At 34.2% G+C, this 72,089-nt stretch overlaps 1 protein-coding gene across 5 annotated transcripts; it reads left to right on the top strand.

Annotated features, from left to right (window-relative positions):
* The first annotated feature begins 11,637 nt into the window (after positions 1-11,637).
* On the top strand, positions 11,638-70,543 carry CGRRF1 (cell growth regulator with ring finger domain 1). 5 transcript variants are annotated; one of them, XR_004232064.1, is made up of 8 exons: positions 11,659-11,878; positions 43,509-43,592; positions 44,497-44,636; positions 59,957-60,134; positions 60,304-60,451; positions 67,250-67,357; positions 67,777-68,195; positions 68,881-70,543. XR_004232064.1 is itself a non-coding variant. In XM_012549124.3 (7 exons), the coding sequence occupies exons 1-7, from the start codon at positions 11,775-11,777 to the stop codon at positions 68,110-68,112; spliced, it is 1,098 nt and encodes a 365-aa protein (XP_012404578.1). In that variant the 5' UTR covers positions 11,659-11,774; the 3' UTR covers positions 68,113-70,543. The 5 variants fall into 5 exon arrangements, 4 of the variants coding, with proteins under 4 accessions (XP_012404584.1, XP_012404578.1, XP_003756435.1 ...); XM_012549124.3 differs by having other exon boundaries at positions 67,777-70,543; XM_012549130.2 differs by lacking the exon at positions 43,509-43,592 and having other exon boundaries at positions 11,638-11,732; positions 67,777-70,543.
* The last annotated feature ends 1,546 nt before the right edge of the window (positions 70,544-72,089 follow it).

Here is a 72,089-nt window from a genome sequence, read left to right as displayed (position 1 = left end):
GTTCTGCTAACTTTTTTTGCCTCTGTCCTATTAGAGATATTCATTGATCCTTTTTATTAATAAATTCATGCTTTGTTAATAAACTAATAGTGCTTAGAATTTTGTACCTCAAGCTATGTTTATTAATTTCTATTACTACACTCTCCTATAGGTTCTTCTCTTCCTGAGAAAGTATAAGAATCATTTTCCACTCTTTGTTAGCTTTCAGTTTGACTCGGGTACATCAGATAGTCCCCTCAGTCCACTTACTCTCCTGTCCTCTTTCATGCACCATCCAATTCTGTAATATAGTGCCACTTCGAACATCAATTCAAAATCACTACATAGTGCTGCAAGGTTTTGTTCAAAATACCCTAAGTCTGCCTCTTCACTGTTACTTCCATCTGAATTCCCTCTTCATGCCTGAATCCTTGTGTACATTTAGAAATGTTTTGAGAGAATTCTAAGAAGATGGAGGAGTAAATCAGAAATTCCAAGCTCTCCATATTTCCCCCACAAAAACAACAAAATTGTGCTTCAGGACAAAAGTAGAGCAATTAAAAACAAAGAATTGGGGCAAAACATTGGTTCTTCTGTGACAATAAAAGATCTGATGAAAGATACCAGGATGGAGGTTTGGGCCATATGAAATGTAAACACCTCCAAGCTAGCTCAATTGAAATAGCAAATGTTAAGGCTGAGCCTAGCTGAGTTGGGAGGTAACCTCCACCAAAGCCACAAGAATTTTCACCTCCCAGACTGTATGGGGAGTCTGGCATCTGAATCAAAAGACTGAACAAACATCTGATGATAAGGAATATTAGACACAGCTGTGCTGCTGAGATAGCCCTGGGTAAGAAGGAGCCTGCACAAACCCAGTGACTACAGAAACAGTGGGGCAGGGACCCTGGTGGCTGTGGGTGGAGTTGATAGTTTGGGAGTTCCTGATCAGAAGGGAGAACTGAAGGCCAGGTACACCATCTACCATACCTCAGTTAACAGAGGTAATTACACCAACAATATGCTATAAAAGGAGCAGACAAAGGAAAAAGAACCCAACCACAGAAAGTTACTATGTGAATAAGGAAGACTCTGGTTTATCTTTAGCAGTGAATACTGAAATTTAAAAGGCTCTCCTACCCCAAAGCATAACATCAAATGGTCACCTACCCAAAAAAAAATTCATAGAAAAACTTTAAAAATCAAATAAGAAAGATTGAGAAAGAACTAAGAAAACTAAGGAAAAAATAAGAACAATCCAAGAAAAAGAGAAAAACTGTGTAAAGAAAACCATCCAACTAGAAAAGGAAATGCAGAATCCTCGAGAAGAAAATTACTCCTTGAAAATTAAACTTGGGCAAGAGCCAAGCAAACTTATGAGACCAAGAAATAATAAAATAAAATATAAATAATGAAAAATAGAAGAAATGTGAGAAATCTCATAAGAAAAACATCAGATTTAGAGAATAAATAAAAAAAAAACCTAAGAAGAATTGGACTACCCAAAAGTTACATCCAAAAAAAAAAAAAAAATGAATCTTTGACATAAAAATAAAAGAATTAAAGAAAATTTTTCTGCAATGTTAAAAGTAGAAATATGTTGGAATCCTTACAAAGTGTTAACTCATTAGAGTTGATAGAGACAATAATTATCTAATTTAGCATGGTTCAGTATGATTGATCTGATCCTACGAGGAGATGTTATGGGCCAGAACTTGAAACAAGGTACTAAGTGGAATTGAGGAGACAATGTTTAAATTTAGTTTAGCATTGATTTAATCATACAACAAATAATGGTTTTCCAGTGATATAATGATTGGTGTGTACTCAGTGAACGGCATATAAGCAAGAAGCTCTCAGGGCCAAAGAGCACTTTGGGAGATACAGAAGCCCACAAGCGCAGTCTCGGAGGTGAAGTCAGATTCATTCCAGCTTCCACCTTTGTGCTGGCTGGAGGCTGAAGAAAGCAGAGGCAAAGGACAAACTGCAAGAGCTCTTGGAACCAAGCAGAGAGATAGGCCTCTAAGAAAGCTAACCGGCCCAAGGAAAGAGATAAGAAATAAACGTTTGGATTTTATCCGCTGGTTGTATTTGGAGTGATTATTACTCTGAACCAAAACTAAGGCTGTCTCCAGAAAACCTCCCCAAGAAATCTGCTCACAGAGAACCATCTTATATTTTACAAAAGAAGAAAAACATGACAGAAATAGAAAAAAATTTAATGATCACCATCTCAGATTCTATTAGAAAATTCAATAAGAGACATAAATCTTGAAACCTCAAGATCAAAGAGAAAATATTACAAATAACAAGGAAAAAAACAATTCAAATATTGCCATCACAATTAGAATCATACAAGACCTAGCAGTAGGTACAATAAAAGAACACAGATCTTGGAACACTATGTACTGAAGAGCAAAAGAAGTAGGATTGTGGCTGGAAATATCATACTCAGCAAAATTAAGCATAATCCTGATGGGGGGAAGAGAAGATATTCAATAAATTGTCATATTTTCAGGATTTTGTTGCCAAAAAGTCATGAAATAAATTTTTAAATTGACATGTAAAATCCAAGAAAAATATCATGCAACCATCAAGAATTATTTTAAGGAACTTAATAAGGACAAATCGTGCTTTATATGTGAAAATGTAAAGCGCATATATCTAAGATTGTCATTAATAAGTGGATTTTTGGCACAGTAAGAAAGTAAATGGAATTCAGTTTTATGATATAATAACAATCTATTGTTATTTATGGACAAAAAAAATCTATGGTGAAACTTTTTTATTTTTTTTTTATTATAGCTTTTTATTTACAAGATATGCATGGGTAATTTTTCAGCATTGACCCTTGCAAAACCTTCTGTTCCAACTTTTCCACTCCTTTCCCCCCACTTTCTCCCCTAGATGGCAGGTAGACCAATACATGTTAAATATGTTAAAGTATATGTTAAACACAATATATGTATACATATCCATACAGTTATTTTGCTGCCCCAGAAAAATCGGACTTTGAAATAACATAAAAATAACCTGAGAAAGAAAACAAAAATGCAAGTGGACAAAAACAGAAGGAGTGGAAATGCTATGTTGTGGTTCACACTCATTTCCTGTTGGAATCTTTACAAACTGTTAAGCCATTGGAGTTGATAGAGACAATAATTATCTAATTTGGCATGATTCAATATGATTGATTTGATCTTAGAAGGAGATATTTTGGGCCAGAACTTGAAACAAGGTACTAAGTACAACTGATAGAAACGATGCTTGTGTTCATACCTTTAGAGAGCTCATCAGTATCTAAGTACTCAATGGAGTTCACACATTTGGGAGATTTCAGGGCTTAGTATGGCTTAGTATAAGATATCCAAATTCACACCTCCCTTGAAGTTCTTAGGGCCAGAGAGCACTCTGGGAGATAACCCAGAATTCTTCTCTCTCCAGAAGGAGGAGTTAACCTTTGGGAGATCATATATATACAGGAAGCTCTTAGAGCTTGAGAGAGTTTTCTTGGGAACATTGACTGGGGTCAGAGAGGAGTACTCTGGGAGGAAGCCCACAAGCCCTATCTCCGAGGCAAGAGAGATTTCATTGCATCTTCTACCTTGGTGCTGGCTGGAGTCGGAAGGACAAAACAAAGGATTTGGAGACATTCGGAGGGAGCTCTTGGAACCAAGCAGAGAGATAGGCCTGAGCTAACCGAGCTATATTGAAGGACACAATAAAAGATCTGAACTTTTATCACCTGGCTATGTTTTGGAAAAAGAACACCACAATTTCCCATAGTTCTTTCACTGGGTATAGCTGCTTCTCTTCATTATTGAACAATTGGAACTGATTTGGTTCATCTCATTGTTGAAGAGAGCCACATCCATCAGAATTGATCATCATATTATTGTTGAAGTGTGTATAATGATCTCCTGGCTTTGCTCATTTCACTCAGCATCAGTTCATATAAGTCTCTCCAGGCCTTTCTGAAATCATCCTGCTGGTCATTTTTTACAGAACAGTAATATTCCATAACACTCATATACCACAACTTATTCAGCCATTCTCTAGTTGATGGGCATCCATTCAATTTCCAGTTTCTAGCCACTACAAAAAGGGCTGCCACAAACATTTTTGCACATACAGGTCCCTTTCCCTTCTTTAAGATCTCTTTGAGATATATGCCAGTAGTAACATTGCTGGATCAAAGGGTATGTATAGTTTGATAACTTTTTGAGCATAGATTACAAATTGCTCTTATGGCAAAGCTTAATGATCCAGGGCTAATAGTGCTACATTGATTAGTGATAAAGACATGATTCTGAATAGATGGACTGAACACTTCCATAGTGTTCTCAATAAACCATTATCAATCAAGGCTGAAATCAGTGATGATATATCTCAGGTTTAAGTCAATCCCTCTCTAGCCAAATTTCCAATTGAAGAATAGGTTTTGAATACCATTAGGCTCCTCTCCTGTGGCAAAGTATCTGACAGCTGAGATTTACAAGGCAGGGACTCCAATGTTCATACTAAAGCTGACGGAAATTTTCCAGGTTATATGGCAAAAGGAGGCTATCACCCAGGAGTTCAAGGATGTCTTCATTGTTCCTTTATAAAGGAAAAGGAAATAGGTTATCCTGTGACAGTAACAGAAGTGTCCTTCTCTTAGTCATTATAGGCAAGATTTTTGCCAGAGTCCTCCTTAATAGATTGATTCTACACATGGGAGATGATCATCACCCTGAAAGCTAATGTCACTTCAAAAGGGGCCAAGGAATGCTTGGTATATGGTTACTGACCTACAACTCCAGGAGAAATGCCAGAGGTATTTCTCCAGAGGTCTATACACAGAGTTCCTCAATCTGAGCAAAGTCTTTGATACTGTCAAATGAGAGGATTTGTGGAAAATCATGGCAAAATTTGGTTGCCCAGAGAAGTTCATCAGTATTTATATCACATTCATGACATTATACTTGCATGAGTTCTGGATATTAGATGATGGTCTAGCACTTTTCCAATCATCAATAAAATGAAATAAGATTGTGTGCTTTTTAACATGATCTTTTTAGCTATGTTGTCAGATGCCTTCAACAAAGATAAAAATGGCACCAAGCTCATCTACTGCACAGTTGATAAATTATTTAACTTGAAAAAGCTACAAACTAAGACTAGAATGAAGGAAGAACTGACAGCTATTTGCAGATGAATGTACATTTAATGCAGCCAAAAGGCTGAGAGGTAAAAAGTATGGATTGATTCACAGATACTTCTTCTAATTTTGGCCTAAAAATTAAAACCAAGAAAACAGAGGTTCTATATCAACCAGCACCACATCAAAAGGAGAAATTCTGAATGCTGTGGATAAATTCACTTGCCTTGGCAGTATATTTTCCAGGGATGTACACGTAGATGACAATATTAAATACATTCATTGCCAGAGCTAGTTCAGTGTTTGGAAGGCTTCAAATGAAAGCATGAAAAAGAAAGCCAAACTGAAGCCATCATGCTGACCTCATTGTTGTATGCCTGTGAAATCTGGATAATATATAATACCATGGCAGGAAACTGAATCACTTCCAATTGAATTATTTTAGGAAGATTCTGAAGATTACCTGGCAGGATAATGTATGGGACATTGAGATCCTTTCTTGAGCTGAACTGCCAAGTATTCAGACTCTAATGCAAAGGACATAACTTTGACAGGCTAGCCATGTTGTATGAATGCCAAAATACATTTGTCTCGAAGACTGTTTTATGAAGACCTCACACAAAGCAAGTGCTCCTACAGAGGTCAAAAGTAGTAATACAAGGATTTTCTAAGGTTCCTCTAAAGATTTTTGGTAGACATGGGAGACATTGGCAGTAGACTACCCAGAATGGTGTGCTTGAATCAAAAAAGGTGCTGTACTCTATGAACAAAGCAGAATTGCAGTAATTCAAAAGAAATGTGAGATGTGCAAATTTAGAGACATCCCCACTCCAGATATTCATATAGACTATTTGTCTATATTTATCTACCTATGATAGAGCCTTCAGAGCTTTATTGGTCTGATCAGCTGTAATTGGATACACTGTACATTGGCTCCAACTTAAGTGATGTCAATTTGGTCTTCTTCAATCATGAATGACAACAAACATATAACATTGCACAGATTGCAATCAAGCCTAAAATACATTCCCTCCTCATATTCTTCTTTTAGAATTCCCCAGCTTTCTTCAGAATTCAACTCAAGTTTTGGCCATCATAACATAATAATGATAACAAATTTTATAACATTGACTATGTGCCAAGCACTCTGCTAAGTGTTATTATAATATATTATGCAATTATCTCATTTAGTCCTTACAATAACCTTGGAGTATCTTTATTTTACAGATAAGCACACTGAAGCAAACAAGGTTAAGTCACACAGCTAGTAAGTATATGAGATAAGATTTTAATTTAGGTTTTCCTGACTCAAGGTCTACTGTTTTATCCACTGTACCACCTAGAAAGTCTATAGGTAATTATTTACTATCAATTAAATATTATATATTTAATTTTGCATACATGTTATTTCCCCCCAAAATAATAATAAGTCAACCTTTATACAGCGTTTCAAAATTTGCAAAGTGTTTCTCATTTTATCCTCACAAAAACTCTGGGAGGAAAGTTCTGTTCTTATCCCTTCTTTATAACTGAGAAAACTGAGACTTAAGAGGGGTTAAATGATTTGCCTAAAGTTATATAACTAACTAAGGTTATAGAAGTTTCAGAGGATGGATTTGGACTTGGAATCTTCTAAAACATGAACCTGTTCTCCATCCATTATATGACTTTAGAATGAATGTCCAAAAATAGATTGTAAGCACTTTCAAGGCAAATAATGTTTGTTTTTGTCTTTTTAATATTTTAATTTAATTTTATAATAAATATTAACTAATCAAATAAATAAATATTAATGACTTGAAATTATATTTTAATAATTATCTCCTGGTTGAGAAAAGATCCTCTACCAATTCAGATTAATACTTTACTTTCTCTACACCTTAAAATCTTAGAAATTTGTCTAGAACTCTGAGAGTTCTAAATGTGCCCATAGTCAGTATGGATTAATAGATAGGAGAGAATTGGAAAACTAAGCCTCTCAGGAAAAAGTCAGAAATCATTGTCATTCACTTCTCTCCTTTTCCATTTAAAGGTTATCTCTCATGTTCTTGAAGAAGGGAGATGCAGATATTGTTACAGAACCACTTGCCATAGTTCTTTTTATAACCCGAGACAACTACCACCTCTTCTTTTCTTTTCCTCATCCTCCTTCAAGAGTTCCTCAAAACTTCCTTTAAAGGTTAAAAAAAAAAATTATTCTCCTCTCTGAGGAAAATTATCATTCATTAGATTCTGTTCTTCCCATATGGGAAGAATTATAACTCCCAGAGTCTTTGTAATCAAGCAAATTATTAACTGACATTATTATATTCTTCCCTGGGGGATGTAATTTTGCATACCTTTGCAAAACAAGCTTCAACAAGCCTGATCTCTGTACTCATGTAAAATAATATCAAAATATGGGATAAAAGTTATTAATACCCTAGAAGGTCCCCTTAGAATATCCATGCATAGCAAAAACCAAAAACCATGCCAGAACACCCACTCCCCACTCACAACAGACATAGCACAATGCAAAGAAACACTTGACAGATTGCTTCAGTGACTACCAGTTTAAATTAACATGCATGTAATTATTTCTATGCTTACATGTATATTTCACATCAGAATATACATATACATAAAACAAAAGCAAATGAGCATAGAAATAATAATGGCAGAGCTCCTAACAAATATGATAAGTCCAATAGAAAACCAAGAAAGATGAACAAATAAATGGAGTTACAAACAACATGAAAATCTAACAAGTAAAGTCATACTTGAACAAACATAAATCTGTGCACATTTGAAAATGCATTCAAGATATATAGTGTATTATAAAGTTATTAATCTTGTCTGGCTAAATATGTAACCATTTCCTAGTATTATCTGGCATATTGTATGTTGTCTATTCACTGGGAGCTGATCTACCTGCTACTATACCTAATGCCAGATATATATGGACGGATCATAATCTTCATCTGAATTAGTCTTCTCTATCTAAATATAAGGGGGCCAGGCTAAGTAATAATGTGTTCTGAAGGAATTATCTGTCCCCAAGTTCTTATGGCTAAAGTATTAGGCAAAAAAGGTGTTGGCACTGGATTCAGCTGTCTCTCCTCATTTGGATTGAATGGGATACATTCGTTTGAAACATCTGTTTCTGATTCCTTGTCTGGATGGGCAATGACTTATCAGACAAATTCTTACTTAAGTTGGCTGTAGTGAATGTCTTCCAGCCTCGTCTTCCCAGTTTGTGATAAATGAATGTGATGAGTTACTGATCCATTGGTAAAATTGGTAAAATTTTACTGATTCATTGGTAAATTTTACTGATCCATTGGTAAAATTGGTAAAATTTTACTGATCCATTGGTAAAATTGGTAAAAAGTTTTTTGTGTGATCCCTCCACTAGTCTCAGGAGCTATTTTGTAAACAGGTAAGTTTACAAAACTGCTCTCTCAACAACTAATTAGGTATGAAAACATTCTATTCCATCATAGTAAATTTTTCTGGTTCTCTGAAAACACACAAAAAACTTAAATTTAAATTGTATATTAACATTTTCTCCTTCATTTTCTTACATCTAGAAAATCAATAAAACAATAAATTAAGTCCCTATTTGTAATGTTGCTGAATTCTGAAATATAAATGCTCACAATGGAAATTTAACAATTGACTCTTTTGCTCATTTGAACTGGCTCTTCTACTAATTTGTGTGTCCCATGAATGCTAAGATTTCTGAACAGGACATTGTCACCTTGTCAAAAACTTGACAGTGAACAGGATCATCATATTCCCCTTTATTTCCTTTAAAATTCTTTTTTTTTTTCTGACAATGTAGCAAGGTGTATTTTTTTTTTTTTTTTTTTTTTTTACTTTTCTCTCAATCTGAGACATGAGTAAAGTGAATATCTGTAGTCTCTCCCCAGAGACCTGGAAACAGGTCAAAAGTGGATGTGGCTTACACTCAAACAATAGGTATAGCATAATGCCATTAACATTATTCCTGATAGAACTGTACATATGTAAAGAAAAGCTATATGCTGGTTCCACTGAGATTTTTGTTCTGGTCTCAGCATCCCTAATTTATTTATGAGTTCAGGTAAAAGATTTCCTCCATTGTTTAATATCAAGCAGAACCAACATCTGAGTATTATACTTTTAAAGTAACTACCCTGGACGGAATGGATCCTTGCAGGAAGTCCCGCACTGAGAAATGCTTCTCTCAATACTTTCACAACTGTCAGGGTTCTATGGTTTCTTATTGGATATGTTTGAATATGCCTAGGAAAGCAGTATATCATAACCAATATATGACTTATGTTCTTATCTCCTTCTAGAAACAGGAAATCAATGCAAATAAGTTCCAAAAGTTTTCTAGTACTTATATATCATCCAAATAAGCATATGCATTGGTAGAACTGCAAACTGAACAAAAGTTTCACATCTCAGTGATATCCATCTTGGATCAGTAAAATAACTTTTCTTTCTAGTTCTAGAATCTTTTCTTGACTCATTATGTCCACAGAACTTTCATGAACATAGAGTTATATGCCTTGGCAAATACCAGCTACTTTCTGGTACCATTAGTAAGATTAATAACAGTCTGGCAAGTACTTTATTGCATAGCTCCAACTTCTGCCATTGTCTCAAAGATACAGTCCTGTTAGAAGACTAGAACTTGAATCATTAACAATACTATCTTCTTGGCTTGTATTATTTCCCACAGTTTTCTATTTCTTTTAGATGATCCACAGGCAACTAAGTCAATAAAAGTTGGTTCAATGAAATAAGATTCATATATGCCACTTGTATGTAGTCTGGATGTGGTGGGTTGATTCATGTACATATTTTATATTGCCCTCATCCAGTGGAAATACATTTGGCTTCCAAGTTCTTGATCTATCACCATCACTCAGAAACCTATCCTCTTTTGAGGTTCACTCATTCCATATATACCACTCTTAAAATTTTGGCAATTGTTTCCTAACATCCAGGAAACTCCCTCTCTTTTCTTGCAGTTTTTCCTCTCAACTCTTGTCCTTATTCTAGGAACTTTTAATATGCATACTGATACTCTCTCAAATACTCTAATTCCACAGTTCTTCAATTTATTTATTGTCTATAATGTACTCCTTCACCTCATCACAGCCCCACACAAAGACTATATTCTTGATCTTGCTGTCATCTACAAATGCAGTACTTCCATGTTCATCAACTCTGAAATTCTTTTGTTTAATCATGGTATCGTCATACTGTCCTTTCTCCTTGCAACTCCAAACTTTGTTCCTCATCCACACTATGCCCTCCAATTCCTGACTCCTCAGTTCTTTGCCAGATAACGCTTAGCTACACTATTTTCCCTTCCTCATTCTGAACCTTGGTGAACCAGTTCAACTCTACTTTCTTCTTTTAAGTCTCTTGTCCCATCATCCTATGATTAATCTTGCTTTGTCAACATGTCTTTAACTTATCCCAATTATTACAGCAGCTCTTCTAAATTTTTCCATTCCTCTTCAAAATTCCCATAGCTACTCTTTCCCTTACTCTCTTAGGTAAGAACCTTGCTTCCTATTTTACTGAAAAAAAATTACGACCATTTGCAAAACATCAACAAAACCTCCCTTATCCTCTCTTCCTCATTTCACATCACTCATATATCTTCTGCCACTATTTCCTCCTTCTCCCTTTATCCTCAACAGAACAAAACCCTCACTTAATCTCCTCAGCTTCTCTAAGGTTCTCATATCTATTTTCAATCTTCCCTTGTCTGCTGCCTTCTTTCATACTGCCCACAGTCATGCCCATTTCTCTCTACCTCCCCACAAATCTTCATTTGAGTCATCCCTCCCCACTAGTTTTCATCCCATATCTCCCCATTTTGTGGCTAAATTCCTTAAGAAGGTCACTTAAAATAATAGGTGCCACTATTTCCTTTCCTTTTTCTTTCTTTTTAACTCACTACATGCTAACTTCTAATCTCATCATTCAACAAAAGCTGCTCTCTCCAAAGTTATTAATGATCTCTTAATTGCCCAATCTAATTGGTGTTTTCTCAATTCTCATTCTTTTCGACTTTTCTGAAGTCTTCAATATTGTCCATTATCCTCTACTCTTTAGGGTTTGTTTGTTTGTTTTTGGTTTGCTTTTTTCTGGCAATATTCTCTCCTAACTCTAACTACTTTTAGTCTCCCTTGTATTTTCATCTAGGTTGCCCTCTAAGTAGCCCTCGTGGTTCTGTCTAGGATCCTCCATGATTTCAATGATTATTTCTGTGGGGGTGATTCTCAAATCTATTTACCAATCCCTAATCTATCTGCTAACTTCAAATCTCCCATTTGAAATTGATGTCGTCTAGACAATTTTTAACTCAACATATGTTAAACGGAATTCATGACGTTACCTCGAAGTCCCTCCCGTTCTGAACTTCCTTATTCCTACTATCCTACCACTCATCAGGGCAAAAGAGGCGGGACTCTCAGGCAATCAATGTTCTGATTGGTTCCAAGACTCAAGGCATTCAGATTCTGGGGTTTCACAGTAACCAACAATGCTGAGAGATCGCGAAGCCAAGAAGTTTGTCCATGCTGGCTTCCTATAGCCAAAAGAATTTCCGGGATACTTCATTCGGGTCAGTGCTGGACAGGGCTCGAATCCTGGCTGATTTTACTCGATGGCTGCTGTGTTTCTGGTGATGCTCTACGAGTACTCACCACTCTTTTACATCGCCGTGGTCTTCACCTGCTTTATTGTGACCACCGGCCTGGTGCTGGGATGGTAAGGGGCTTGGGATAAAGGGGGAGCCGGTTTCTAGGCCGAGCGCGGTGGGATGTCTATTCTACGGGAGGGAATGACAGCGGGAGGAGAAGAGGGACGCGGGCCCGAAATCCGTGGGGAGCCTATCCTGGCCTGCACCCGGCGCATAGGATCCCACATCCTTTCTCAGGAATGTTAAACAATGATTAGTATTTCTAAGTGCTTCATTCTTTAGGCTAAATAACATTTTAATTGTTGTCCTTTATTCATTTGGGAGGTCCTTTTTTTTTTTTTTTTTTTAACCTTTTTCAAATATCAGTGCGGTCTGGTTGGAGAGAGAATGCAGAATGTAAATGAAAATTAAAAGCCTTGAAAGTACAAAAGAGTTTGCTGTGAGTTTAGGGAAAGTCAGATCATGTGAAGAACATTTTTATGTTGAAACTGAGAGGACAACAGAGATATACCAATGGAACAAACGCCGACTGGCATTTCTTTAACAATGTGTTCTAACTAGTTACATAAAAAAATGATCCATGTTTGGATTCTACTTCTTGATGTACCATGTGAGGGAGTTGCAGTGACACTTAAGATGAAGTTGGAAAGGGTCACTGGACCTGATGACTAGGACAGAGAAAATCCAAGCTAGAAGGGATGAAATTTTAAAGGTATATATGAAAAAGATCAGAGATTATAAAGTAATAAAAGACATCAGACACTTGTTACTCATATGCCTACTTTTATAGTCTTTTTAAAATCTTTGGGAGTATTCTGCCCTTATGTTAAGGTATCCTTGATAATTAGAAGAAATGTCATCTTTCATGACTAACCCCATTCCTATAGATTCACAGTTAATCTGAAAGACATATGGAATATAAAATATCACTTTAACTTATTTATTGATGTTTAAAAAGAATTTGACTAAAATGCATGTAGTTGTGACTATAGACTGACAAAATCAGGAAACATTTATCCAAGAAATTTTCCACTGTGGAAAAAATATCCTGTTTAGAATGCAAACGAAAGAAAGATTCTTTATTGCTGATCTGATCTTCTAAATGATTTTAAAGATATAATTTCACACTCAAAAGAGAATTCAGATATAATGTAGTCTAGCCTATACCCCTAATGACTCCTAAGGTCCTTTCCAATTTTGAAATTTGGTGAATAGAATATCATATAATATCATTTATAGGTAATCATCTAATTATGTTACCAACAAAATGTCTGAATAGCTGAATAGGTCAAGGATGGGAGGATGGAAGAGGTTATTGCATTACTTCTCTTTGCCAACTCCAAAACAAAGGAATTATTTGACAAAAGTAGACAAATTACAGCTGATTTCATATGATGATCCCATCCCCTACCCCCAATTCTGAACAATATAAATTACTTATGAATTAACACTGGAAAACTTTAATACCTAAAGTTCTCATAGCACCATGACTCTACTCGCCATTGTGAGTACAAGTTTCTGACTCAGTCAGAGCATAGAATGCTTTGTAACTGTAATGATTCCTAACTAAATGCTTCTATTACCCTCCCACCACTATACAGAAAGCAGAAGACACTGATTTTGCCCACTCAAGTGAAAGAAAGGAGGAAGAGGAAGAAGGAATTAGTGGCCTAAAAATGTATTTCCTTGCTGGGACCTGGATTTAGAGATAGGGACCCCTAACCTGCTCATCCTACAACAAGTGATAACTGATAATTCTATCCAACTATAGGAAGGAGAGTATAAGAAGGAATTGGGCAAACTCAAAAACATGCTAGGTTTGCTACCCTAAGACCTACAGAAAAGAGATGAATAGCCCCCTGGGTTTAACAAATGGAACTAGAAACCACCAGGACTGATTGTGTTCCCTCCCTCATCCTCCAACCCATCATTTCTTTCTCTCTCTCGCTCTCCCTCTCTCTCTCTCCCCCCTACCTTATAAGCCAACTTCCCACTCACCTTAGGTCCTTTATCATTCTAGCACTAGAGCTGGAAGTTCCCAACCCTCTAATTTTACAGATAAGGAAACATTTGCTTAAGGTCACTCTAGTAGTTGTCAAAGGTAGAATTTTAAGTTAGGTCCTTTGACTCCATTGTATACCATGTTGCTGGAGAAGTGGGAAAAGGAAGAAAGCCAAAAAAATGAATGAAAGGGAAAACAAGGAAAAGACTAAAATGCCTTAAAAAGAAAAAGCCTCAATATAAAAGCTCAATGAACATGTAAATTAGCCAATAGAAAGGATTCTAAAAGGAGAAGAAAAAAATCAATAAAACTCAAAAATTTACACTTAAATATATAGAAAGAAAAAAGAAAAATTGTTTTTAAAAGAAAAAGAAAAATGAACTACTAATGCCTAATGAAAGAATCCTCTGGACTCTCCAGAAATAATGAGATAACAGAAAGAAATTCAAGAATGATTTCAAATAAAATTGCTTTTTTAAAAACAGCCAACCAAGTAATCATTTATCTTCCAGTTTAAGATCTTCACCATTCCTCACCTCTCTTGCCAGGAAACCCATTGTCCTCTATAACAGCTCCTTTTACTTTTAATTTTTTTCTCATTTTTAGGATGTTAATTTTTCTAATGAAATCTGGCTCTCTGCAACTTAATCCCTTTTCTTCCACCTTCTGCTCTCTGTATGCAAGCAAAAAAATCTGATCTTTTTTTCCTTGACATCCTTTTATATATTTGAATTTGATTCTCTTTGTTTTTCTAGGCTAAAATTCTTAGTTCCTTTGATCTTCATATATCATGGCCCCCAGAATTCTCATGTCCAGTCAATACTCCTTTGTATACTCAGTTTATTAATGTTCTTTATAAAGTGTGACACTTAGAACTGTACACATTATTCTGATTGTGATCTGACTTGAATAGAGTATTTCAGAGCTTTTACTGCCATCATTCTGGACAATGGAGTTCTTCTGATGTAACTTAATATCACATTATCTTTTTTGACTGCCATGTCACACATACTATTGACTCACCTTGAGTTCAGAAATGCTGGGTCTCTTCAGGGTGAATTGTCTAGTTACATATCACTGGTGCAGTTAAGTTTTTGAGTTGTTGACTTTTATCATGCTATGGAGATAACTGGACATATTGGATAGATTGTGGGATTAAAGTTAGAAAAACCTGATTCCAAATCTTACCTCTGAAACATAATAACTGTATGACCATGGTCAGATTCATTTAACTTCTCTAGGCCTCACTTTCCTCACCTGTAAAATAGTACTTAGGATTGTTTGGAGGATCAAATGAGGTCATATATTTAAAGTGCTTTACAAATAAAGGGCTATGTAAATGTCAATTATTATTGTTACCAGATTTAGCCCATCCTTTTGGCCTGCTGTGATCATTTTGCGTCCTGAGTTTGCTGTCTCACATATTGGCTATCCCTCTTAGTTTTCTGTCATCTGCAAGGTTGACAAGTATGCCATCTATCCCTTTATTGTATGTCAGGCCTGCTTGGCTCAGGCCAATGTGGTAGTTTGGGTTTGAAATTGGAATTAAATAAGATATATGTTCATTTAATAGTTAATAAAAGTAAACTCAATTTTACTTAGTGGTAGTGTGAAAAAGATGCCCACTAGGGATAAAGTCAATAGATAATTGGTTTTGTACAGATATATTGATAAGGTCAATAGATAATATCTTTGTACAGAAATGTATTTGGGCAAGTGTGGCGACTCATATGTTGAAGGATAGCTGTCAACTCTTAAGAGGCACTGATTTCTTGGGGGCTGACCTTTTAGGTAACTGGAAGCTATTAGAAAGCAAAGCACCTTTCAACAATACCACCTCTTGGTCCACCAGACCTGTTTTGGGAAGAGTTTTTTGGAACCATTGCTGGTGAAAGAAGATTTATATTCATAAGGTGAATACATGTGATCTGAGCTATTTCTGGAGGTTATATGAGACTCTCTAGGTGGGTAAAGATCTCAAGGCCTGGGGACAGAATTAAGAAACATCAGAGAGAATCAACTAAAATTCTGTGTAAGAAGAGTCCATCCTAGTTAGGTGAGTCTTCCTGAAGGCTGTATCTGAAAAATAGACCAGAGAGTCCTCCCTTGCCTAGAGTTGCTTTTATTTGATATGAACATGGCTTCTGGGAAGCAGTATATCCACTTCCAATTCTCAGAGGCATGAAAACAAAGATGTTATTTAGCAAGGACAGATTTGTCCCTTATCTGAGATCAGAAAGAGTACTAGTTTTCCAGTTGGGAATAGGTAAAGGAATATTTAAGAGAAGTGGGTACTCTGGCATAAAGAACCCCATTGGCAGAAGTATCTCATTCTTGGTATCATATTATCTCTGCCTAGCACAACAGGGCATGGGCACTCCCCAACTTCTGCCAATCTCCTAAGGACACCATCCTATTTCATTTTAAGAAAGAATGTAATATAACTCAAATACTGATATGCCCCACAGACATTGGAGAAAACATTGGCAGTATCCATGGATCTTGACTGGAAAAGAATTATCCATTCCAGTCTTTCCTAAATCCCAGACTGCTTGGCAAGACCTACAGCTACCACCCAATCACTAATATAGATGAAGATTTTATTTGACCTGTCCCCTCAAGGCTTTCTCATACACCAGTCATGCAACTTTAAGCTCTTCTGTCACATCCAACTTAATTAATTAACATCATGTCAACAACATAGTTATGAACACCCATGCTCTCCAAAAATGGAGTCTTTTTTTAGGGTCTCTGCTCACCAGAATATGGCATTATATAGGAAGGTTTTCAGGTCACCAAGGGAACAGTAGTGAAAATGACCTGTTCCCGACTAGTTAGAGGAAGAAAAACAAAGCCCTGATGAGATGAAAAACAAACCATTTACCTTTGGTTTGAGCTACCCAGTCTGTCACATTGACTAGGTCAAACACAGCTACTTTCATTTACCTCCCTGTAATCTATACTCTATTGTCATGTGCTACCTCCCTGCCTCAATGGGACATATATAGAATTAGTATAATGAAGTGCTTCAGCCTTAGTCTTTATTACCAATGAAGAAATATCTTTTTCACTCACACCTCTACTTAAAGATCTATTATTTGATATTAATTCCTAGAATAGCTAAGGGACTTCAGTTTGAGTCTAGTCACAGTAATTGTTCTAGAGCAGGGGTTCTCAAACTACGTGGGCAGATGTAGCAGCTGAGTAAGTTTATCCCCCTCACCCAGGGTTATGAAGTTTCTTTATTTAAAGGCCTACAAAACAAAGTTTTTGCTTTTTGTTTTTTGTTGTTTTTTTTTTTTTACCATAGTCTGGCCCTCCAATAGTCTGAGGGACAGTGAACTAGCTCCCTATTTAAAAAGTTTGAGGACCCCAAGGCCTGTACAAGTACAAATCCCAAGAGCTTATGATGCTTCTTTCTTTAGATGTGTTAGTGTTAGAGACAAAGGACCTTTGTGGGCTCCATTGTTGAATATCATTATTATAGTTTCACAGTATCACCATACTCTAGCTCTCAGTTGCTTTTTTAATCCTTTGTTTCATTTAGCAATCACAAAGAAAGCATTTCTTTTTCCACCTGCAGAATTCTATTTGCACCAGCAACTAGTTGTCCAAAGATCACTATGATTATTTGCTTAAATATCAATAGATAATTTGTCTGCTTCAATATAATGACCGAAAATAAGTGAGTTGTGCCTATTAGGCACAATTAGGGACTAATTACCCTAAGGGAATGGTTACCCCAGCAGAGTGATATAGATCCAATCCATCAAACTCATCTCTCAAAAATTTCACCCCTTTCCTTATAGATCCATAATGAAGAACAAGCTACATAAGGAATCTTTGTTAGTAATTATTCATCTTAATCACTTAAAAAAGAAGACTAGGTAGGCCTCATTCTGTACCTCCAAGTGATTTAACTGGCTTTACAAAAATGAGTCCTCTAAGGTCTCCCTAAGCCATGAAACTCTGGAGTGAAAAAGAATTCTACATTAACTATATTAGAGCAGGTTTTCATCAGTCATTGTTCCAGTGACTTATCAAATTGCTGTTTAAATTTTTCCTGCAATTTCCTCAGGTCCTTGGTGGTCAGAGTTCACCCATCTTCTAACTTCTCTGAAGGAATAACAATTGGCAATAAGTTATAGGATAGGCCAGAAACTTTCTTCACATTGATAACAGTTTCCAATTTTCATTCTAATTCCAACCTTTCATTCTATTGCCTCATATCTTTGTTTTCAACAGGATTTAACTCCTTCCAGCAAAACTTTGAGCAGCTAGATGGCAAAGTAGGTAGAGCACCAGGCCTGAAGTCAGGAAAATTCATCTTACTGAGTTGAAATATAGTTTTACATCCTGGTCAAATCATTTAATCCTATTTGCCTTATCTGTAAAAATGGGTTAAAGAAGGAAGTAGCAAACCATCTAGTATCTTTACCAAGAAAACCCCAAAATAGGATCATGAAGATTTGGACATATGAACAAACAAAGCAAGACCTTTGGTTCAGAGACTATTCTTTGCCCTCAGCCTATGGGTTCCTATCTGAAGTATGTAAATCTTGACCCACATCAGTGTCACTCCTTTTAAAATTTTGCTGTTACCAGTTCAACTGTTCTGTCATCATGGCATTCTTTTTTAAAAACAAGAACTTTGTTTGTAGTTGCTGAATATGCCAGGTTAGTTCACCTTCATTTCCCTTATGCTGAAAAACTTCTATAGAAATACTAATAATAAGGGAATTCTGGACCCAATGCTTTCTTTAGCATTTCTGTTAGCCTCCTTTATCATCCATCCACTGAGCTAATTGCTTTGCATCATTGGGAGGGCTGCCTTTCTCTAACATTGAGAAGATTCTATATGCTACTAAAAGAGTCCTTTCCACAGAGTGCCACACTGCTATCTGGCTAACTTCTTAGAATATCTTTTGTATTTGCATTGCCTTTCTCCCACTTAAACTAATGTGAGTCATGATACCATTTTGACCCAGTCCTGCTTTTAACTATGCTAAAGTATTGTAAGCTTTTATTCAGTTTGGTCTGGTACTTTAGATTCAAGATTGGAATGAAATGAGGTACTGGCAGCACATTTAATAGATAACAAAAGGATAGTTCTGAAATGAAGAGGATATTTAACAAAGATATAGCATTAATTTAGCTAAACTTGGCCCTCAACTCCATACAGACCAGTAAGGCAGGATATAGTGACCTTCCAGGAATATATAGAATGTTCATCAAGTCAAGCCTGAGGTGTGCTTAACTCTTTATGAGCTGCTTTCTTATGCTGTTAGGTTGCAGTCTTAGCCCCTAGACCAACCAAGATTCAAGGACAGTTTTCTTTGCTTTTAGGGGGAAAAGTAGCCTAACTCACATGGTGAAGAATCTTGACAGGTATTCTTTCAATCACTGCCTTCAAGTTACTGACAAAAATGTTGAACAAAAATGCTAAAGAGACATACTGAGAAAACTATAATGAAACCTTTTCCTATATAGTCATTGACCCATTAATGATTACTCTTGAGTCTTTCTATTTAATATATTCTAAAATTGCCTGATTGTATCATATGTCTACCTGTTGCGCATAAAGATTTCTCAAATCCAGTTGAATCCTAGCTACTGAATTCCACCAAAATACCAGTCTAGTAATCATAAAGAAAAAAGGAGTGAAAGTGCTTTGATGTGACCTATTTGTTTTCATGTTTCCTATTCTTAACAAACCTATGCTGGCTTAGTTTTTATCATTTGACTTTCCAAGGGCTCACAAACTATAGCTTTAACAATATGTTTTAAAATTTGAATAATAATCAAAGTTAAATTCAATAGTGTAGAGTTAGAAGAATCAGTCTTCCTTATTTGAACATCAAAACCTATATTCACTATCTACCATACTAAAGTATTTTTAATTCTTGATTTTTCAGAGAACAATAAGGACTATTTGAAATCCTGATATGCAATTCATTCCAGTCTTGTAACATGAGATGATAGAAGACAGATAGCTTATCCTATCATTTATTTTGAGTTTCAATTCCTTATTAACCACTTTTTTCTCTCTTAATCTGAAGATTGTTTTCAATAGTAGAGAAAACAGAAGCAAAAAAGAAATTCATCCTAATTCCAACCTCTCATTATGTTGCCTCGCATCTTTGTTTTCAACAGTATCTAACTCCTTCCAGCAAATCTGGAAATATGCAGTAGATGGAGATAAAAAACCTAGTGTTCAAACATATTTTGATTCTTTAGGTTTTCAATTTTTTGAACAATAGCCAGAAGCTTATTAAAATTAAGAAAGCTCTCCAGAATCAAGATGGTCTTAGGTAAAAGAACAATTGGAATTTTAAAATATTCTTTGGCTAGTTGGTCAGTCTGATTCCCTCAGCCAGTTATTAAAAACTGATATTCTGAATCTATACTGATTGTTTTAATATAATTCATATGGAGAGTATGTTTCCTTTTTTCCCCTCTTTTAACTCTACAGATCTTACCCTATACTTTTTCTTTTCTCTTCATCTCTGTCTAGGTTTCTCTCTTTGTCTCAAATTTTCTGCATGGAGGAGGTGGGATGTGTGGTGGTAATGGTGGGGAGAGGGTTCAGGGAGAAAAGAGAAGAGTTAATACTGATAATTTTATTTCTACAAGAGACAGGAATGTTGGGCCCAAAGCAGAAAGACATTAGTTATGTTTACCAAAATGGCTCCCTATGCCATCATTTATTTTATCTGTTAGGTTATAGGTTAAATAGCTGTCTAAAATGGCAGATTTTCTTTTTGGACATAGTTAAAGTCACCAGCACTGTCACCCTGCCCTTTAATACAACCATAATCTTTTAAAGGGATATATTCTTTTAAATTTTTAACTTAAATGCTTAAAAAAAAGTTCTTGTACACGCAGCAGAATACAGTCTGATACTGTGAATCTCCATTCTGCTTGCTTTCAAAACAAAAAGCATATAATAATTTTTTTCTTGAATTTAAATGAAATACTGTCCTGATTGTACTTCTTTCTGAATTTCCTATTCTCTTATATGTGAATTAAAAAAAAAAAAAAACTTTCAGCAACCTTTTTCCCCCTAACTAACAACTCCTCTCATCCTCAAAAGCCAGAAGGAGGAGAAGGGAAGGGAGTGAAAGAATAACCTTATAAAAATTAGTATTGTTTCCAAACAAAATGAATCCACACCGCAGCCATGTTAAAAACTCTGTGTATCCATATTGGGGGGCGAGGGTAGTACATGATCTTGATTGGTTTCACAGCTTCAGGTGCTCGAGTTAGCTAATTTCGGTGTATAGTGCACAGACACCGTGCGAGCGCGAAGGCAACAGGTTTGTCCACACTGGCTTACCATAGTCAGGGTATCTCCGAGTGGATTTCAGTCAGATCGGGGTTGGACAGGGCCTGGCAGGGCTGGGATTCTCGCTTCGCTCACCTGATGGCTGCAGTGTTTCTGGTGATGCTCTACGAGTATTCACCATTCTTCTATATCGCCTTGGTCTTCACTTGCTTTGTCGTGACTGCAGGTCTGGTGTTGGGATGGTAAGGGTAGTCTAGGATCGACGGCAGGGCGGAGAAGGGGGGAGACGGCGGCATCTAGGCGAGACAAGAAAGGGTGCCCGGGACACCGTGGTCACCAGGGCGAGGGATTTACGCTAAAGGAGCGCTAAACACCTCACAAGTGTCATGAGCCATAGGAACGTAAAATTCCCAGGAATGTAAAGCAAAAATTGAGTGCTTCATAAGCTACCTTTTAGGCTGAATATTGAATTTTATTTTTGCGCCATGTATATTTGCAAGGTTCTTTTTTTTTTCCTTCCTAAATAAGCTTTACTGAAATTCTTTGAACAATACAAGAAACAAAAAGTTTAAAGTACTAAAATAGAAAAGGGGCTTGCTAAGAGTTCTAGGAAATTAAGAGCACATGAGGAATATTTTATGTTAAAGAACAACATAGATATGAAGTGGAACAGGTTCCTGGCTGACATTTCTTTAGTAATGTATTCTAATTGGTTACATAAATACTAATCAGTCAATCCAATAAACATTTATTAAACAACTATTATGTGTCAGGCACTCTGTTAAATCCTGAAGATACAAAACTAGACAAAAGAATTTGTCATGAAAATGACATTGGATACAAATAAGATATAGCTAGGGTAAATGAGAGATAATGGACAAAGGGAAGACCCTGACATTAAGGATTTATTATTAGGGGGGGATAGAGAATGGTTCTTTGTAGAAGGTAGGATTTTACCCGAGTCTTGAAGGAAGCCAGGGAAGTTAGGAGGAAGAATAGAAAAAGTTCCAGGCATGGGGTACAGCTAGTGAATATTCATAGAGTATAGGGACATAGACATTGTAGTGTTACCAAATCTGTAGGTATAGGTGAGTACTATATAAAAAGACTAGAAAGATAGGATAGGTCCATATTACAAAGGGCTTTGAATGGTAGAGAATTTTATATTTAATTCTAGAGTTAATAGGATGCCACTACAGTTTGTTGAAAGGAAAAGGGAGAAGGGTATATGATCTCTAGGTCACAGACTTCTAGGAAGGTCATTTGACAACTGATTGGAAAATAAATTGGAACAAGAAGACCAACCAGCAGACTTTTGTAGTAAAGTATGAGTTGATAAGGATCTATAACAACATGTTGGCAGTATCAGGAGAAAAAGGGATACATATGAGAGATACTAAGAAGGTAAAAATAGTGGGACTTAGCCACACAGAATGACTCCTAGGTTGCATGCTTAAAAGTCACTGATAGGGTGGTTTTATTCCTGACAATAAAAAAAGGGGGAGGAGGGGTTTTCGAGGAAAAAAACTAATATTCTGCTTGGGGTATGTTGAATTTAAGTTGTCTATGAGACCTTCAGTTCAAGTTGTTAAATATAAAAACTGGAGATGCAAAATTTGAAGATTGGGAGAGAGGTTAGAGATGAACAAGTAGATCTGAGAGTTATTCACATAGAAGTAATAATTCAATCCATCACAGTTGATTAGTTCATCAACCAAAATAATGAAGAAGAGAAAGAAGGCCTAGGACAAAGCATATTGGGATGCTCACCATTAGTGGGCATTACCTATCTCAAGACCCTACAAAGGAAACAGAGAAGTGTTCAGCCAGGTGGGAGGAGTGCATTATCTTAGAAGAACATTAAAGAAAAAAGAATTATAGATACTGACAGAGGCTACAAGGAAATTAAGACAAAAGAACATTAAGAAAAGGATGTTGGATTTGGTGATGAAATTGTTGGTAATTTTGGAGAGGGCAATTTTGATACTTTATATATAATGTGAGGGAGCTGTGGTGGCGTTTAAGATGAAGTTGGAGTAAGCACCTGGACCTGAAGGATAAATTGAAGAAATCCAAAATCTCTCCACTAGAGGAAGCTTACAGAAGATGAAAAGATCAGAAACCATAAAGCCAGTCCACCTTAATTTTCAGCATACAATTATGTTGGGAGAAGGGGTTTCAGCTGTTTCTGATGATTAGTGACTTAACCCCATATCTGTGAAAATGAGGAAAAGGCAAATCATTCCAATATCTTTGCCAAGAAAACCCCAAATGAAGTTATAGAGTCAGACACAAACTGATAGGAAGAAAGTAATCATGCATTTTAAGAACTTTATAGGTTTCTTTTGTTATTTTGCCTCCAAAATGAGGCTCTTGGTCACTGTTAATAAATGTGATATACCAAACAGTATAAAACCTTTCAGCTGTCTTTTTATAACTGTCATAGAGTCTACTTTAACCCATTCTGAAAACATAAATATAAAAATGAGAATATATTTACATTTATAATACTTAGCTATTTAAGTAAAATGTACTTGAATGTTAATAGAAGGAATTGTTGTATAGGTTGATTTCTTGGTCTTGCTTACCAATTTTAGGTACCTGGCAGCTGAGGCAAATGCAGTAATATTACTTTTAGGTAGTATTCTTTTTATTTTTTTTAAATAATTATAACTTTTTATTGACAGAACCCATGCCTGGGTAATTTTTTACAACATTATCCCTTGCACTCACTTCTGTTCCAACTTTTCCCCTCCCTCCACTCTCTCTGCCAGATGGCATGTTAAATATATCACAGTATATCCTAGGTATAATATATGTGTGCAGAACTGAATAGTTCTCTTATTGCACAGGAAGAATTTGATTCAGAGGGTAAAAATAACCCGGGAAGAAACACAAAAATGCAAACAATTTACATTCATTTCCTAGTGTTCTTTCTTTTGGGTTTTTTGGGTGTAGATGCTTCTGTCGCTCGTTGATCAATTGAAGCTGAGTTAGATCTTCTCTTTGTCAAAGAAATCCACTTCCATCAGAATATGTCCTCATACAGTATTTCACTTAGCATCAGTTCATGTAAGTCTCCCCAAGCTTCTCTGTATTCATCCTGCTGGTCATTTCTTACAAAACAATAATATTCATTCATATACCACAATTTACCCAACCATTCTCCAATTGATGGGCATCCATTCATTTTCCAGTTTCCAGCCACTACAAACAGGGCTGCCACAAACATTTTGGCACATACATGTCCCTTTCCCTTCTTTAGTATCGCTTTGGGATATAAGCCCAGTAGTAGCACTGCTGGATCAAAGGGTATGCACAGTTTGATAACTTTTTGGACATAATTCTAGATTGCTCTACAGAATGGTTGGATTCACAACTCCACCAACAATGCATGTGTCCCAATTTTCCCACATCCCCTCCAACATTCGTCATTATTTTTTCCTGTCATCTTGGCCAATCTGACAGGTGTGTAGTGGTATCTTAGAGTTGTCTTAATTTGCATTTCTCTGATTAATAATGACTTGGAGCATCTTTTCATATGGCTAGAAATAGTTTCAATTTTCATCATGTGAAAATTGTCTGTTCATATCCTTTGACCATTTATCAATTGGAGAATGGCTTGATTTCTTATACATTAAAGTCAATTCTCTATATATTTTGGAAATGAGGCCTTTATCAGAACCTTTAACTGTAAAACTGTTTTCCCATTTTGTTGCTTCCCTTCTAATCTTGTTTGCATTAGTTTTGTTTGTACAAAGGCTTTTTAATTTGATATAATCAAAATTTTCTATTTTGTGATCAATGATGATCTCTAGTTCATCTTTGGTCACAAATTTCTTTCTCCTCCACAAGTCTGAGAGATAAACTATCCTATGTTCCTCTAATTTATTTATAATCTCATTCTTTATGCCTAAATCATGGACCCATTTTGATCTTATCTTGGTATATGACAGGGGTCCTCAAAACTACGGGATGTTTATCCCTCTCACCCAGGGGTATGAAGTTTCTTTATTTAAAGGCCCACAAAACAAAGTTTTTGTTTTTACTATAGTCCAGCCCTCCAACAGTCTGAGGGACAGTGAACTAGCCTCCTATTTAAGAAGTTTGAGGACCCCTAGATATGGTGTTAAGTGTGGGTCCATGCCTAATTTCTGCCATACTAATTTCCAGTTATCTCAGCAGTTTTTGTCAAATAATGAATTCTTATCCCAAAAGTTAGGATCTTTGGGTTTGTCAAACACTAGATTGTTATAGTTGACTATTTTGTTTTGTGAACCTAACCTATTCCACTGATCAACTAATCGATTTCTTAGCCAATACCTTCATTTGATTTTTTTTTTCATTAATTCCCTTAAGATTCTCGACCTTTTGCTCTTCCATATGAATTTTGTTGTTATTTTTTCTAGGTCATTAAAATATTTTCTTGGAAGTCTGATTGGTATAGCACTAAAATAAACAGATTATTTTAGGGAGTATTGTCATCTTTATTATATTCGCTCGACCTATCCAAGAGCACTTAATATTTTTCCAATTATTTAAATCTGACTTTATTTGTGCAGAAAGTGTTTTGTAATTTTACTCATATAATTCCTGACTTTCCTTTGGTAGATAGATTCCCAAATATTTAATGCTATCGACAGTTATTTTGAATGGAATTTCTCTTTGTATCTCTTGCTGTTGGATTTTGTTAGTGATATATAAAAATGCTGAGGATTTATGTGGATTTATTTTGTATCCTGCAACTTTGCTAAAATTATGAATTATTTCTAATAGCTTTTTAGTAGAATCTCTGGGGTTCTCTAAGTATACCATCATATCATCTGCAAAGAATGACAGTTTGGTTTCCTCATTACCTACTCGAATTCCTTTAATTTCTTTCTTGACTCTTATTGCTGAGGCTAGCTTTTTTAATACAATATTGAATAATAATGGTGATAATGGGCACCCTTTCTTCACTCCAGATCTTACTGGGAAAGGTTCCAGTTTTTCCCCATTGCATATGATGCTTAATGATGGTTTTAAATATATGCTCCTGACTATTTTAAGGAAAAGTCCATTTATTCCTATCCTCTCGAGTGTTTTTATTAGGAATGGATGTTGGATTTTATCAAATGCTTTTTCTGCATCTATTGAGATGATCATATGGTTTTTGTTAGTTTGGTGGTAGTATTCTTAAGAGACCAGACTTTGAGACCTCTTTGGTCCTTTTAACAGGGTCTGTGAGGACAAAATTATTTTCTTAATAATATTTAAATATTTTAATTTCTAATATGGTAAATATAGATAGATATAACCCACATAAACATAAAGCTCTTTGATTCTTCAATAAGAGTATGAAGGAAATCTGAGATCAACAAGTTCTAGTATGGCTATATTAGAATGTTAAAGGAGAATAGCTTACTAACCAGTGCTGGATTTCAGCAACACCAATTTGACCCTTTTGAGCCATTATTTCCTCAAGCATGCAGGGAAAGATCTCATTGGGCAGAAACTGGGCTTGGTCTTATATAAGAGTAAGGTAGTTTTTGCTGGGAAGAAGACAAAGTAGTAATTTCTTGACTTGTGTTACATCCTTGTCTGAGGAGTCAGTCTGCTTCATGTGTTCCTAAACTGTTTGGCCATTCCTTGGAGACTGGCTTTGGATTGTATTTCTGAGGAGTTCTTCTGGCAGAGGTTTTTATAAATTCTAGAAAACATTGATGCCAAAGTTTGTTTGTGGCCTGATTTTTCTTTCTGCTTTTCAGTTGGCACTTACTGGATAATCTTAGAGCCACCACAATAAGAACCTTTAGATTAGTCCTTGCCAAGGATCCTTGTCTGTCTTCTTGCTTTTGAGAAATTAAAAATTAAGAGCCACTAGTCTAATTAATACCTGCTAAATGATTAGCCATGCTTTTAATTGTTTCTGCTTCTTCTTTTATTAAATTTTTTCTTCCAGCATCACAAGCATTTTTAATTATATTTTAATCTTCATTCTGCTGATTCTTCCGACCCCTAACTAATCCTAGCACAAGTTAGAATTGCGGTCATTTCTCTTTGTTTGAGTCAATGTTTCACTTTCATTCTGGTATACTAGTTACTTTCTTAACTTTACACTTCTCTGCTTGCAAATAATGTGTCACAATTTCCAGTTATATTGTCAGCACTAGTTCCTTCTCTCCCAAGCCCTAATGGATCTATATCTTTTTCCAAATTAGTAAAATGTTTTATGTATCATTCTATTAACTTATTTGTATACAAACATGCCAGCCTTTTTTTTAACATGGGTCCTATTTTGCAGATTTTCTCAAATTCCTTGCATAACTGGGTAATCAAAGGGAAAACTTCTACTTGTATAGACACAGATTCTCTGTCACACAAACTATTTTCAAATTTGTTTTCTTACTTAACCTGCAGCTGAATGGTCTATTCTAAAATTATCCTCCTACTTAATTCTTTTAAGCTAATTTTACTTTACTAGGCAACTGCAATCTACTAGATCATTTAGATTAATTCTCTCTGTAATGCCTGTGAATGCATAAAAAACTTATTTTTTGTGACTGTTATAGTCACAGTTCACCTATCACCAATCATTTGAAGACTAGAACAATTATTTCTTAATATTTTAGAATTTGAGTTTGTATGCTTTCATATATAAGAGGATATTCTGGAAGGCAATTGTGATGGTCTAGGCCTGATGTAGCCTTAACTAGTGGTAATAATAATACCAAACATATAGTGTCTCATAAATTACTTGTTATTGCAGTAATCATAAGTATTATAAATAGTTCTAAAAATTAGAAACTTTTTATACATAAGAAACTAAATCTCAGGGAGTTGAAGTCTATGCCATATGTTAATAAGTGATAGAACAGCAACAACTTTTTGAACTCAAATCTTCACTCTAAATCTGCTGTTCTTTTCTCTAAACTACACTGTTTCTCAGTAAGAAAAGGAAGATGCACATACTAAATAAACGCAACTAATAATTGATGAGAGAAAGACTTGAGGTGGGTGAGTGTGTGTGTGTGTGTATGTGTGTGTGTGTGTGTGTGTGTGTGTGTGTGTGTGTGTGTGTTAGGGGTAAAAGGAGAAGAGAATTAAAATGATTTAGCTTTAGGGCCTTAATGCAGACTTTAAAAAGAAGAATGATAATACCAATGAGAAAAATACAAATATAGGAGTGACATGAGAAGTTTTATTGATGGAAAAGATGATACTCAAGATTTATTTTAATTTTTACCTAATATATATCTAGCTGAAGTTTTTTTTAAGTGGATATTAAGAAATTCTTTTAGATCTTTTGTGTTTTATATCACCTAAGTTTCCTAAATATATTCTTCTTTCTTCTTCTTAGAGAGTACTCCTTTCTATCAAATAGTAAAACAGGAAAAAACCCAACAGCTCAGTAAAATTAACCAGTGTATTAAAATAGATTGATCTTATAGACAATGTTCCACATTTCTGGAATCCCATCTCTACAAATCAGTTGGAGAAGTACTTTCCCATGTCTTTGTTTTAAAGGAAAACTTTGACTACAATTTTATAATATTTAATTTTTATTGTTTTCTTGATCTTTTGCTTTACATTGTTATAGTCACTGTGCATATTGTTTCCCTGATTTTTTTTTTTTTGCTTCACTTTGTAGCATTTCATAGAAATCTCTCTGCTTCTCTACATTTATCGTATTCATTGTTTCTTTCCACTTAGTAATTCTCAATTACATTTATGTACTACAACTTGTTTAGTGATTCTCTGGTATATATTTTTGTGGTTTTAATTATCTGAAGTTCCCAAGAAATTGATGATTAGAAGTTGGCATTTTATTATTTAATATTAGATAATATACTTAAATGGGAAAATGTTATCTTATTTCAAAATAAAATGACACACTTTGTTTTTATTAAAGTCTAGTTGAGCCTTTTAAAAATTGTTTTACTTTGATAATTGGATGTATATGTGATCTGAGTGTCGTTATTTCTTTTTAAAATTAACTTTTAAAATAAAAATCCATTGTCTTTAACTCCTACCCTTACCCATTGGGGGAAAAAAAGGTAAAAGAAAAATTCTTTGTAACATATATATATATAATCAAACAAAATAAGTTCCTTATTTGGCCATCTTCAAAAAATACATTTCATTCTGCATCTTGAATCTATCACAAGATGGTGGGTAGTATGTTTTGTGTATGGTCCTTTAATATTATAAATGGTCATTTCAATAATGCATTTTTTTTCTTAGCTTTCAAATTTGTTTTGAAATATAGTTATGACAACACTGTGGGAACTGAGTGTGGATGACAATAGCTTTTTTACTCTTTGTTGCTGTTTGCTGACATTCTGTTTTCTTCCTCATTTTTTCCTTTTTGATTTGATTTTTCTTGTGCATATATTGGATTTAATATATATTTTTACCATGTTTAACTTTTTTGGATTACTTGCTAACTAGGGGAGGAGGTAGAGGAAGGGAAGGAAAATTGGAACACAAATTTTGCAAGGGTTAATGTTGAAAAATTATCCATTCATATGTTTTGAAGTTAACAAGCTTTATTTAAAAAAAAAAAAGTTCTTTTCCCTTTTTTCAGATGTCTTTGGGATACAAATCTAACAGTGGTATTGCTGTATCAAAGAGTATGCATAGCTTTCTTTGCCTTTTGGACATAGTTTCAAATTATTCTGCTTTCCAGAATAATTAGATCAGTTCACTTTTCCACAAACAATGCATTGATATCTCAGTTTTCCCATATCCCTTCCAACATCCAACATTTTCCTTTTTTTGTCATATTAGCCATTCTGATAAATATGATGTGATACTTCAGAGTTCTTTTAATTTGCATTTCTCTGATCAACAGTGATTTAGAGGAGTAGCAAGGTGATGTAGTGGAGTACTAGCCCTGAAGTCAGGATGACCTGATGTTTGATATTTACTATGTGATGCAGGGCAAGTCATTTAACCCTGATTGCCTCTCACACATACCCCAAAATAGCGATTTAGAACATTTTTTCATGTGATTACAGATAACTTTGATTTCTTTTAAAATTGCCTGTTTTATTCTTTGCCCACTGGGGAAATGACTTATATAAATTTTCCCCTAAATATTACTTTGGCTACATTCCATATATTTTGGTATATTGTCTCATTATTGTCATTTTCTTTAATGAAATTATCAATTGTTTCTATGATTTGTTCTTTGACCCACTTGTTTTTTAGGATTAGGCTATTTAATTTTTAATTAATTTTTAGTCTCTCTTTCCACTGTCCATTATTGAATGTAATTTTTGTTGCATTATGATTTGTGTTTACCAATTCTGCTTTTTTTTTTGCATTTGGTTGTGAAGATTTTATGTCTCAATACATAGTCAGTTTTTGTGTAGGTACCATGGACTGCTGAGAAAAAAGTTATATTCCTTTCTTTTCTTATTCAGTTTTCTCCAAGAATCTGTTCATATCTAACTTTTCCAGAATTTTATTTGCCTCTTTAACTTTTTCCTTGTTTATTTTTTTGGTTAGATTTATCTAGTTCTAAGAGGGGAAAGTTGAGATTTCTCTCCCTGGTATAGTTTGATTATTTATTTCTTCCTGTAACTTTTTCAACTACTCCTTCAGAAATTTAAATTCTATACCAGTTGGTACATATATTTTAATATTGCTATAATTACATTGTCTATGGTACCTTTCAACAAGATAGTTTCCTTTTATATTTCTGTGGATTAAATCTATTTTTGTTTTGCTTTGTCTGAGATCATGATTGTTACCCTTGATTTTTTTACTTCAGCTGAAACATACTAGATTCTGCTCTTGCCCCTTACCTTTATCATATTCCAATCCCTACAATTCTTTAATGTGGAAGTTGCTAGATCCACAGTCACATTATTTGAATTGTTTCTTTTTCATTGCTTGCAGTACTTGATCTTTGATTTGTGAGCTCTGGAATTTGGCTATGGAGTTTTCATTTTGGGATGTCTTTCAGGTGGGTGCTCTCCATTTCTAGTTTGTCCTTTGGTTCGAATATACCAAAAAAGGGTTTTTTTATTGATAATTTCTTGAAAGATATTGTCTAGGCTTTCTTTTAGTATATTAATTGTTATATTATCTCTCCTACATCTCTTTTTTAGGTCATTTGTATTTCCAATGAGAAATTTTACACTTCCATTTTTCTTTTACTTTTAAAATTTTATTGTATCTTGATGTTTCATAGAGTTATTAATTTCCACTTATTTAATTCTGATTTTTAAGGAATTATTTCCTTTAATAACCTTTTGTATTTCTTTTTCCATTTTGCCAATTCTAGTTTTTAGGGAGTTATTTTCCTTGGCAAATTTTTATATATCTTTTCCCAACTTATCAACTCTTTTCTCATGATTCATTTGTGTTGCTCTCATTTCTTGTCCAAATTTTTTTTCTGTTGCTCTAATTTTCTTTTTGAAATCCTTCTTAAACTTTTCTAGGAATTCTTTTTGAGCCTGAGCCCAAGTTAGGTTTTTCTTTAAGGTTCCACATGTAATCATTTTGTTGTACTTTTCTAGGTTTATGTCTTGATCTTCCATAGTGATTTTCTATAATTGATCTCTTTTTAATTTTTTTGTTCTTTCTTGTTCATTTTCTGCCTTTTTTGTGACTTGGAGTTTTTATGTGATAGTTGGACTCTGGAGTCCCAACTTTTGTGGTAGGGCTCTGGATCTTACTGCTTCCTTTCATTGGACTTCAGGGCTTTCTGGGGGATAGACTTCCTTTCTGAATTGTACTAAGGGGTGGGACCTACTTGTTAGTGTCTTCTACCTGTGGGGTTTAGCTACTGGCCTGTTCTAGAGATGGGGCCTTGCTGCTCAATGGCTATAGAAATAGGGTCTCTCTGTTAGCAGACCCTAGAGGAATAAATTTATTGCTGATCTGCCCAAGGGATGGGGCCCTACTGTTGGGTTACTTTATTTTTTTTAATTAGAACTTTTTATTTTCAAACTATATAAATGGACAGTTTTCAGCATTCACCCTTGCAAAACCTGGTGCTCTAATTTTTTCCCTTCCTTCTCTGCACCCTCTTCCCTAGATGACAGATGATCCAATATATGTTAAACATGTACAATTCTTCTATACATTTTCCCACAAATATCATGCTGCACAAGAAAAATCAGATCAGAAAGGGAAAAAAAAAATAAGAAAACAAAATGCAAGCAAACAACAACCAAAAAAGTGGTTTTGTTCCACAATCAGTTCCACTGTCCTCTCTCTCTGGGTGCAGATGGCTTTCTTCATGACAAGGCCATTGGAACTGGCCTGAATTATCTCAATGTTGAAAAGAACCATGTCCATCAGAATTGATCATCGTATAATCTTGCTGTTGCTGTGTATGACATCCTCCTGGTTCTGTTTGTTTCACTTAGCATCAATTCACATAAGTCTCTCCAGGCTTCTCTGAATTCATCCTGCTGATCATTTCTTTTCTTTTTTTTTTTTTTTTTTAATTTTATTTAATAGCCTTTTATTTACAGGTTATATGCATGGGTAACTTTACAGCGTTAACAATTGCCAAACCTCTTGTTCCAGTTTTTCACCTCTTACCCCCCCCAACCCCTCCCCTAGATGGCAGGATGACCAGTAGATGTTAAATACATTAAAATATAAATTAGATACACAATAAGTATACATGACCAAAACATTATTTTGCTGTATAAAAAGAATCAGACTCTGAAATATTGTACAATTAGCTTGTGAAGGAAATCAAAAATGCAGGTGGGCATAAATATAGGGATTGGGAATTCATGAGTTCTTTCTCTGGGCGTAGCTGGTTCAGTTCATTACTGCTCCATTGGAAATGATTTGGTTGATCTCGCTGCCGAGGATGGCCAGGTCCATCAGAACTGGTCATCATATAGTATTGTTGTTGAAGTATATAATGATCTCCTGGTCCTGCTCATTTCACTCAGCATCAGTTCGTGTAAGTCTCTCCAGGCCTTTCTGAAATCATCCTGTTGGTCATTTCTTAAGAACAGTAATATTCCATAATATTCATATACCACAATTTATTCCTGCTGATCATTTCTTACAGAACAATAATATTCCATAACATTCATATACAATAACTTATTTAGCCATTCTCCAATTGATGGGCATTCATTCAGTTTCCAGTTTCTTGCCACCACAAAAAGGGTTGCCACAAATATTTTCATACATATGGATCCCTTTTCCTCCTTCGTGATCTCTTTAAGATACAAGTTCAGTAGAAACACTGATAGATCAAAGGGTATGTGCAATTTGATAGTCCTTTGGTCATAGTTCCAAATTTCTGTCCAGGATGATTGAGTCAGTTCACAACTCCACCAACAATGTATTAGTGTCCCAGTTTTCCCACATCCCCTCCAACATTTGTGATTATCTTTTCCTGTCATCTTAGCCAATCTGAGATATGTATAGTGGTACCTCAAAGTTGTCTTAATTTGCATTTCTCTGATCAATAGTGATTTAGAGCACCTTTTTATATGACTAGAAATGGTTTTAATTTTATCATCTGAAAATTGCCTTTTCATATCCTTTGACCATTTATCAAATGGACAATAGCTTGAATTCTTATAAATTTGAGTAAATTCTCTATATATTTCAGAAATGAGGCTTTTATCAGAACCCTTGAATGTAATTTTTCCCCCAGTTTATTGTTTCCCTTCTAATCCTGTCTACGTGGTTTTTGTTTGTATAAAAACTTTTTAACTTAATATAATAAAAATTATCCATCTTGCATTCAATAATGAATCAAATTCTTTGGCCACAAATTCATTTCTTCTCCACAGATCTCAGAGATAAATTATCCTTATAATTATAATATCACTCTTTATGTTTAAATTATGAACCCAATTCAACCTTATCTTGGTATATGATGTTAAGTAAAAGTTAATGCCTAGTTTCTGCCATACTAATTTCCAATTTTTCCAGCAGTTTCTGTCAGATAGTGACTTCATATCCTGCAAGATTACTTGAAAAACTCTCTGCTGTTAGACCCCAAGGACAAGTTTTTTGCTGTTGGCCAGCTCCAAGGCAGAGCTTCTCTACAATGAGGTTACTGGGGTGGAGTCTTGCTGCCCTGAACTAACTGCTCACTTGCCTAGGTAGCTGCAGGTTTGCAGTAGGGTCTGTTGTCTTGGAGCTCCTGTTGTGAGGCTCAATGCTGCTGCTGCCGCTGCTCCTTTTCAACCCTTTTCCCTCTACCTCAATGAGAGAAATCTTTTCTCTGGGGTTGGTAAGCTGCTTTCTTGCTCTTAGATCAACTCTGAGACAGTTTTCTTGTTGTTTGGAGCAGGATTTGAGAGGTATTCAAAGGGTTTATTAAAACCTCATTCTTCTGTCTTGGCACTGGAAGTGCAGTTACTGGTTATGTAAGAAAGTTCAACATTTTCTTGGTTCAAATCTTTGTTATTTAAGTTTCTGCTCCCTCTGATTTAGATAATTAAGAATAAGGTAGCTACAATTTTGTTGCATTTTTTTCCATTTCACAAATTCTGTTTTTCAGTGAATTGGTATCTTTTACATATCTGTTTTATAAGGAATTATATGCTTTTCCCATTTCATCAAATCTATTTTTAAGGAGTTTTCATAACTCTTTTATGATCCTTTTAAGATCCTTTTGAAAGATCCAAGAAAACTTTGTGAAATGGGTACCAGCTTTTGGGGCTTCATCTGGAGTTGATTGGCCTTTAGAAACCTCAGGGTTTGAGATCTATTCTCTCTTTCCATAAAAGTTGTTTATGATCAGAGTTCTCTTTGCTTTTTTGCTCATTTTTTAAGGGTTAAGGTCTGCTCTTAAGGCAAAGGAGTGACAGCTTTAAGTTTGCCCTGGGGCCAGTGTTTCTAACTTCTGGAGCTGGATAATCTCAGGGTTTAGTGGCTTACAATTTGCCTTTTGTATTTGTTTTGGAGTGTTTCACAGCAAATCTGCTAACCAGCCACTTGTAACCAGGACAGAGTAGCTTAAGAGCCTCATAGAAAATTCCCTGGTGCTTGGACACTGCAGTGCTCTGGCACTCTATTCCACCTCCTTGCCCTGGGCTCAACAGAATGTCCCATACTGGTTTGAAACAGACCTGTTCTGAAGTTCTTCCAAAGTATCTTCTTCTGAAACTGTGTTGTACGCCAAATATTTGTGGGTTGTGTCAATCCAAAACCATTTTAGGGGCTTAATTTAATGTTTTCCAGTCAAACAGATCAGAGGGTAGAAAGAGAGCTGTTCTTCAAAGAATCATTCTGGCCTCTTCTGGCAAAGTCTCCAGTGTGAATTTTGCAAAGTGTAATGGGCCAGAACCCTGAGGCAAGGATTCTTACAAGGTATTAAGTCAGTGGAATTGATAATACAATGGTTATCTAGTTTAGCATGGTGATTAATATAGTTCTCTAGTTCAGTACATGTACTTAGTACTTAATATAGTTCTATAAGATTAACACCTATTCTACAAGATTCACAGTTATAATGATGTAATTATAATAGTATACACAAGCTTGGCCAGCCAGATTCATTCATTCCATCCACACCATCATGGTGGCAGGCCTGTCCTTCATTTCTCCACTGAGACCAAGGTCTATCTGAACCAGAGACAGACTCAGAAGTGCTCAGGGACAGACTTGGAGAGAGCTCAGGGACAGACTTGGAGAGGGCTCAGGGACAGACTCGGAGAGAGCTCAGGGACAGACTTGGAGAAGGCTTGGAGACAGAGCCAGAGAATACAATGGCTGTAGGCTGGAGCACAAGCCCTGGGACTGAGATAGACTTCAGACAGAGACCATCGTGGTGGTCCTCCTGACTTCCCTAAAGAAATCAAGCCACATTCTGGAGGACCTCAAGAAAGCTAGCCCGGGCCCCAGGCAAGGAAACTAGACTATTATGAAGATAATACAGAATGTGGACTTTAGCATCTGGCTATTCTGGGGGTGATTATTCTGCTGAAAGGAAGCCTGCCCCAGAGACCTGGAGGTAAACCAACCATTGTTTTATCAAGTTCTCTGAGTCAACTTGGTTCAAGTATGCTTCTCCAGAGTTCTGGCTCTCTACATCTCCTCCTTTCTTTTGTTTTATAACAGATGGTCACACCTTCCCTTGACTTCTCAAGGAGGTTGAGAACCCCCAAAAGGAGGTGATCACACCCCTCCTGACTTCTCAAAAAAGGGGGATGAAAACACCAAAAAAGGAGGTGATCACACCCTCCCTGACATCGCAGGAAGGGAAATGAAAACACCAAAGGGAAATGGGGAATCAAACCAGATTAGCGGGTTTCTGAAGGGTCTCACTTGAGTCAGATATACATAAATCCATCAACATGGGAAGTATTACTCAATCACATAGCAATATAGCACAGGCTAGTAGTGATGTAACAAACAATGAATCAACATGAGGAATTTACATGTCCATAAGTCCTAGAAATAGTCTAAAACCAATCTATTGTCCATTACTTCACATGTGTCAGGGAATCCAAGAATTCCTACAAGTTTTGAAGTCCTGCAATAGTTTCATCTTGTGTTAGGGAATCCAATGATTTCTGCAGATTTTGAAGTCCTATATCAGTCTTATGTCTCAGGGAATCCAATAATTCTTGCTGGTTTTGAAGTTTTGCAACAGTCTTATCTTAGATCTCCTTTATTTCGAGATTTTTTTCTCTTTATCTGTCTCTCTCAAGGTGCTCGTTGGCACTCATCTGATTCCTTCTCCATGTGTAGAGAGACAAGCAAACCCTCTCTCCTAAGCAGTTAACCTATCTGGTCCTTTCCATTCACCACTTTCAGAATTTCTCCACATCACCTGGAGATTATATTGGAGCTGCTTGCACTGGACACTGTTCTTTTGTTGGGTTAAAAATCCTGTATTCTACCAATTATAATCCCTTTCTCCCATCTGATTGCTTTTTGACTGATTGATCATATTAGAGTATTGAACTTCTAAAGACTCTCTGGGTGTAACCTTGGCTGCTATCAGGCCCCACATGTTTTTTCTTTGAGGTCTTGGACCTGGGCCCCACCTCTCATTTCCCCGGGTCAATCTATATTCTGAGACCCAGTGGAAGCCCTTGTATTTTGGATATAGGGTTTTGGGTCTTATTCTCTCACCTGTCTTCTCACTCTATCTCTATGCCAACATTGAGCTTTCAGATGCCCTACTTTACCACACTGAAAGCATCAACGAGTCTCTGGAAGTCTCTTGCCAAGAGGGACCTTGTCTTCCCATGTTCTACATAAACCCTGAGTATAAAAGGCATTTGTGCTCACTGTGGCACAGCATCTTAAGATCTCCTCTAAAGGAGCATCTTTGTGTAGTCCCAGTATAATTCTTCAACAATCCTCATTAGCATTTTCTCTAACAAGTTGTTTATTATTCCTGTTGCTGAATTTTCACCAATCATTTGTATGACAGTTGTCTGAAGATGTACCACAAAATCAGTAAAGGGTTCATTAAGGCCTTGCTCTGTTTTCATGAAGGCTTCCCCTCCATCTTTTCGTCCTGGGAGGAAGCCCCATGCTTTGATAGCAGCAGCAATTTGTTCATATGCTATCAAAGAGTAATTAATCTGTGCTAAAGTGTCTGCATACTGACCTTTACCTGTTAGTTGGTCAAATGTGATTTGTATATTAACTCCAATTTGCCTATTTCATTGTGCTCTGAAATCCACAACAAGTTTTGTCCAGGTTCTAAACATGTCCTTGCTATATATTTCCAATCACTAAGGGTTAAAATTTCATAAGCCAAATTCTCTAGTACCATCTTAACATAAGACGATGTAGCCCCATAAAGAGTGCAACCCTTTTTCAAATCCTTGATTTTTTTCCAGATCAAAAGGAGTGTATCTTCTGCTTTGTTGACCTGAAGAGTCAAACTCTTGAATAACAGAGTATGCATTTATTTTTAAATCAGATATATCCTGTCCTTTTTTTTTTTAGCTTTAACTAGTGCTTTTTGTAATCGTATCATAGGCTGCTTCATAGGTGGTGCTGATTGTGTCACTGCTCCTCTCCCCCTTCTCTCTCCACCCATGAAGGATTAATTGAGGGGAGTAAATCAGGGGATGGGGAATGCCCTAATGGCTCCTGTTGTGAAGCACCACATTCTTTAATTTCATCAGCCTTGTACTTAATTCCATTCTTGTATAATTCTTTATGCTTTTCACCTAGTTTGTATCCTCTGCCTCCTGCACTTTTTTCTTTTTCCTTATTTATAACTTATGTAATTTCCTAAAGCCAAATGTATTAAGTTGTATGTATAGAATGTTTCTTTAGGAATTGAATTAGGACCATTATCATTGTAATGTTCTATTAGTTCCTTTCCCACTAGTTTCCATTTGTCTGGATCCAGTTCTTCTTCCTTGAGAACCAAGGAGATATGTATTTTAATGTTTTGAAGAGTTCAATGATCCGCTTCCAAGTTATAATCAAACTTGTTTTTTTTATCAGTCTAACTATGCACTCTACACATATTCCTTGCAGTGGTGAAGACTCCTTTCTAAACATTTGTCCCACTTCAGCTGAAACACTAGTTAAGCTCTTCACAAAATTTCCTTCTTGTCTGTTTTTGTACTCACCCTAATTTCTGGGTCACAGATGTAAGTCCTTAGCCCCACGTGTCATCGCCAAAATGTAGTGTTCTGGTTGGTTTTATGAAGGTCTCTAGGGCAGCCTTCATTTCAGCAGAATAATCACCATGAGAATAGCCAGGTGTTAAAGTCCAAATTCTTAATTATCTCTTTAACAGTCTAATTTCCTTGCCTGGGGCCTAGGCTAGCTTTCTTGAGGTCCTCCAGAAGGTGTCTTGGTTTCTGTGGGGGAGGCAGGAGGACCACCACGATGGTCTCTGTTTTGAAGTCTATCTCAGCCCGAAGGCTTGTGCTCCAGCTTCCAGCCACTGTCTTCTCTGGCTCTGTCTCCAAGCCCTCTCCGAGTCTGTCCCCGAGCCCTTCTGAATCTGTCTCTGGCTTAGACAGGCCTTGATCTTATTGGAGAAATGAAGAAGGACAGGCCTGCCACCATGGTGGTGTGGATAGAATGAATGAATCTGGCTGAGTTTGTCCCAGCTTATTATAATTACATCATCATAACTGTGAATCTTGTAGAATAGGTGTCAATCTTGTAGAACTATGTTAAGTACTAAGTACATGTACTGAACTAGAGAACTATTAATCACCATGCTAAACTAGATAACCATTGTATTATCAATTCCACTGACTTAACACCTTGTAAGAATCTTTGTTTCAGAGTTCTGGCCCATTACACAAAGAATTTAATTAATAGACAGAATCCCTTAAATGAATAAGGTGTGAGAGCAGGAACTGACACAGGAATTAGATGGAGGAGGAGGGCTGATAGTTCTGGAATCCTACTCACATCTATAGCAATAATTTTGAAATCAGTCTTAGTTATCTCATATAATAACATGAAACAGTGGATAGAAAAACTAGTTTTCAGGAAGGCTTTGTGAGAGATCCAATTAAAAAAAATCATTGATGACAGCTAAATATAACACTGGAAGAAAGAAAAACAAAAGATGGAAAAGAACAGCATCAGTTTTTTTTTCCTTTTATTTAAAAAAAAAGAATAGAAAAAAGAAAGGGAGAAAGGGAAAACAAAGCAAAACAGAACAGTCATGTGGCAAGCAGAACATCAAGGAGGATTCAAAATATATAACAATAAATTTCCAATTCAAGGATATATAATAGTAAAAGAAATATTATTCATGGATGTCCATCTTTGCTTCCTTGTAGGTTGTTCTTTTGTTCTGTGCTGTGCTTTTATTTTTTTTACTTTATTGTTTTTTTCCCCTTTCATCCCCCTTACTCCCCCCAAGCAGGCTATGGTTGAGCACATATATTTAATAAATATATACACACATGTACACATACACACCCATACATATACATATACACACATACATTGATATCCATCCATAGACATACATGTATGTATATATATATATATATATATATATATATATATATATATATGAAATATGTATCTATATTCACTCCTGCTCCCTGTTGCAGGGTTTGTGTATATCTCTTTCCTATCCCTACTAACTCATGTACTTTAATTCTGCTCCTTAACTTGTCTTGCTATTACTTAACCTCCATGGATCCCTCCCTTGTCTTCTTCTCCCATCCTTTGTTTCCCTCCCCCATTAGTTCTTTATAAATTTTGAAGGGTGCTATATGTGCATATACCCTATATGTATCATATACATATGATATATGTAGTGTTGCCTATTTAACTCATTCCCGACTTGAATAGGTTTTCAAAACTATGAGCCCTCCTTCCCCTCTAAGACTTCTGTCTCTATTCTTCCTCTTCACCTCATTCATATAAATAGTTCTTTTGAGTTGCCATATTACTGATGTCAGTCTTAAATATGTGGTAAATATTTCCATGTAAAAAACATAAATAATTTATCTGTGGTGAGTTCCTTGAAATTGATCTTTGATATTGGCTCCTCTTTTCTATTTAGAGTTTGGTTGATAGAAGGCCCTGAAAATCTGCAAGTTCATTAAATGTCCATTTTTTTCTTATTTATTATCATAGATAATTTTGCTGGATATAATATTTTTGGCCACAAGCCTATTTCTTTTGATTTTTGGTAGACATGATTCCAGAACCTGAAGTTTTTTACTGTGGGTACTGATAAGTCTTATACAATTCTAATTATAGCTCCTGGATATTTGAATTGTTCTTTTCTTGTTTCTAGCAAAAATTTTTCTCTGATCTGAGGGGTTTGAAATTTTTCAATAATAATCCTATATCTTTTTCACAAACACGCTCTTTGAAGTGGTAATCAGCGCATTTTTTTATATTTCTGTTTTCTCCATTTGTTCTATCAGTCCAGGACAATTTTGTTGAATTATTTTTTGTATTATTTTGTCAAGAACTACTTTTTGGTTACAGCTTTCACTTAGTCCAATTATTATTATAATTTCTTTTTTCAATCTGTTTTCTAGATCTCTTGTTTTTCTTATCAGATGTTTCATATTCTATTCTATTTTTTCATTCTTTATATTGTTTTGTTATTTCTTGGTGTCATAGCTTGACAGGCTTCCCCTTGCCCAATTCTAACTTTCAGTGAGTTATTTTCATCTTTAAGACACTATCTCCTTTTCTATTAGATAACTTTTTTTTTTTCATAATCTTATTTTTCTTGGATGAATGCTAGTTTTTCCTCAATGTCTCTCATTTGATTTTAAAATTCTTTTTTGAATTCTTCTATAAATTCTCTCTGGGCAGGCAGCCATTTAACATTACTTTTGGGGTTAGAGAAAGACTTTTTTACTTCATTATCCTCCTCTAAAGATGAACCCTGGTTTTCCCTGTTCCCATAGAAAGTTTCTATGGTTGAATTCTTATATGCTGGTTCTTTTTTTTTTTTTAAGTGATAAATATTAGTTTAAGCACCTCTAATGGTGGAGTAGGGGTATAGTGCTTCTAGCCTCACTTGAACTTTCTCCTCTGACTGGAACCCTAAACCTAAAGTTCCACCCTCCTACAAGTGCCACCAGCCAGCAACATCCTTGCCCCACTGCTTTTGTACTTACTGGTATGGTGATAAGTGTCCAGAATCCTGTCTCTTCAACCTAGCTGGACCTGCCATTTCTAATCAGCCAAGGTTCCCTTTGTCTTCCTGGACTCTGACCCTAGACTCTACATATAACCCAGGAGGTGAAAGTTTCTATGATTCCTGCTGAGGCTTCAGCCAAACCCAGCTATTCCCAGGGCTTCCCATTCAGTGTTTCTGTGGAGCTAGTCTAGAGGTGTTTGCACTTCACATGGGTTAATCCTAGCCTGGAGTCCTTCTTTGGATCTTTTTGGATTGTTCCTGGAGGAGCCCTGTTTTGCCTTCAAGTCTCCTTAATTTTTTTACCAGTCTATGTTTGCCCTGAAGCACAAATTTGTTCTGTTTGTGGGAAAAATCTGGAAATTTACTGACTTACTTCTACATCTTCCCAGAATCCTCCCTAAGCAGCAATTTTTAGAACAATTTCTTTGAAGGTATAATGGAGCTATTACATTTGGACTTTAACATTAGAATTCTGGGTGTGCTTTTAGAGGAAGCATATATGATAAAGAAGAAAACTAATGTGATAAAAGTAGGTACATTAGGCCAAGTGTGCATAGAAGAATCTGTGCATGAGATGACACAATTATTAGGGCTTTATAGTGGTTTAATTCTCAAGAATATCTAAAAGAAAAAATATGAAAAAGATGGGGAAAATATAAGTCCTTTCACTAACTCTCCCTTTCCCTAAGGGCTACTGAGAAAACATAACTTAAAATTTTATGTAATGTTTCATATATACAAATTTTTTATTAAAATAATTTACATATATGTTGGTGTTTTTGTTCTTTAAAATAATAATATAAGATGGTTCTCTCTGGGAGACCAGGTTTCTCGGGGAGGTTTTCTGAAGGCAGCCTTAGTCTCAGTTGAAATAAATAATTACTCCAAAATTGCAGCCAGCTGGTAAAAGTTCAGATCTTTTATTGTGTCCTTCAATATAGCCCAGTTAGCTCAGAGGCCTATCTCTCTGCTTGGTTCCAAGAGCTCCCTCCGAATGTCTCCAAATCCAAAGGTTTGTCCTTCAGACTCCAGCCAGCACCAAGGTGGAAGATGCAATGAATCTCTCTCTTGCCTTTGAGAGAAGGCTTGTAGGCTTCCTCCCAGAGTACTCCTCTCTCTTGCCTTTGAGAGAAGGCTTGTAGGCTTCCTCCCAGAGTACTCCTCTCTGACCCCTGGGAATGTTCCCAAGTAACTCTTTCGAGTGGCTCACTGGAGCTGTATTTATGCTGCTTCTCCGAGAGTAGGATTGTGAGATATCTCCCAGCATGCTCTCTGGCCCTAATAGCTTCAAGGGAGGTGTGAATTCAGATATCTCTTTCTAAACCCTGAAAATCTTCCAAACATGTGAACTCCAATGAGTACTTAAATATTTCTTGCTTCTATGAGCTCTCTAAAGGTGTGAACACAAGCATCGTTTCTATCAGTTGTACTTAGTACCTTGTTTCAAGTTCTGGCCCAAAATATCTCCTTCTAAGATCAAATCAATCATATTGAACCATGCTAAATTAGATAATTATTGTCTCTATCAACTCTAATGGCTTAACAGTTTGTAAAGATTCCAATACATATATACTGAGGGTATCCTTGACATGAGAACATTAGAAAGAAAAAAAAAAGCTTTAGCAAGCAATATTACATACTAGTCCAAATCTATACTATCACATCATTAACTGACAATCATAAAGAATACACTATGCCACAGAACTGGTTTTTGATTATGAAAATCTTCTTTCTTGGTAGAGCAAAATACTGCCTTAAAAGATTGTTTTCTAACAAAATATTTCCCACATACAGGTAAAAATTGTTCAAGATTCCTTGAAAGATACAACACAGATAACCATTTTCTATTCTCTTACCATTAATATCTAGGAAGATATGTGCTTGCTCACCACTATCATGGAAGCATTACCAATGCAAGTTCCAAGTAAAAAGAAAAAGGAATTCCCACGAATGGTAAAATCCTCATAAAACTTTGGTTTGTGGTTGGCATTGATCCAATTGTGTCAAACCCTGAAACCTTGCAAAGCTTTTTCAGTTAGATCATAATCATTTAAAGAGTCTGTTACAAAAACAACATTATGAATGCCTAAAGTTAAGAACATAATAAGTAAAAGTAAAAAAATGGTAAGTAAAAACAGACTATTTATCTTGCAGTATTTTTTTTTTAATGAATACTGCAGAGAGACAGTGAGTTAAGTCTAAAGATGAATAAACGTAGAAATGTAGGGTATATTGCCTTTAGGTTCTTTTAATGATTCTCAAGCTTCTCCCTGAACTAAAGGACTATTTTAAAAAAAATACTAAGGTACTTCCATGTGATATGTGCCATGAGTCATAAGATGCCACATTCTCATAAGAATTAGAGCTAAAGATATTGTAAAGTTGTATATTGAGCATGAGTGAGCTAAAACATGTTAAAAAGAAGGAATTACAAAGGAGTCTATGTAAAGAATTTCATAAAAGAAATATGAGATTGAAAAAAGGAGAGGCGGTGATCATATGACAAAAATGAGACATAAATAATGAACAGACTACAAGTATTCTTGGGAGAAGGTACCCCAGAATGATAAATAGACTCACTGTAGTAAACTTGTAGAAGGACATGGACAAGAATACACAAAATGAGTAAGCATATATTAATTGTGATCTGCATTTTTGGAATAAATACCCACATTGATTAGAGAATAGATCCACCTAAACACATGAATATGTAGTCTAACAGTGCAAATTGCTGGTTTTCTGCAGTGTTAAATGCAGAATTTAATAAAAAGTATTGTAAAATACTTTGAAAATTTAGCATAAGACTCCTTTTAGAATTTAAACTGTTTTTACTTTAATTTTCCTTATTTTTCTTTAGGTTTGGTTTGGAGGTTCCAGTAATCCTGAGAAATTCAGAAGAGATAGAATTCAACACAAGAGTATCCAAAAAGGAGATGAAACAAGTCAAGAATCCTTTTGGTTTAGTGATCACTAATCCAACTTCAGCCTCAATCACAAGTTAGTGTTTATTTCTCATAGCTTCCTTTGTCTCCAATCCCTTTCCCTTAGCCCTTTTTACTCTCATATATTATATAGTATTCCTAAATTTTAATTCATATTTAAGGTTCTTGGTGCTTTTAATTGATTAAAGAAGTATGACAGTGAATAGACTACTAGAAATGAAAGTGGTAAGATTGAGCTTATTCCTGCCATTGATACTTATTAACTATGCATCCATGGACAAGCCACTTGACTTTTTGAGCTTTAGTCAACTCTGATCAACTAATTATAGAACACTATGATCTATATTGATGAACAAGTTCCAATATCAATGAAGTAAAATTTTAATGTATTTATTTATTCATTGTGCTACTGTCAGAATGTATTAAGTCTGGTTGTCTTTTCCAAAATTAATTGAATGTAGATCTAGAATAATCAGAAGACTTGGGAATTTAGAGACCTTAGGGAAATTATCCAGTTCAAACCAATCATATTATAGGTCAGGAAATTGAGACCTAGAAGTCACACACAAAAGTGACAAGGTCAGTTTTCAAATTCATTGACTCCCAAGTCCATGGTATCTTTCTCAGTTCCTATCTTTTTTTTGTTTTTTGACCTTTCTAATATTTTTAATATTGTTAATCACTTTTACCTTCTGGACATACCTCCTTTTATTTCTGTGACTGCTTTATCTTGTTTCCTCTTTTGCCTGCCTGCTCTTTTTTAGTCAGCTTTGCTATATCATCCATTTTCTCTCCTGAGTGTGAGGTATCCTCCAGGTATTGTTTTCTCTCTTTCCCTTGATGATTCCCAATATATTAATAAAATTAATCTCTTTTTTTAAACTACAGTATTACATTGTCAGCTGCTTTTTGGACATCTCTGCTGCTTTATTGCCTCACAGGCACCTCAATCTCAATATATCTAAAACCAATTATCTTCTGAGTTAGGCTTGCTTGTCCTCCAAACAACTCTATCCTCCCAAGTTTATAATCTTATAACTATCCTTGACTCTTCCTTCCCATTAGTTGAAAAATCTTGTAGATTCTACTTCCATGACATTTCTTCATTCCCTTTCTCTCCATTCCCACAGCCATCACACCAACTCAGAACCTCATCACTTTTCAGTGGTTTAATTGTTTTCTCTGCATATATTCTTTCTCTTCTTTAGTCCATTTTCTACACAGCTGTCAAATTGGCCTACTAGCTCTTCCCTCTGTAGATCCTCTGTCAATCAACATATCAATGACTTGGATAAAATCAAATTATGAATTTAGAGATGGCATGAAGCTGAGAGGAATAGCTTCCCCATGTATTATTTCTTCCATTGTAAATTGTTATTCTTCTTAGAAATGAGCAAAATCAAATCAACAGATACTGATTGAGCATGTATCGAATATTGTATTAGATATTATAAAATACTAGATCTGGATGTTAGGTAAGAATAGTTCATTAACTTTTAACTAAAAATGAAAAGAAGATAAAATGGTAACATGATAACATAACATCAAAGATAATCTTGCTATTGAGAGGGAAGAATTAGATATATCTAATATATATATCATATATCATATATCTCATCCTAAAAATATCTCTTTAAAAGTGAGAGGTGTGAGATGTGGTAGTGTTTGAATAAACATGATAGAATAAATAAATAAATAGGAAGCCCTTCAATAATGTCCTATTCTTCTGCATCATCATGGAATAGATATGACTCTAGGTTCTCAAAGGCTATATTAATGGAGTACAAGCTCTAGCAATTTTAACAAAACTGAAAAGGCTTAAAACTGTTTGCCTCAGTTTCCTCATCTGTAAAATGAACTGCAGAAGGAAATGGCACACCACTCCAGCTCTTTGCCAAGAAAAACTCAAAATGGTGTCACAAGGACATGACTGAAACAACTCAACAACAACAAAAAGAAAAGGCTTCTTCAGGTATGGCCACACAGATTGTGTTTGTCAGTAGAAAACCAAATAAGTGATATTCAGAAAAGGTTGGCTTTCATAGTGATTGATTTTTATTTTCCTGTCAGAATAACTTAGGAAAGTTTTTACTGAATCATAGAATGATTGCATTTTGACTCAGTGGAAGTAGTATTCACATGGTTGAAATCGTATATCCTGATAAATTTAGATTAGAGGCAGTGAGGAATCAGGATAATTTAAGAAGGAGATGGTCTCATTAATAACGTTAATATGCCAAAGGTACTTGTTTAATATAGAGTTGTGCTAAATACAAAGATTTAATTAAACAGTAGTTTACTTTCAATTAGATGTATTTATTGGTTATTCTGAGAATGAGGGCTAGTCAAAATTAATTTTATTTCAAGTTCCTGAATATCATCATAAAAAAGTTTTTTTAAAAAAACTCTAAACAGAGCAGAGGTTCATCCCCGTCCCCCCATTTTGAATTGTGATTTTTTTTATAAATGGAGGACATGAAGATAGTTTCTATTTGGATTCTGTCTCTTGAGTCATTTGGGAAATCCTTACCTATCAGTTTTATTCTCTGTAAATGGGTGGGTAGGGGATATTGTTGTCTTCAGATGAAGAAAAGACTAGAAACTTCGCATAGCAGGAAAGGAATATTTCATTCAAGAGGTAGAAAGGTTTTCACTAGCAGTACTTCTTATATTATTGCGATTATTCGTAAAAGTCAACATAATTAAATTAATTATTTCAGTGACTAAATTGATAGTGTGGTACAGTATAATGTGTGCTAAATAGGGAATCAGAGGACTTGAGTTTTAGAGTCTACTTATGTTTTTGTGATCTTGGTCAAGTCATTGTAAAATGAAGATTCGAAACTAGGTGATCTTTAAGGTCTTTTCCAGCTCTGATTTTATAATGTACTATTATAAATTGTCTTATAAATTTTTTAAAAACAACTTTCCTAAAACATTTATAAGACAGTTTAAAACTTTTGTGAAAATTTGTTTGAGAATCCATATAATTGAGAATGGTGAGTCTATTTTCTTCTTTACTTATTTACTTAGATAATCTCAGAGATCATGTCTAACTCTTAAGATGATATGACTGTGATATGAGAGTGAACAGGTATGACTCAGGGCAGTATCAAGTATGCTAAAGCAAAGGGGACAACGTGAAATGAATATTGGGACCATATAGCATTAAAATTAGCAAATTTCCTCACATGTCAAGAACTTTCTGATATTCTCTTGCCTGGCTTAAAGAAGAAAATCAAGAATGCAGTTTATTCCGGAGAAATTAATAAATATTGAAGAAGTACCAACATGAAAAGTTTATTATAATGGATATTTCCAAATACAAATACAGTAAAAAACAATAAACATTTAAACCAATTTAAATTTATATCATGTTTAACAGTTTTCAATCTTTTTGTTCACACTATCTCATTTGATTTCCTGCAATAGTTATTTCAGATCTTAGTCACAATCACTGTACCATCAAAAATAAATATGACTTTATGAATGAATGAATAAGAAAGCATTTATTAAGCTCTTAGTATATATGCAAAACACTGAGCCAAATGCTGGGAATTCATTTAGAAAATGGAGGTAGCCACTGCAGTGCTCACAGAAATTACATTTTAATCATCAAGATAATACATTTAAGAAGCTTTAACTGCAAACTAGATGGAAAAGCTCCATGGTCAGTAGGGTGTAGTGGCAAAGCACAATGTAATATCATTTTTATGTCATTTTAATATAATGATTAGCAAATGTTTTTGAATGCCTATTGCACATAATGTATTGGGCGGGGAGGGGGGAGAGAAACATGCCCCATATTTGGCCTTTGTTCTTATGTATCTTACATAGCCTAGTTGAGGTCATACAACATATATATAAAATTCATATTTACATGTAGTGGGTAATTGTTAACTGAGTGATATAGATATGAGTGCTTATAGGGAGAAAATCTTGAAATCATAATTACATTTTGATGACCTAACCTTCTTGCTCCTGATACTATTCATTTATAATTGAAACTGCAAAATTCAAATATTTACCAAGGTTGAAATATGGTCTTCATGCTATCTATTAAGAAAGCAACCTTTTGACAAAGTCCTGAAGAAAGAGCTCTAGCATTAACTGATAGCACATTTTAGCACTTCAATGGAACCATGTTCTTAGTGATGTGAGTTTGGAAATCATGGTGTTCTATGATCTGCAGTTATCTAGTATAGAATTAATATTTCGTTTAAAAAATTGTGTATATGTGTCAAGGAGCAACTGCTTAGGATTGTTGAAAGTACCAAATGATTTCCCAAATCCAATCTAGTCTGCTTACTTCAAGGGTGGTCTACCCATTTACTGCATGCATGTCATTCTGTACAACAGGTATTCATTTAAATTTTTCCAACATGTATTGGCAAAACAAATCCATTTTCAGGGATTATAGATCTCATTGAGGAAGTTCTATAGTATTATAGGGCTTGATACAATTAACATAAAGTTGTCATGTGAAGAAGAGAATTACAAGAACATATATAAACTTAAATATACAGAGAATTTTGAGAGGAAAAACATTAGTAATTGAGGGAATCAAGAAAATCTTCATAGAGATGATGATACTTGAACTGCATCTTAAATAAAGAAAAGTAGTTTAAGGCAAAGGTGAAGAAGTGACCAGTACAATCTCCCACAGATATGGAAGGTAGAATGCCCTATGGGAGGGAAGAAATGTCCATTGAAGCTGAAAAAATTAGTTGAGGACAGAGTTTACATTTAATTCTAAAGCAGTGATGAGGGAACAAGTTTAACCTAAGGTTGATGAACTTGCTTTTTAAAAATATTTTGATAACTGTAATTGACTTTCTTTAGAATCCAATGTATTTTATGCATTTAAAACATTATTCTGCTGAAAAGATTAAGAACTTCTGTACTGAAGGCCAGAGAAAGCCCTGGAGTTGGGTGAATAGAGGACTTATATAATGAGATCTATGCTTAAGGAAAGTTATTTTGGCAACAGTGAAATGAAGTGGTGAGAGACGTGAAGTAGGGAGACAATTTGGAAGTTGTTAATTATTTAGGTGAGAGGAAACAAGCCCCTTATCCAAATTTGAGTGGAAAGAAGGGATTATGGAGTTTGGATTCAAGAGATATATGGAGTAGAAATAAGCAAGACTTGTTAATACATGAATTGAGGGAGAGTGAGGCACTAAGGATAATCTGGAATCTTGAAAAGATGTCATGTATTTAAAATAAATAAAAAAGTTTAAAAGAGGTGAGGTTAAGGAGAAAAATAAGTTTAGTTTTGAAAGTATTCAGTTTGATATATCTCTAGGACATCTAATTTGAAATGTTCAGTATTTCATGTGGGATCTATGCAACTCAGGGGAGAGAGTAGGGATGGGTATGCACATATAATAATTAAATCCAGGTGGATTAATAAGGTTCCTGAGAGTATAGAGAAAACAGAGAAAAGAGTCTAGAAACGCTATGAGGAATAACAGTTTTTAGGGTTAATGATATGAATGATGAGCCTACAAAAGAGACTGAGGAGTGATCTGCTAATAGGGAAACCATATCATGAAAAAAGAGAAGGGAGCATTTGGAAGAGAGAGCAGTCAGAAAAGGGCTGAGGACTGAGAAGAGACCATCACTTTGGCAATTAATCCTTGGTACAACTCCTGACAGAGATTGAGACATATTTTATTTTGTATAAATCTATCACAATTTGTTTTGCTTGACTGCATATTTATTACAAAGATTTTTTTCCCTTTTTTTCAAGCCAAGAAGAGGTGGGAGGGATAGAAAATATATTTTTTCAAATACAAAAATATTAATTTTTTTAAAAAGAAATTATTGGCATAGAGAAAGGGTTATGAAACTTTGTGGATGCTTCCATCATCGTTGTGCTAAAGCCGAATTAACAAGAAATCTTAGCTGTGACAATTATTCTTCAAGGTCAAAAAGATCTTATCTGGAATTTTGAACTTTTGGCTCCATGACAGTTGTACTTCTAGAAGTCCAGGTTGGTTTTAGACTACAGTGTGGCACCGTAGGCTTCATTTTTCATAGAAATGCAACTATCTTTACACTCTTGAAATAATCTGTTATGTTAACTTGTGAAATTTTTGTTGTATTATCTGTTTATGACAGGAAATATGAGTCATATTTTTCTTATTTTATTCAGCCATTCTTAAGGATATAATAGCTTTGGAAGATGGTGTTAAAAAAATATTTCCACTATTTGGGGAAAGGCTCTTTCAATTCAACAGGCTATAGATATCATTAAAACAATCATGTATATAAAATAAAAGAAGACATTTACTCTTTCTTCATTAAAACATTTAAACAAGTGAAGTAGTCTTCTAAATTAGAATTCTCTACACATGACCTACATTTAACATCAAAAACTTGATCTTAATATTTTTTATTAGACTAATATGGATGAGATTTTTTTTTTAACTACTTTCCAAGAAACTCCTTAAAAATGAGCTCAACTAGTTAACAAGTCCCAAGGGGACATTCTGGAGATTTATTTGGAGTTTATAGCTGATTCCATCCTTAGTTTTACTTTCTACAAATTGGAAATTCCCACCAATTCTGGAAGGTTGTTTAATTTTTTTTAAACTGTTATCAGGAAGAAAAAAACCTAGATTTTAGCTGTTGCTCAGTTTATGATGTGTACTAAGATAGACTAAGATAGACAGCTCTTTATGTCTTCCTTCCTTCTTTTCTTTCCCTTTCATTTTCTTTGGGTTTTTTTCCCCTTTCTTTCTATTTATTATGTATCTGTCTCTGACAAACTCTCTCCTAGGGTCATCTACTCCCACATCTCTTCATTAAGTCCCTACCCTGGATACAATGTGCTGGAAAAATTTCTGTCCCAAACTTTCCTTCTCCCAGAACATTCATTTCAGGAAAGGCTACTGTAACCATACTTTGACTTTCCTCTCTTCTTTTCTGTCATTAAAAAAACAGCTTTGATGGCTACTTTGCCATAGAATATACCCTTTCCTTGCCTACTCACCTCCTATTCCTCTGGTTCTAAAATTACAAACCAATATAAAATCAACTTCTCCATTGTTTTCATGGAGTATGTCAAATTACACCCCTGTGGTCACTTCTGTGACCAAAAATTCCCTACCCACTACTCTCTTGTGGATGTTGTTTCCCTTTTCAGAAGGTAAGCTTCTTGAAGGCATAAAGTATCTTTCCTTTTATATTTATATCTCCATTCTTTAGCACTTTACATATAGTAATCACTTGATACATGCTTTTTCATTCATTCATTCGCAAACAGTACAAGTAAGCAGTGTGTTTTACCCAGTCTTAAAGAAAGGCTAGATTACTTTCAGGAAATTTAAACCTTCTCTCAGAAACAAAAGCCCATATTTTTTAATAACAATATTTTACCCCAGTTTCTCAAGAACCGAATATTAGCATCAAATAAGGGAGAATAGAGAGGACTATAACAGGTTTATCAGATTATATCATGTAATAAAAAAGGACTCTCTAAGAAAATGAATAAGAGATAAGAAAAATATAACATTGAAAAAGAAGATAAGCTAGTCACATATTGAAGGCTAGCAATAGTATGCATGGACAGCTAGATTTCTCCACTGGTATCTTGGCAACATCAGGAAAAAGTGAAAAAGATTTTTGTCATATAGGATGAGATTTATGGTACCATATTTACATAAAATGTCACTTTAGCAGAATCTTCTAAATCCAAGGGAGATAACTGCTTCCTGAATTGAATTTGCTCAACTTTTAAATGTTAGTGACTCCTTTAGGCTATACTTTGCATGGAGACCTTAGTATTTTTCTCACAAGTAATTTTATTTAGTAATAATCCCTTTCCTCTCTACCAGGTAATTCAATATAGTTATCTTTTTCATTACAAAAGACTGGAGATCTATTTGTTTTGTGAATAATAAAGGGTAAGTGGGCTGTTTCTGAAATATCTACTGGAAGCCTACATAATTCTATCCCTTTAAGAAAATGTGATTTTAAAAATAAACATACTTTCAGAACAGAAAACCAACTGTCTTTTTTTATTATACCTATCCAAAGATATCTCTCTTTTGGTTATGAAATTTCTGTCATATTGGATGAAACATCAAAGGCAGATGAAGGGAAGAGGGTAAGTATTACCACTAGACTATAGTCATTTAACACTTAGGTCCTTAAGGAGGTAAGCTGAGTATGAATCAAGGTTTGTCTTAGATACCATTGAAAAAGCTCAATATGGATCTTATAAGAAGAGCCTCCAAAAAGGCTAATGCAGCCTTAGTCTACATTAATTCCCTTTCTTTAATCTTCTGTTTTTCTATCTTCTGGCTCATTCCCTGGTGCCTACAAATATACCAAGGTTTCATTCTAGCTTGAAAAAATCTTCACAACCCTGAAGTTAATGGCGGATGAGAATCCAGCAAAGGAAGCTGAGAAGTTAGGATATTATTAGTATATAGCAGAAACTAAATACTGGATCATTTCTTTACATATCTGCTCCTCTCCTTTCCATCCAACACACAGATGCTAAGTTGATTTTCATAAAATAGTTCTGACTATGTCACTTTCCTTCTTAATAAAAATTGCTCTTATTATTGCTAAGATTAAATACAAGCTCCTCTGTTTACGTTTAAAGCCCTTTATAACCTTGGTTCCGATGCACTTTTCCAGTCCTTATATACTCCCCTTCACACAGTCCATAGTCCTGTTAAATTGGCTTTTTTGCTATTCTTCAATATGATATTCTTTTTTTTTCTGCTTTCCCTCATGCCTTAAAATTCCTTCACACCTCTGCCTCTTAGAATTCCAAATTTTCTTCAAAGCTCATCCTGTACATCATCTCCTAGATGAGGCCTTTCATTATATTCTTTCTATTGCTGCCAGTTCATCTTGAAAATTACTTTGCATGTAATATGTAATATGCAAAATTCTATAGATATTGCTTTATGGAGATAATATATAAAATAAAGTGGCTTCTAATGAATTAAAAATTAATCCTACATAGAGTGGAAAAGCTCATTAGGGGTGATCAAGTTGCAGCATAAGATCAGTGAAGAATTCCCAAGAATAGGAATAAAAGACATTATCATAATAGAACTGGTAAGACTTGTTAGTTACTTAAATAAGTGAGTTAAAGAAAATGGAGAGTTAAATATGATCCCAAACTGGTAGACCTAGACAACTAGTAGCTGGTACCCTCAAAAGAAATAAGAAAAGAGTCTGATTTAGAAGAAAAGATAACATTCTATTTGAATTTATTGAATTTTAGATAACTACAGAAGGATCATTTGGAAATGTCTAAAAGGTCAGAGATATATTAATTAAACAATATTGTTTTTCAAATTCAAGAAAGTCAATTTTATTTTTTTAAAAATAGCAAATGGATATATTTTTAAAAGGTAGACTCTGCAAAATTGTGGGAGCATTTAGGTACCAAGGGGATTATTGTGAAGCATGCTGATTTTTTCTACTTTGGGGAACATGTTTGAATTTAAAAAGAAATGCCACTTTTTCTTGATGAAAATAATTAAAGTAAATTCATTTATTGATAAAGTTTTCTTCCTAAAATCTACATATTTGGTATTTTTGAAAATAAATTAGTACACAAATCATTGCACAGTCTTCAAATTCATATTATCATCCAGAGATAAAATGATGCATTTATGAAAAAAATAGAATTGTGGGATTTATCAAACAAATTTTTTTTTTTTATGTTTACCAATTTACAAAATATTTGCTCTGCAAGCAAAATTGTAAAAGTCATGCATGGCCAGTTTATTGGTCACTTATCCAGTTGGCAAAATTAATTTTCATTTTATTTAAAAAACAGATATTTTCTCAACATGGATGGATAAGGAACTATATTTATCTCAGATATATAGAACATTTGGTCTTACACTATAGTCTAAATAAGAACATTAGGCTTATCTTGATATTACATTGAAACAAATGTTTGAACCTTCTTATTAGCTTTGGCTATACACGAATAAGCAGTTTTCTGATTCATCAAACAAAGCAGTACAAATTTTACTACTTCATAGCACCTTATTTGTGTGAAACATGGTTTTCTGCTATAGCTGTTATAAAGGCAAAATAACTTCCTTGATTAATGGTTGAAAAGAATTATGAATAACAATATCAGCACTGAACTTGAATTTTTAGAAACCTTAAACCAAAAACATCCTATTTATCACAATCATGCTATGGTTATTGTTTTATAAGCTATGACTGTAAAAATTATAAGGGATTTTATCAGTAATGATTTTGTTATTTTATTATGTATTTAAGATTTATGTGACATAAATTTGTAATAAACTGTTAACTTCATTTGCATAAACTGTTAGTTAAGAAAATTGTTTGCATAGGTTGTTTTATGAAACATTGAAGGAAAGGTCATAAGTTTGTTGTTGTTGCTGTTGTTAAAAGGGAGGAGTTATTGCTACATAAATTATGGTAATCATTGAGCTCTGAAATCCCTTCCTACTGAAGAAATCAGTGTGAGACAAAGCAAGAAGTTCCACTTTCCATTACAAACCTTTCGCTTGTTTATATACATATTCTTGGATACTTGATTGGGAATAGAATTTTATAGGCTCAACTCTTTCATTGTGATATTTTCACAAATTATTTTATTTCCTAAGATCTTAACTTTCTTCTTTCCTTTCACCTGCTAACCTTTAAGAAGACGTGTAAAACAAATAATAGTACTTAATTTATCTATTTTGTAAGTGCTGTTACATAGGTCAAATGTGAAAAAAAAAGTCACAAATAAAAATCCCCACCATTTCACTGCAAGCTGACAAAAAACGTTTTAATTGGCATTCATAACTCTAAACCAAATAGATAAACACAGATTCTTGGCAATTTTAAAAAAAAAAATTTAATTTTAATCTTTTTAAAATTTCAGAATAGCCAAAATGACATTAAGGTTTATAGAATCTAAAATAGGCTTTATAAAGTATACACTTAAAAAAAGTACTAATGCCTGGAAATTAGTATGGCAGAAAGTAGGCATAGACTCATACATAATACTACATATCAAGATAAGGTTGAAATGGGTTCATGATCTATCTAGACATAAAGAATGATATAATAAACAAATTAGAAGAATATAGGATAGTTTACTTCTGAGATTTGTGGGGGAGGAAGGAATTTGTGACCAAAGAAGAACTAGAAATCATTATGGGTCACAAAATAGAAAATTTTGATTATATTAAAAAGTTTTTGTATAAACAAAACCAATGCAGACAAGATTAGAAGGGAAGCAATAAACTGGGAAAACATTTTTACATCCAAAGGATCTGATAAACGCCTCATTTATAAAATATATAGAGAATTGACTCAAATTTGTAGTAGTTCAAGCCATTCTCCAATTGATAAATGGTCAAAGGATGTGAACAGTCAATTTTCAGATGAAGAAATTGGAACTATTTGTAGCCACATGAAAAGTTGCTCCAAATCACTAATAATCAGAGAAATGCAAATTAAGACATCTCTGAGATATCACTACACAACCTGTCAGATTGGCTGAGATGACAGAAAAAATGACAAATGTTGGAGGGGATGTGGGGAAACTGGGATACTGATACATTGTTGGTGGAACTATGCTCAAAAAGTTATCAAACTGTGTATACTTTTTGACCCAGAAGTGTTTCTAGTAAGATTATATCCCAAAGAAATCTTAAAGGAGAGAAAGGGACCCACATGTGCAAAAATGTTTGTGGCAGCCCTTTTTGTAGTAGCAAGAAACTGGAAACTGAGTGGATGCCCATCAATTGGAGAATGACTGAATAAGTTATAGTTTATGAATGCTATGGAATACTATTGTTCTGTAAGAAACGACCAACAGGATGATTTCAGAGAGGCTTGGAGAGATTTACACCCTAAGTGAAATGAGCAGAACCAGGAGATCATTATACATGGCAACAACAAGACTATACACCAGTCAATTCTGATGGATGTGGCTCTCTTCAATATTGAGATGATTCAAACCAGTTCCACTTGTTCAGTGATGAAGAGAGTTATCTACACCCAGAGAGAGAACCATGGGAACAGAGTATGGTACACAACATAACATTTTCACTCCTTCTGTTGTTATTTGCTTACATTTTATTTTCTTTCTCAGTTTTTCTTTTTTTTCTTCCTTAATCTGATTTTTCTTGTGCAGCAAGATAACTGTATAAATATGTATACATATATTGGATTTAACATATATTTCAACATTTAACATGTATTGGACTACCTGCCAGCTAGGGGTGGGGGTAGGGGGAAGGAGAAGAAAATTTGGAACAAAAAGTTTTGCAAGGGTCAATATTGGAAAAATGTCCCATGCATATGCTTTGTAAATAAAAAGCTTTAATTTAAAAAAAAAAAAAAAAAAAAGGGATTTTGGCCCAAAAAAAAGGTACTAATGCTACCTTTGTTGTGTCTTTCATTCTTTCAGCAGGTCTTCAGTAAGAATCTGAACGCCTTGTACAAATCCTCCTTGGCCCTATACCCTCTAGACTCTTGGGTATTACCACCTGAACTTGCAATGTACTTTAAGAACCTTCTAGTAGGATTTCAGCTGCATCACTGGGCTTTCCCATCCCTAATGCAATTGAACTCTCCTTTATGTAATGCTTTTCCCAGTTATTCCAACTGTGAACTCCTTGAAAGTAAATGCTGTTTTAATTCACTATTTGTAGTGCTTAATCTAAAGTAAGCACTTAATACTTTTTTTTTTCATTCGTCTATTTATCCTAGTCATTATTTTTGTCATTCATCTTTTTTCCCTCTACAGTTTTCAGTGTATTTTTTAAGAAAAAGTACAGGGGCAGCTAGGTGGTGTAGTGGATAGAGCACCAGTCCTGAAATCAGGAGGATTTGAGTTCAAATCTGGCCTCAGACACTTAACAGTTCCTACCTGTATGACCCTGGGCAAGTTACTTAACCCCAATTGCTTCAGGGGAAAAAAAAAAACAAAAACAAGAAAAAGTACAAAAGTTTCTATTTTGATTTACCATGCTTTCATGGCCAAAGTGGCATAAAAAACATACATATGTGAACAGAAAAGGCTAATCATGTCTTTAGAAAAACCATAAAATCCATAAAATTTGAAGATAAGAGGAAGGGTCCCAAGTATATTTGTTGTATCTTCTGTGGAGGAATTATATAGCATAACAATAGATGGATAAATTGTGGCTGGATAGATAGCATTGGTTGAGCAATTAACTATTGATAAACCAGAAATTTCACAAAGTATTGAAAAGTATTGTATCCTTTAACCATGTACTAAAAAAATTAAAATCTTAAGCAAAGATAATTTTTGCTCTGCTTAATTACATATTTTCTTGAATGGAGATAGATAGATATCCAGACAGACAGATAAATCTCTATTAATGTGACTTAGTTAATTGCATTCTTTGCTTTTCCACAAGAACATTCTTTCCACTAACCAGTATTTCTCTTGTAGGGAAATTTTGGTGTTTTAAAAGTTCTCATCATAGAAAGTTTTCAAGAAGGGAAAAATGAACAGATTCTGAACTTTTTCTAAGTCTTATCTATTTTTTACTAATTTATGTTTCTCCTTTTTCAGAACTCTTTTATGTGGATATTTTTCAGTATTCTGACCTTGATCTTTTTCTTCTCTAACTCCTTCATTTAGCAATCTCATTTATTTCAAATCTATCTGTATGCAACTGAGGCTCAAATCCCAAGCCGGACCTTTTTTGACCTCCTGACACATACCTCAACTTGCTTACAGCAGATCTCTATCCAAGATACCCCCTGATATCTCTAAATCAACATTCTGAAGGCCAACTTTTCTTCCAGTTAATCTACTTCTGATTTCTCATAATTGTTTGTGGTATCTTTGTTTGTTATGTCTCCTATTTTTGTAACCATTTTGTAAGTCTTTGAATCCCTTTCCTTAGCTTCTCATAGCCTATCATTTAGTTACCAAGTCCTATCTGTTTCACTTCTGAATCTCTTATATTTGTTAACTTTTCCACTGTTTCTAATGTTACCACCCTCAGAGAGCCCTCCATTGTCACTTGACTTGATTTTTTTCTACAATCTCCTAACATGTCTTTTGACCTCCATTCTTTTCCCTGTGCATTACATATATCATATCCTCTTACCAGAATATTCTTTATATGTCAAATCCTATAATTCCTCTACTTAAAAACTCCAGGATCTCCTTTATTCTTTAAATTCAAGATCACTTCTGGTTACATCCAACCTTTACATTGTCATGTTACTAACATTCATGCACTCGATATTTCAGCCAATCTTTCTGCCCTTCCTACCTCACAACACTTGTTAAACTATCCCTCTTTTTCCTTTTATGCTGTTCTCTATGCCTGGAATTCCCTCTCCTTTTTTTTTTTTTAACCTTCCAATTCCTGCTTTTTTTTTTTTTAAAGCAGAATTCAGATGCCACCTCCTCCATAAAGCTTCTGATCTATTCCTTCCTCCCTTCTCCTTCAAGCCTTATATAGGACTTCAGGTTTATAACTCTATAAGACACATAATACACATCTTTCTCTTCAAAATACTGCAAACTGTAAGAAGGTACAGTCTTGTCTAGTTTTTTTAATGGCTCTCAAAGCATAGTATAGGCCCTCTGTAAATATTGCTTGAATGTATGTGTTATGTCACTGTTTTCTTTAATATGAATTAAATGCAAAGTTAAATGATCATAATGCACACTTGTGTTATAGTTCTCACTTATATACTTAAAGGTCTTTTCTTTAAAACAACTCCATGAGATAGGTAGTTTAAATATTATTCTCTATTTTTTTGACATACGACTAAACTGAAGCTCAGAAATTAAGTAAGTTATCCATGGTTACAACTAGCCTCTAGGTATTCAGAGCCAGGAATACATATTCAAATATAAGGAAAAATTATTTTAAAAACAAGTATAAATGATTTTTTATATCATACACTGTTTTGGATAATACATACCATTGGTATACACAAACAACAGTTGTTAATATTGCAGTACTTTTAAAAAAAAATCAAGCCTTTTGAAAAACAATTGTGATTATGAGTGGGACTTTCCACTGGAGGGAAAAAATGGTAATTTTTCAGGCTCATTACATGCATATTATCAACTAGAGTTTACAGGTAGAGATTGTTACCTAAAATGAAGTTAATGGAATTCTTCTTTAGGTCTCTGTGACAATGTTTTATCTGTGGGGAACAAACTAGGACAGAAACAAGAATTCGTAGCCTTTACCCTTTTTCATTCAACTCGGGAAACACAAACCTCTGTATTGCTGGGAGAGCTGGTATTAGTCTAACCAAGAAAAGTCAAGCATTATTCTTATTCACAATGTATAATTCCACCTAAGGATGTATTAGGAAATGGGATTTTTTTTTTCTTGTTGTATTTTTTTTTTTAAATAGATGGCATAGCATTAACACCTGATTGTATAGAAGAAAGCATCCTTACTTGCTACTGGGGTTGTGATGTTCAAGAATTGTATGAAGCACTGCAGAAACATGTTTATATTTCCAGAATAAATACTCCACAAGCACTAGAAGATGCTATTTATAACAAATATATCTTTAGAGAACAACATTTGTATCCTTTTGACTTTATATTTAATAAATACTGTGAATATTTTGGACTTTGAAATTTGTGGGTAAGATGAGGCTTTGCTAAATGAATTTTTTTTATTTTTAAAATATCACATGTCTTTATTTGCAATGGCAGTAGTTAATTTCCCTTTACATGTACCCAAAAAAAAAAGTGTTAAAAAGAATAGCAAAGAAGAAAAATACTGTCAATTACCAGATAATGCTAAAATTGAAGATTTTGGCGTTGTTCCTAGATCTCAATATCCACTGGTGGCACTATTAACTTTAGCTGATGAAGATTCCCAAGGACTATATGATATTGTAAGTAATTTTTAAAATTCCCATGGAGTATTAATGTTACAGTGATAGTTTTTAATTTTTATTTTGTTAAATAAAGAAACCCTTCTTTTCACCCTTAGATTTGGCTAGTTCCATTCCCTTTTGAAACTTGAACTTTTTTGAGTTTGGATTTGTTAAAATCACTTTTAGAATATCTTTGTGATATATATGTTTGCAACTATTCTTGATGTAGCTTGCTTTTTCTCTTACTTTACTTGAAAGTAAACTTTAAATGAAATTTTAGCATTACTATTAAAATTTAGGTGTTTAAAACTTAAAACCCCTTATTAAAATACTCTCCATTTCTACATTTTTTTCTTCTGTATCAAGTTGTATCCTTCTTCATAGCTATTATTTTTAATCTAAGATAAGCATAGTTTCACTGTGTATCAATAATTTCTATAATTTTATCATTATTTACATTGCATTAATATATAGTTTTGGGTTGTATATATTATCTCTCTATATAAGTATGCCTCTGATGGTAACTTCTGGTTAGCACCAACAAAAATTTTATAAATAATAAAAACTATAGAATGCGCTTCCAATGAATCCAATTAGCTATGACCCACTTGCAGCCCATCAGGAGACTTTGATATGTTAAGTCAGATTTCTTACTCTTAGTCCCTGCTTTGGATCAGACTAGCTTGAACTTACTCATCAGTCTAAACCTTCTCTTCTATAATTGCTATTTAAAATCAGGGACCCCAAAAGATCCTGGTGAATTGTGTAACTAGCAATTCTAATAACTGGGGCAAACAACAAAGTATCTAATGAAGAAGTTCTCCTTGCCAAGGTCAACTCTTTACATATGTCCTTTCTCAAATCCATTCTCATTGTCTCCAGCACATTGTCCCTATTATAATCCCCACCCTCCAATCTTTCATTTCTCTTCATCTACTGATTTCTTCTCTGTTGTCTATAAACATGTCCATGTTCTTCTATTCCTAAAAATTCCTTCACTTATTCCTACAGTTCCTGCTAACTATTGTCCTATATCTCCCCTCTTCCTTAGCTAAACTTGTTGAGAAAATAATACATAATCAGTCCTCCACTTTGCCTCTTCTAAACCTTTGGCAATCTGGCCTTTAACCTGATCATTCAATGGAAACCTCTCTACAAAGATTTAGCAACTAATTAGATATATATAGGGTCAGGAAGAGGAAGGAAGGTTGATAGTGGTTGTGAGTCAAGGTGACTTGCAGGCATGATGCTCCTCAGTAATTGGGAGGTTTGGAAGATAGATAGGTTTGAAGAAAAATAGAACTTAATGAGATTGATGATAACTCATCCATGCCTACTTATCCTGTGCCACTCTCTGTTCCACTCCCACTCCCCACCTCCCCACCCCACCCCCCAAAAAAACAAGAGAGAGGAAGCAGGTTCTTCCTAGTTATGTCCTAGGACTTTCCACAGCCACAAGGTGATTAAGTAATGGAGGCTAAGGTAATGCTATCTTTACATTAATGAAAAGGGAAGAGCACAATGGTAGCTGCACAGCTGCTGCAGATATAACTTCTTTAAGGGCTAAGGCAAGGCTCAAATTAGGGGCAAATAGGAAATGATTAGAGTGGAAGAATATTGTGAAAGATGAGGGTAGATGAAGTTGGGGTATGCATAATGTGATTGATTATTGAGAGGAATGAAGACTATGACCCATCTTTCTGCTTTCTGTTTGGTTGATCACACAGTTCCTAGTTATGTCCCCATTTGATAAAACTACTGTTCTAAAATACTGAACTAGTCAAGAGACCTAAGATTTTAATTCAGATACTATTGGATATCTTTGAGTTAATTATGCCTGCCTACGTCTCAAGAGGTATTATCAGTATTAATTAGATGGTGTCTGTCAAGACATTTTGAGAATTGAGTTGTAAAATATATTAGAAATCGGGGCAGCTAGGTGGTGTAGTGGATAGAGCACCATCCCTGAAGTCAGGAGGACCTGAGTTCAAATCTGGCCTCAGATACTGAACACTTCTTAGCTGTGTGATCCTGGGCAAGTCACTTAAACCCCAATTGTCTCAGGGAAAAAAAATTAGAAATCAAATTATCCTTCCATGGTTATCATATTCTGACTCATAAAGTCAGCAAACCTTGATAACTTCTCTATGCCTACTAGCCAAATCAAAACTGTATATGATATCTCAATTAACAAGCATTTATTGTTTACTATATTCCAGGCACTGCTAATCCTAAGACATTTAAAGATAAAAATTAAAGCATTGTATCAGGAAAAAAAAACAAACATGCATGTCTTCATACACACAAGTAATTCAGAATAATGGGAATATGTGTAACACTCTTTGTATTACCCTTATGGAGCTTTTTATGATATTTATGTACTTGTCTTCTATCTGAAAGATCTTAAATGTCTGAAAGATCATAAGTTCTTTGAGGGCCAATTTTTTTTTTTGTAACCTCCTTCCACGTATATCTCTTACCCCCCATCATACCGTGCCCAGTATTTAACACATATTGCTTTTTAACAAATTGTTCTTCAGAGGTACTCAATAAATTCATATTCATTGTTTTTGAGAGGCATATTTCACAAGGCATATACATTTTAATCATACCTGCTCAGTATGAACTTCCTGAAAAGATTTAATAGGATTAATATAGGACATATACAGAAATTTCTTCAGTATCTTGTTTCCTTAGTCTTGCCTTATTTTCAAAGAAGACAGTATCTCATCCTTCACAACTGTCTGAACCCAGTAACTCTTTGAAGATTGAGAACTATAAATGATTTTAAATATTTCTCATGTGACATAGTTGATTTACCCTAATCAACATTTTCAGTAATTACAGCACATGTACTACATAGTTATGCATGTCAGCTCTGTGTATGTTACATGTTGGAAATTTAACTTGGAAATGAAGGCAAAAAAGAATTTGCCTTCAAAATATTTTCCTAAGAGGTGGAACCAAAATGGTAGAATAAAGGCAAGAATTCATCCAGCCTCTCCCCCAAAACACTCCAAATATCTTTTAAAACTGTAAACAAATTTTAGAGCGTCAGAAAACCCAAAAAGATGGAGTAGAACATTTTCCAGCTGAAGGCAACTTAGAAGGTCAGCAGAAAAGATCTGTGGCATCAGGGTGGAAGTCTGGCATGCAGTCCTGGTGCAAGCCAAGCCAGTGCAGCCCCAGCCCCGACTTCTGAATGAGTGGTAGTACTGGCGTCTCCCAGACCCCTCAGTCCAGAAATACCAAGGAGGATAGCAGAAAAGGTTTGTGGAACCAGCGTAATCCTAGCAAAGGCCACAACAGCAAAACACTGGCCCCAGATCAGGCCCCAGTTTGGCCCAGGCCACAGCATTAACAAGGCAGGACCTCTGAATCAGCAGCAATGCCGGAGGCTTCTGGACCTCTTGGCCTGGAGACACCAGAAAGGACTTGGATGATCAGAAAAAAAAGTCTGTGGCACTGGGCTGAGAGTCCAGGGTATAGTCCCAGCTCAGGCCATACAAATGCAGCTCCAGCTCCAGCTCCAGCCCCAACCCCAGACTCAGCCCAGCTTCAGGAAAGCAGAACTCTGTTGCTTTGGAACATTAAATCTCACAACTACAATGAGGCAGGGACACTTCCAACAGCTCCAGGGAAAAAAAGAGTGCTTGTGGTCAGGTTCCTAGAGGTATCTCTGAAAAGAGCTGCATAAAACCCCTGAAGCTTGGGACAGTGCACCTTCTTACCCTGGAAATAGAGCCCTACTTTAACAAATAGTTAAAAGCTGAGTAATAGGGTAGGTAAACAAGCAGAAAAAGTTTCTGACCATTGAAAGTTATTATGGTAAAAAGGAAGATCAAAAGATGGTAACAAAGTCAAAGCTCTTATATCCAAAGCCTCTGGCAAAACTAATAATTGGTCTCAGGCTATGGAAGAATTCAAAAGGGATTCTGAAAAGGAAGAGAAGTAAAGGAAAAATTGGGGAAAGAATTGAAAATGGTACAGATGAAAATAAAAAAAGTCAATGAGAAGAATGCCTTAAAAAAAAAAAAAAAAAAAAAAAAAAAAAAAAAAAAAAAAAGCAAAATCAGCCAGTTGGAAAAGGAGATACAAAAGGTCTCTGAGGAAAATAATTTCTTAAAAAATAGAATTTAACAAATGGAAGCTAATGACTTTATGAGAAATCAAGATACAATAAAGCAAAACCAAATAAATGAAAAAACAGGGCAGAAAAAAATGTGAAATATCTCATTGGAAAAAGAACTGAGTTGGAAAATAGATTCACAACAGATAATTTTAAAATTACTACTCTACCTGAAAGTCATGATCAAAAAAAAAATCATCTTTCCAGAAATTATCAAGGAAAACTGTCCCAATATTCTAGAGCCAGAGGGTAAAATAGAAATTGAAAAAATCTACCAATTACCTCCTGAAAAAGATCCCAAAATGAAAACTCCCAGAAATATTACTGGAATTCTGGAACTAAATTCTGGAACTCCCAGGTCAAGGAGAAAATATTTAAGCATCCAGAAAGAAACAAGTATAATGAGCCAGTCAGGATGATACAAGATTTAGCAGCTTCTACATTAAAGGACCTGAGGACTTGGAATCTGATATTTCAGAGAGTAATGGAGGTAGGATTACAGCCAAGAATCACCTGCCCAGTGAAACAGTATAATCCTGCAAAGGAAAAAGTGGTCACTCAATGAAATAGATGATTTTCAAGCATTCATGATGAAAAGATCAGAGAAAGATTTGATTTTCAAATACAGGACTCTGAGAAGCATAAGGAGGTAATCAACAAAGGGATATCATAAGGGATTTAATAAAGTTTATCTGTTTACAATCCTACATGGGAGGATAATACTTGTGACTCAATAGAACTTTCTCATTATTATGGCAGCTAGAAGTGTATATAGATAGATGGATAGACAGATAGATAGATAGAGAGCACAGATATGAGTAAAATACGAAGGGTTAATACCTTTTTTTAAAGATGAAATTAAGGAGTGAGAGAGGAATGTACTAGGAGAAAGGGAAAGGGAGAAACAGAATGGTACAAATTATCTGCCATAAAAAAGAGGCAAAAAAAAAAAAAAAGCTTTTATGGTAGAGGGGAAGAGAAGGGGACTGAGTGAACCTTACTCTCATCAGAATTGGCTGAAAGAGGAAATTACATTCAATATGGGTATAGAAATCTTACTTTGCAGGAAAATAGGAGGAAAATGGAGAAGGTGGGGAAGGTGATAAAAGAGAGGGCATGTTGAGGGAGACAGTGGCTAGTACCATAACACTTTTGAGAGACAAAGAGAGAGAACAAATGGGGGGAAAATAATTTTCTAAGATTATTTCCAATTTACCTTTTATGTTTGTGGTTGTCTTCTTACAATACTGTAAGCTCCTTGAAGACAAGGACTATTTTTGTTTTGTTGTTTTTCTTTGTATTCCCAGTGCTCAGCAAAGTGTGTAACACATAGTGTTTAATAAATGTTGATTTGTTGTTGACTTGACTATTTTGTCTCATCATAAATTGCCTTAAATAATTATAGTGACCAGTATAATTATTTACAAATCTATCACAGTTCAGAAATAAAAAGTGAAGTCTCTTATATGTTATTAGGAGTTATTAAAAGAGCAACATAACAGACAGTTTTCACTTCCAAATTATATTACTAATTGCTTCCATTCATGTAAGATTCAAAATACTAAACAAGTAGAAGAAAAGCCCCTAACACATTGGACAAATCCCTCATGAAGACTTTATCGAAAGACATGAACAAGATTCATCTAGAATGAGAACACATGAAAGACTTGTGATATGCACTGCTGGAAAGGATTATTGATGCCACTGAAATCACAGATTCCTTGAAACATTGAGGCATTGAAATATATCTTGACATAACTGCACAGTATAATAAAAGTTGGCCAAATTGGTGAATTCCTTAAAAAACTGTTATAAAACAGAAATGCAAAACACTAAAATTTTAATGGTTTATTTTTCAGGGGTATCAATCTGTTTTCTTAAATACAGAAGCCAACTCTATTTACATATTTTACTATATAATTTCCTTAATTTTTGTTGACTATTCTTGTGAGAACAAAACACAAAAGTTATTGTAGTGATACAGAGAAATTTTTATCATTAGGATTGATTATAAATTCTCTAATGTGTATGTGGTTGTGATGACTTACTTGCCATAAGAAGAATCATATTCTCTGGAATTTTGTGATTTGATTCCTTATCTATGAAATCTATTCCTTTTTTTTTCTTTTAAAATATTATTTGTGTTCGAAAAGATCATGTTTTCAGTTCATACATTTTATGTTTAATTTTAAGGATTATAACTTTTTTAAATATTTGTAAAATATTAATAACAGTTAGCATTTGTATAATACTTGAAGGCTTACACAGTGCTTTTCAATCCTTGTCATTTTGTGCCCCAACAACCCTGGGAAGTAGGTACTATTATCCCCATTTTACAGAATGAGGAAACTTGGAAAGAGATTAAGTAACTAGCCCAGGGTCACATAGCTAGTAAATTGTCTGAAGCCAAATTTCAGATTTATTTATTTTAAATCCATCAATCTATGCACTGTACCAAATACTCTAACATTAGCCAGACCCTTTAAATTAATTTATAATAAAATATTTATTAAAAATGTTTAAATACAGTTAAAAATATAGTCAAGAGTCAATTAATTTCCAAAGAAACAATTAAGTAACAGAGTATTTCTGATATATCTTCATTTTAATTTTATTTTTGACCCATTTGTTTCCCTGCATATGTAGAATAATACAAGTAGAAAGTAAAATACTAATTTTGCTTTTAGATTTCAATGGTGACTGTGATTCATATTCCTGATAACAAATACAAACTTTCCTGCAGAATATTATATCAGTATGTACTACTGGCTCAAGGTCAATTCCATGACCTTAAGGTAAGCTGTGTCTTATATATAATTTTTTTTTCTTCAAGAATAGCAGAATAATGATTTGAAATAATTGGGTTTTACAGTAATTATATGATTTTAGTAAAAATTGCTTGGTAGATTTTGTGAGTCAAAATTTTAATATAAAGTTTATTTTCATATGACACGTGCCCAATGTTAATCTTATCAGCACTATTACCTGTGTTCCTAGATTAAAATAATAAATTGAAATTTTAAAGGGAAAAGGGATTAAACTATTGAGATTTACTCTGAAGAAGAAATAATTTCTCACATTTCATTTCTTCCTGCCTTGAAGAATCATCCATTTCCTAGGTCATGGTTGGTTTTGGCTGTCTTTTATAATCTTTGATTATAAATACTGAATTAAATTGTTAAATCATATTTAAATTTATTTATTTGCTTTTCAGCAACTTTTCATGTCTGCAAATAATAATACACCATCCTTGAGTAAATCTTCTCCAGGAGAACAAAGTACTGACAGACATTTGTTCGAAAAAGCTGGATTGGCTGAAATTGAAGTGGAGCACTATGAAGAAAATAGCAAAGACTGTGTTGTTTGCCAGAACGGAAAGGTGAATTGGGTACTCTTACCATGTAGACATACATGCTTATGTGATGGCTGTATTAAGTATTTTCAGCAGTGCCCTATGTGTAGACAATTTGTCCATGAGTATTTTGCACTTTGCAGTCAAAAAGAACAAGATAAAGAATCACCAAAAAGTGAAGGGAGTGTTACTTCTTAAAGATTTTGTCTACTGAAGATGGAGACATTATTTTTTTTTTTGCTTTAAATCAATCATAATTTAAAGTCTGTGCAGTGTTGCTGGTAAGTGATAAGAATCCTTCTAACTTCGTATTTGCACAGTATGTTTGCAATATAAATTGCGTTCTGCTCAGTAATCTACCAGAATAGTAGTCACTCACAGTTATTACGTAAAAAATACAGCCTTTTTGAAAAATATATTTGATAACTTCATGTAGTGTTAAATCATTCTTTAAAGAAACAACTAAAACTTAGAGGGACAATAGGGAACATTAAATTTTCTCTCATTAACACAGTTTTTTCTCTTTAATGTGTAATTAGGAGAAAATTTAGTTACAAAATAATTGTATACTTATATTATATGAAAGAGGAATAGAGTGTTCTAAATCTTGCCAAATCCTTTTCCTAAAAGTTGGTTAGCTTTTAAATATACCATTATGTTTGTACTGATAATATAACTGATATTCATACAAGTTTAATTATATACATAAATCAGTTTTTAGATGCAGGTTCCATATAAGAAATATAGTATTCTGCATTTAAAATGTTTTCATTGTATCAGCTATTAACATTTTTGAACCAGATAAGAAATTTGAGCAATGAAATAATTCCTATAAGAAAAAATCAGAGCATCAAAATGACACATTTTATAAAATAACAGTGTGATTAATGTAAGCCTTTTTTTTTTTCCTGTAAGAGTTGAGATGCATTACTTCACTGTTTTTCCTTTATTGTCTGTCTACCACAGAATAGATTTTGGAGCCACCAAAATGCACCTAAAGAAGAAATAAAAATATTGTGTGGTTTTTGATTCATTAATAAATCCCAAACCCTTATGAAAGACGAGTATCTTGATTTATTTATTGACTTTTCTAAAGGTAATGAAATCAAGTGGGTTAGTTTCATTATTATTAAAGAGATAAAGATAAAGCAGAACTTCCTAAGTCTTTAATAACAACTCCTCACTGCAATTCCTTTTGAAATGGCCCTTAAATTTTAATGAGAAAAACAAGTACAGGATAAATATAAATAAAACAGTATTTATAAATGGTTTATTCCTATAGTAAACTCCTCAGGGAAAATCTTAACTTTGCATCCTCTTTACTCAGCATAGGGTATTGTACATAGAAAACACTGTTTTATTTCATTGGATTTTAGTTCCTTTACGTGATTGAAGAACAATGAGCCTTAATGTGAGTCAAGTATAGTCAAGTATATGTATATTATAATTATTTGTGTATGGTCTTGTCTATTACTAGAATTTAAGAATCTTAAATATAAGGATTATATCTTTTATCATTGTCTCCTCTCTAAGAGAGACCTAGTACCCTGCCTTACAGAACTGCAGTGGAAGGGTTTATAAGTCTTCAGATACATAAAAACAGCTATTATGTGTATCCTATGCATTCTCTTCCAGATAAATATTCCCAGTTCCTTCATCCAATCCTCATATAACATAATTTCTGGTCCTTTTATCATGTGTTTCTCTAAACTAAGCACAATATGGATTCTAACTAAGATAAAGAGTATCAATTCTTCTCTTTCCCTTGTTCTAAACTCACTTAGCCTATGATTTTATTAGCATTTTTTGGCTTCTTTTTGACTTATTTTGAGTCTGTAGCTAACTAAAACACCCAGGACTTTTTTTATATGAACTGTTGTCTAGTAATGTTACCCTTATTGTATACTTAAAGTTGATTTTGCAACCCAGCTATACGGCTTTATATTTATTTCTATTAAATTTTGACTTCATAGGTCCTTATTTCAGCTTGTCAAGATATTTTTGAATCTTAATTGTCATCTGATATGTTAGCTAACCATTTCAGCTTTCTATATATGAACACTTGATAAGCATGTCTTCTACTAAGTCATTGGTAAAAATGTCAAAGCACCAGAAACAAAGTCCAGAGCCCTAAGTTGGAACCACTTCTCATTGACATAATTATTAGTGAATACTATTAGAAGTGGTTATTCAGGTACATGCAAATATTCCTGAATATATAATCATATTACCCCTGTATCTCCATCTTTTCTATAAGTATAGCATTAGTGTTTTGTTGACATGAATATACTATTCCTACAGCATTTCTTTTTGACAATTTTAACAAATAATTATCAAAGAGAAAATGAAATGAGGTTGACCTCTTTTACAACTCCTAGTCATGGATTTTATTTTGTTCTTCTCAGTCTTCCATGGAAGAAAAAACATATTAAGTCGTTTTGTCTTTTCTCCCTGTCCATATGATTGTCCTGTTTATGCTGAGCAGTGTTCCTAGTTATTCTGTGATCTTCCTCTTGTCCCCTGGAAACTAAAAAGTCTTTTATTTTAAATGTGATTAGGTTCTTATATCATTCTGTGTAAACAGCCCTGTTTCTCTTATTAAAATTTTATCTGTTTTGTGTTTTCAGGATTTTATTCTTGAAAGCTCCCTAATTCCTTTTGTTCTTCTGTAGAATTTTTGGCCATGGAATTTTATATATATTTCCTCAAATCTGATCTTCTTAAGTTTCTAGGGAAATAATAGAAAAGATCACTCTGTAAAGACAAGAGGTAAAATGCATTGGATATTTTAAAAATTGCATTGGATATTTTACTGGGTGAGTCTGGATAAGACACTTAACTTTTGTGTTCCTCAATTTCCTCGTCTCTAAAACAGGAATAATAATAGCACCTACCTCTTAAGAGTTGTTTTGTTGATCAAATAAATGAGTTAACATATATAAATATATAAAGTGCTTTACAAAACTTAAAAGTTAAATGCTATTGTTATTATTAAAAATAATATAATTCAAAGCCCCAGTTGACAAATAGTTTTTAAATAAGGGGGGAAATAACATTATTGTTAGCAATAATAAAATAGAATAACACATGTATAAGATTAAAAATTGCAACAAAAAAGGAATATATGCTTTATATATAATAAATATATAGGAATATATATAAGTATATATAATAAATATAATTTATATATAAATATATAATATATTATGCATAATATATATATAACATTAATGTGTTAAAATTAATATAAATATATAATATGATATAATAATATAATAATATATAAAATATAATTATATGTAAATATATGATTATATATAAATTATATGTAATGTAAATATGTGCTATTTAATATATATGATTTATAATATATACTATTATATAAATATATTTAATGTTATATAAATATATATATAATATGTGTTATATATTATGTATCATAAATATATATTATATATAATAGATGCATTTATGTATTATATAATAATTTATATATAATATATAGGAATATAATAAATAGGAATATATGCTTTAATAAATATAGCTGAAAGAACTAACACGATATAATCTATAGGTAGGATAGTTATAGTTCTCTTTTGATATTTGTCCTTTCTACAGCTGTATCTAGCTACTATGATACTATAAGCTTATTAGTGGTATTTAAAATTTTTTGTGGTTTGTATCTTCACAAAAGAGAACAACTTTGGGCTTATCTCACTATATTCAGACTTCAACCACATTTGAAGTCATTTCCAACCCATATTGTTCTATGAATACTCCTCTTCTCCTTTTCTTCAAGTCCCTTTTGAATGTGTTGTCTTATATCATTAGAACCTAAGCTTCTTGAGCCCAAAAATTATCTTGTTCGTATTTGTTTCCCTAATGTTTAACACAATCTTTAATACATAATAAAGTGTTTAATAGATTATCTAACTGGTGGTGTTCTGGGTAAAAAAAATGGGAGAGAACTATATCAACACAATTACAAAACACTTTTCATACAAATAAAGTCAGATCTAAACAAGTGAAAACATCAATTGCTCATGGGTACCCTGAATATAATATATATGAATATAATAAAAATGACAATTCTACCTAAATTAATCCATTTAGTCAATACCATTCCTATCAAACTGCCAAGAAATTACTTTGCAGAGTTAGAAAAAATGACAAAA

The sequence above is a fragment of the Sarcophilus harrisii genome, chromosome 2 (genome assembly GCF_902635505.1).
Source record: "Sarcophilus harrisii chromosome 2, mSarHar1.11, whole genome shotgun sequence".
Classification (NCBI taxonomy): Eukaryota; Metazoa; Chordata; class Mammalia; order Dasyuromorphia; family Dasyuridae; genus Sarcophilus; species Sarcophilus harrisii.
The sequence above is the reverse complement of the archived record's forward strand: the minus strand, read 5'-3'. Positions and strand labels throughout refer to the sequence as shown.

What these genes read in the sequence shown, in the direction of transcription:
- CGRRF1 (XM_012549124.3), top strand. Translation starts at nt 11,775, where the DNA reads ATGGCTGCTGTGTTTCTGGTGATGCTCTACGAGTACTCACCACTCTTT. An exon ending in AACTTCAGCCTCAATCACAA is followed by an intron (nt 44,637 to 59,956) that starts GTTAGTGTTTAT and finishes TTTTTTAAATAG; the next exon opens with ATGGCATAGCATTAACACCT. An exon ending in CCCAAGGACTATATGATATT is followed by an intron (nt 60,452 to 67,249) that starts GTAAGTAATTTT and finishes TTTTGCTTTTAG; the next exon opens with ATTTCAATGGTGACTGTGAT.